Source organism: Pyxicephalus adspersus, chromosome 6, assembly GCF_032062135.1.
Source record: "Pyxicephalus adspersus chromosome 6, UCB_Pads_2.0, whole genome shotgun sequence".
NCBI lineage: Eukaryota > Metazoa > Chordata > Amphibia > Anura > Pyxicephalidae > Pyxicephalus > Pyxicephalus adspersus.
The window spans coordinates 92,106,921-92,179,009 of NC_092863.1; the positions used below are offsets into that span (position 1 = coordinate 92,106,921).

Consider the following 72,089-nt stretch of genomic DNA (forward strand, 5'->3'; position numbering starts at 1 on the left):
ACAACAGAGAAAGAAGAGGAGTGTATACTTAAAAATTGTAAATGGGCAGGTAAGTTTATTTTATTAAAAAAAAGGTTAAAAATGAAGAACTTAGGGTATCAAAAAAAAAAATAAAGCTGCTATAACCTAACTGATCACTATGGAAAACAAAAACACCTTTAAGATAAGCAGCTCATTGTTCATGAAAGATTCGCAATTTGTCTTCACAAATCCTTTCCAAGTGATTGAAAATGGGATCTCACATAATCAGAAAAGAAAACTTAACACAAATGTTCAATTTACATGTAAACAGAGTAACAGTTTATAAATGTGCCAAGCAAACTCTGTTAAAAAGATCTTCTAAATTTGAATATTACACTACCATAAAACAACCTTTAATAAAATATAAATATATTTTGAAAAATTTAAATACACAATAGATTAGATATATTTTACAAGTTAGTGACAAAAATAAAACAGTCCTCAAAAATCTCAGCCACCATGACCACAAAAAGATGAAACGTGAAACAGGATAAATGTAATGCAATGTATATACAAAGTTAGCTCGATCATTGCCATCAATATGATGAACAATACTTTTTGACCAAGTTCCAATTTTTTTTTATTCACACACATACATTGCTTTGACTTGCTGGTATAATGCATGATTGTAGAATTCCAAATGAAAAGGTTGATTATACCAGGTGTTAATATGCATGGCCTGATAAGCAGTCTTCTACTACAGTTCACAAAGTTCCACCCATTCATCGAATGCTAATCATACCTGACATCTTGCTAGGAAAGAACGTCATATCATCATCTTCCTCATCCTCAGAGTCACTGTTGATAAGCTGTGAATGGGAGAGGTTATCCTCCTCAGTGTTGGGTATACTTGGCTCATGCTGGGCCCGGACGTTTCTCATTGCTATGAGCCGGTGATGGATTGCAGCATAAAGGCGGCTGGCATCCTTCACAGATGTCTGGAAAATAACACGTCAAGTTTCAAAAACTATAAAAACTATTAGAAATAGCTGCAGGTAAAACAAGATCAGTAAGACTAAGAATATCTAGATGTTGCTGCAAAAGAGGAATATTAGAAAGGTTTGAGCCTTCTTTTAAGTCTCAATAGTGCAGAAAGCAACATGGCTCATAGGTCAGTGCCTAGCATTCTTGCCTTAGCAGCACTAGGGTACCAGGTTTATTTTATTAATTTTATCCAGTTTGTATGTTCTGGGCTCATTTTCAGTTTGTATGTTGTCTGGGTTTCCTCTGGGTACTCTAGTCCAAAAACGTGTGGCTGTTAATGACAGGGCAGCATGGTGGCTCAGGGGTAGGAACTTCGGCCTTTGCAGCGCTAGGTTCTAGGTTCATATCCCAGCCAGGTCATTATCTGCATGGAGTTTTCAGGTTCTCCCCATGTCTGCGTGGGTTTCCTTCAGGTACTCTGGTTTCCTCCCACATGCCAAAAAACATGGTTAGGTTAAATGGCTTCCCTCAATTAACCTTAGACTACATTAATGACATATGACTAGTAGGGACATTAGATTGTGAGCTCCTTTGAGGGACAGTTATGGACATTGTACAGCAATGCGTAATATGATGGCACTATATAAATACGGTATAATATTAATGACACAGAGACATTAGATTGTGAGCCCTTTTGAAGGACAGATGGTGACATGACTATGAACATGTAAATGGCTAGGAAATATGTCAGCTCTATACATATAAGTTAATAATAAGAAACTCTGCATTTGCAGATATTTACCACCATTCCTCCAATGTGACTGTATTCTGACACAGCAGGATTTAACCTCCATAGCTATCCAATTCCCTAAAAATTTCCATGCAAAAAGCAGTACAATTTTTTTTGCATAGAAGTGTATTTGGTTATTGTAGGCTGAAATTCTTAGGCATAACTCACTGATATTTAATAAATTTTAAATAAGAAAACAGTAAAGTCTGTTAAAAAAAAAAAAAGAATAAAAAAAATATTTAAACATGTAATGTAACTGTATAATAGCATATATATATATATATATATATATATATATATATTTTTTATTATTATTGGACACGGTACAGCATTTTTGTATTGAATCCAATACCAAAATATTTCCCGCCTGCACCAACGCATGTACAGACGTGAACAGGAAACTGTAGATTTCGTCTCTGCAGTTCGCGGCTAGAGATCAAAGGAGCAGGATTTGTGCCCAGGACCTGTAGGGATTAGCAGGACGCTGTGGGACAGCGACAGAACAAGGTTAAGTGGGTATTTTTAGTTAAAAGCAACCCCAAGTGTGACTCAGAGGATTACCGCTTTTTGCAAGTGAAATCCAGCCCACACTCGGGATTACCGCTAGGGGGGTTAAAGCAGATCTTTTATAGTAAATGTAGGGTTGTAGTAAATGTAAGGAAATATTAGTAATGGCAGCCTGTATATCCTTCAGTATAGATGTCCTACTACTTTCCCATCAGCTACAAAACATCTAAAGTAATGGTTTTGTGTGGGTCCCCATTGAGTGAAATTAAAACCAAGATGTATTTTTTGGATGCAATTAAACAACTTCAAAATTTTAACGAATGTATGTCTTTGTTGTGGAGATACCACGTATGCCTTCCTCTGTACGATGATGTGCTTCAAAACCAAGGCGTTTTATTTTGCTGTATTAGAAACATATAAATATCTGATTCCTGTTCCGGTATATGGAATATACAGATGAACTCACCTGCACAAGAAATATTTTAATACTGTTGTCAGTCAGATCAGTGGCGGTGATACGCAGACTCTTTCTGTTTGCTCTCTCCAGCTTCATCTCATTGAAGATTTTGCTATTTAGAATCAACTTCAGATTGCCATGATTGCGCATCACTGAAATGACACAAAATGAATGATTCAGCTTGATCTTTAAGTATAGAAAACGCTCTAAAGTGAACCTGTTACCCATACTAAAATCTCTAAATTAAAATAACTGAACTAAATAAACTGAATTCTCAACTGCGGGCTTAATAACTATAAAATATAAAAACTATCTATAAAGTTAAACGTGTGTGTGTGTGGGGGGGGGGGGTTAATAAATTTACCATTAATCCATTTTCTCATCTCTCTCTCCACCTTTCCATTTTTTTTTTTAATAAATATTTCAAAGGGATTACCCCTTCCCTTGTTATTTTGCAGGACAGTCAGGGAAAGGAAAACATACTATAACATAATCAGAATTGTGTAAAAGAGGAGGGAGGGAAGATAATAGACAATAGGATTTTAGTAATAGGGTACAAATAGAAGTAAAGTATAGTCTTGCTCCTAGACTCAGGTATTCATTCACAAAGGATAAACTCCGGTATACCAGCACATTTTAAACGTGGGGAATCCAGGTTCAGCCTTCATGTTAACTGGAATGTCCCATAATCTGTACAGGTCCAACTTTAAGGCATTTTAACCCATTGCATACTTTATTATCTTCAGGGCTTGTTCGAATAATTGGGAAGAATGTCCCCAAAGAAACAGATAAGAAACCCTACACACTGCACCCAGCATTGTTCAGAAAAATGCATTCAGCAGAACCGACCATTTCTACCGATAACAAGGCCGTGTCTGACACCATTACCAGCCGTCTAGTACAAGTATTTTTCTTCTTATTAATGAATTCTAGGAGCACACCAACTGTTGGGAGTATAACTCTGGAATGTGCAAACATGATAAGAAATCTGAAGATGGAGATAGTGAACCAAGAACAAGGGAGTCTGGTGACCCCTGGTATCAGCTAGAGCAAGAGAAAGCTGAGAATGCTCCAGTTTTCAAATATAAAAATAAACTTTCCCCTATTTTCTGTGTTGCAGAGCTTTATGAATGAAGAAAACAAAGAGGAAGCGATAAGAAGCAGAACCATATGATTCTCTCGCGCCATGTCCCATACAGACAACACGTCTTCTTGGAGAAAGAAATAGTTGCTGGATAGGAATCAGTGAGTTAATGCAATGGGTAAAACAAAAAATTAACTCACACATGAGCTCCAAAGTCTCAAACCTATCTAGCTACCCATTGCAAACACTGCAGAATAAATCTCACCCCTTAAATTTAAGGCATGCATTCTAGATGGACATTAAACTACTTTGTTGCTGTCTAACAGCAGTCTAAATGTAATCTTTGATCAATCAATAGGCTGCTGCAGCTGGAAAGTGTATAGCAACAATATCATAAGTCCTCATCAACTGCTAATTAAATCATAATATGAAACACCCCTACACCTGAATAAAAATAAATAAATCTGAAAACAAATTAGACAGACACATATTGTAATGTAATAGGCTAACTGAAGGCCAAACATTTTTCGTTTTGAAAACGTAAAGATGGTTTAGTACTTCCTTCAGCTGTGTTCCCACTAGAAAGATTCATTTTTTAATTACTAATCACCAAGGCAGAAAGTAATGATCAATTTAATGTGGATGCAGACACAAAGAAAAATCGGACAAAAAAGGTTGTGTAGTCCATCAAAAAAAAAAAAAAAAAAAAAAAGACCAAGGTCCTCCCTGTTAGATTGAGATCACATCCCAGGGATCTTGATCATATGGATATATTGATATTTGGAACCTGACTCATAAACCTAAAGTTTCATTCTTGTCCCCCACTTTTCATTTCTTTTCTGAAGACATATAGAGCTCCTACTGTCCCTGCTCATTTATCCTACAGAACCTTCACTTCCCATCTCTGGGCTTATTCCCTCTTTTGACCTGTTGAAAAGGTCGTCTCCCTCACCTAATAGTAGTTGATGAAGAATTACACGAATCAGACAGCCTACTACACACTCCAGCTATGTCAATGTTGGACTGGTAAGTTTCAGCCCCAATCTCACTTTAAACTTTCACCTTACCTATACGAGATCGGAGTGGTCCATTATTACTGACGGTTGTGTCATTGAGCCTGAGGTAGCCCCGGCCTCTTTCTGTCCATACTTGATTTTCTTTGGTAAAAACAAAAAGCTTGCAACAGATCTATTTAAAAAAACAAAAAAAAAAAACCCAACACTTTATATTAAAACACAGAAAAAGAATAAACAATCAGACATGAAGTGAGAGTGTTTGGATCACAGGACAGTTTGAATTAGGGTTACAGGAAGGTTCATGTCGGTGTTGCAGAATTAGCTGTTGGAGTGCTAGGGAAAGTTAATATTTGTTTATTATTAATGTTAATATATTGTTAATATTAGTTTAGTCTAGGTTTTAAAAATGTTTTACCTCTTAAAAAAAACATAAATAACTGGATTGGATGTGGCAGCATTGCGAGGTATATTTTTTTTTAACACTACATTCAGGATTCGGGGGTAGTTTGCCTCTCCTGCCACTATCAAAGACTTAAAGAGAACCTAAACTCACAATTATAATTTTACATAAAATACACAATGAGATCGGAAGGTTTTTCCCCCATCTAAGTCACCCAATTTTGTGCATGGGTCGGGTGACGTTGGAAGAAGAAACAGTAAGAAGAGGTGAAAATGTCGGCGTTCAGACCGCCAACATGAAGACTGCGCTGCGGGATTAAAGGTAAGGGAATTTTGTTTGTTTTTGGGAGACTTTTAGATTCAGTTCCTCTCTAAATCTGGGTTATTTGCAAATGTGTTTTTAAATGCTAGCAAGTATGTTTTTGCAGCAAAGAAAAAAAAAATGTTACAGCTCCTAGCGTTTAACAGTAGGCACCTGGAGGTGGTAAATGCTGCAGTAGTATACTGGTAGTCTGAACATGAGCTTATTGTTGGGGTAACAGAGGAAGTTAGGGCTAGAGAGATGGGTAATGCAAAGAAGCAAAAAAAAAATGTTTTTGTAAAATGTTATACATTGGTGTAAGGCTGAAACACTAAGTAGTTGGTAAAAAGCAAGCAAAAGAATGCAGAGCTGCTTGTTCCATAAACTCACCCACCTGTAGCACATTGCGCTCCGACTCTTCTCCAGTGACAACCTCCACTTGGTCCAGTTCATACTTTATTCTTGGCCTGGAGGAGTATGCTGCAGCTGACTCTACAAGGCTTGTATGCAGTCTGTGCTCTGGAAAAAAGGAACCAATTGCCTCAGAAGAACATCGGGTGTTTTTACTCATAGGGAAAGACTATTACAGGTGGTAGTAAAGGCTGACTGCTGAATGGTGTGAATGTAGGGGCAGAGCAATTAAAAGCTTTTCTTGCAATCAGCAATAAAAGCTACCAGTCCTGGAAGCATAGCGGTCATAATTGGCCATCTTTATAGAATACATGGAGCTCCGAAATGTAACAAAACATTTGGTGATAATTATTGTTTAGATTAAAGCAGAACATATAGAGGAACTAAACTCAAAAACGGCCAAAACAAAAAAAAAAAAAAAAAAAAAAAAAAAAAAAATCCACTTACCTTCAAATACCACAGCGCATTCGATTGGTCCGGAGGTTTCCTCCATCAGGTCCCGCGTCGTCATGGTATCCGTCTTCGGACTGGAGCTCCAGGCGCTGCCATTTTCTCCTCTTCTTCAGGTTCTCCTTACAACTTCACCCAACCTAGGCATGGTATCGGGTGACATAGTTGGGGGAAAAAACTTGCCGATGTCGCTGCAAACGCGTCTTTTCACCTTTAACAAAAGGGCTGTACACAGTATACAATTGTACAATTATCAGGTACATTATATTATAAACAAGGTAAGTACATGAGAGTCTCTTACATTGATAGTGGTATAGCTGAAGCAAAATTTCTAATTTTCAGGCTGTCTGGCCATGGGATCTGGGACAGGAAGTAGCATATTCTTTACAGGCAGCTGAGACATCCCCTTGAGGACCCCCAAGGCTCCTGCAGGCATTGCAAGGACACCTTCTACAGCTTGGACAGCCCCTAAGGACCCCATTGCAGTCTAATAGCAGCTGGCAGTTAATCCCTAGGGGGAAGTAACATTAATGAATAAACCTTTTATTTCATCATTGCATTAGTAAAAGTGTCGTTTTTAATCTCCCACCTCTATAAATATACATAGATGATCTTTCAAAATTGGATTTGGGAAAAACAATCTGCCTGATCCTGTGCTTTTCATTCAACCAATCACATTGCTCACTGTTGAAAAAAATTTGCATATTGCAAGTGCTTATGGGTAATGTTTAATATAATCAGAGTTCTTCCCTTTATTAATGATTTTTTTTTCTTTTCTTGGTGAAAACAGATCAGGATGAAGAATAAGTGACATTTTAGTGACTAAAGAAGATATATCTGATGGAAAAAAAAAATGTTACTCTCCATGATTTGATGTTGTTGGAATCTATCATGGTATAAATACAGTTGGAAAACACTAATGTTTGGGCAAGAACTGAGTTCAGTGAAGGGAGCTCACAGCCTATTGAGGGATAGAAGAACAGATCAGTTAGGGGAATCTTGGAAGGTAACCCAGACAGCAATTGGATGAGGAGGTCAAGCTTTGGCATAGCCATCCAGTGAGATGAGAGGCCCCTGGCTGGCTTGCCTCCATCCTGGAAGCTGATGTGGGGTGCACACAATCCATGGGTTGGTAGCCATGCTCCAGCATGGTATGGTATGGTAATGAGGTGTCACACACACTCATGCATACACAGCACACAAGGAAGGGAAAGGGAGGGCAGAGAGACAACAGACAACAGACAAACATACACAGCATAGAAGGCGAGAGGCACAAACAACATACACAGCATAGAAGGCGGGAGGTGAGTTCAGCGAGTAGGTAAGCATGGCCTTCCCAATACATTGCCTGGCTGCAAAGCAGGTAGGTATGTAATGCACACAAGCCACATGGTGGGAGGTAGGATGTGAGGTAAGTGTACATTACAACCTATCTCACCTTCCACTGCATGGAATGGAGGGGAGTTTGGGAGGTAACCCAGACAGGCAATTGGATGGTAAAGGTCACGCTTTGGTATAGCCATCCAATGAGAGGCCTCTTGGGTGGCTTGCCTCCATCCTAGAAGCTTAAAAGTCAGCTGGACAATGAGGTGTACACAATCCCCCAAGCAAGTAGGCTGGGTGGCACACAGCAGCCTTGTCTCTAGGAAGGCTTGGCTAATGAGGTGTTACATACAGAATACGAGCAGGGAAGGAGGGTATACACAACACACACACAGCATACACAGCGTAGAAGGAAAGTACACAAAGCAATAAACAACACCACAGCATAGAACGACGATGAATACACAGCATAGGAGGGAGGTGGGAAGAGGTTCAGCCAGTAGGTAAGCATAGCCTTCCCAATACATTGCCTGGCTGCAAAAGCAGGTAGGTGTAGGGTACACAAGCCACATAGGTAGGAGGTAGGATGTGAGGTAAGTGTACATTACAACCTAACTCACCTTCCACTGCAGACCATGAGTCCCCATAGAGCTGCCCAGTTTTTTTTTTAGCATAGCATGTTGTACAATTTTATATATTATAAACGTTCTGAAAGCTGACCCCCTGCACTTTAATGTCACATGATATTTCTGCTGTCTGTGATCATTGGATTCATGGGTTCAAATCCCAGCCAAGACACCAAGTACAAGTACATGTTCTTGCCTGTGTTCCACACCTACAAAGACGGTAAATCCCAGCAACATGCAGATATCAGCAAGAGACAGATTACAATGATATTCACCCATCCCTCAAATCTGGGCATGGCAGGGACATTCACCCCCCATAGCTGAGCATCTCCCATTGCAGTCTAATAGCTGTTGGCAGTTAACCCCTGGGGTGATGTAACATTAATGAATAAACCTTTTATTTCATTCTTGCATGAGTAAAAGTGTGGCTTTTAATCTCCCACCTCTACAAATGTGTGTAGATAATCTTGTAGACAAAATTGTTTTTTGGAAATACTATCTGCCAGATCCTGTGCTGTTTATTCTACTATTATCATTTTAAGAGACTCATGTACTTACCTTGTGTATATTATAATGTTCTCATGTACTTACCTCGTGTATATTATAATGGAACTGTTACATCGCTTCTCAGCCTTTTGGCTAAGTGTAGTACATAACTCTTCCAGTGTTCAGGAGAGGAAGGCACTGTATTCCTAGCAAGGGAGGATGCAGTGGGTTAGTACGTCTGTCAGGAAGGACAGTTAGATGGTGATGCTCTGTAAGGGACTGTCCTATGCCAATTCCTCAAGTATGGTCCAGGCCGGAGAGAGGCATGGGGTCTGCCCTGGGAAGGAGCTCCCGGACGGCAGTCCATCCCACTGGTTAGGGGAGAGGAAGGCTTCGGTCTGTTGAACCTCACTAGGTGTCATCCCCCTGGAGTGGTGATCCAGGACTACCTTAAATCACTTTGGAGTCTGGTACACAGGCACATCACTTTTATGCTGATTTAGCACAGTCGTCATTCTGCATTATCTGCAGTTAGTTTTTTACATCCTGCCCAGTGTGTTATGCACTTAGCACTTTTTTTCTGTATGTCACTGGTGTGGTGTTGTGTGCCACTGTCGATAGAGGGTGCTGTTCCTTTATGGGCCGGCCCTGAAGTCTGGGAAGTGCTCTGGCCTTATGGTCGTGCGCTCTCCTTTACTGGGAATCTCTCTTGGAGAGTTCCCAGCCTACCGGTAGTACCTGGTGGGAAGGCCTAAACAAACCCACAGAGAACGGAACCTGTGTTTGCCTACTAGCCTGTCTGACCAAGATCACTCGGCTTTGGCTGGGTGGCCCTTCCTCTTTTGAGGAGGGATTACAACAGTACCCCAGTGGATGTTTACTGGGCACCAGGTTTTGATTTAGTGGATCACAATTAGCGAGATTCGATTAAATAAAAAAAATCTGTGCCTAGATCCCATGGGATCTAGAGAGCTTGGGAACGGGAAATTTTGCTTCACCTATACTACTATCATTGTAAGAGACTCTCGTGTACTGCTGTTGTTACAGCAACTGATTGTACAACTGTATTACTTATCTGCACAGTTCAGAACGTTCCTCACAAGATCCCCTGAAGAAGCGTTACTAGCGATTCTAATATTTATCTAATCAGGGAAATCTGACTAGCGAAAAGGTTTCTGCATCCCGGTGATAATAACTTGGGATCAACCTTTCTAAGCTCTTTACCTGTATGTCATACAGACTATTATGATATATATGATGTATAATGTAATCTATTATAATACAAGTTTATGTGCCAAAAAAAAAAACAAAAAAAAACAAAAACAACTTTCTCTTTATACTTTCTATATATTTTCCTACATGGGTTGGCTTAACTAGGACATCATTTAAAGCGTACATGTAAAGCGTAAATTTTTACTTTACATTAAAGTTTGAACTATACCTACATCATGCATCCCAGGAGGCTCATGGGTGCTCCTTCTATGCATGCCCGAGCACCTCAGGCATGCATAGGAAGGCTTTCATCAAAAGGGAAAAAAAATGCCGGTCTAACGGATGTGCAGTGAGATCAGCAAGTTTATTTCACATCTACGCCACCCAATCTCGCGCCTGGGTCAGGTGATGTAGGAAGAAGAAACAGGGATGTTCTTCCTTCCGACGAAGTGGGACCCAATGGAAGACAAAACTCCAGACTGATCAACAGCTCTGTGTGATTGAAGGTAAGTGTATTTTTTTTCATTTTGAGGGACTTAAGTTTACTTCCTCTAACATTTAAGGATATGTAGATCCTTTTACCCTTATGTTACAGAATACTAATATACAGAATGTACATCTTACTCTGATAAGGCCAGTTCCTGTTATATGATAATCTAGCTGAAGTGGATTCCCTCCTGCACAGTGGTACGCTGGTCTGAGATGGTGTTGGCCTCTTGGGACTCTGAAAATAAAATGGATAGTTTATTTTACACTTTGCTATTTATAAATCTATGCAATTTCTAGATCATTCACAGTTTCTTCTACTAATAGCAGAAGCATGTTTAGGGGTATTTTTGTCAGTGCACGGTGAGATCCTTTTTTAAAGAGCAGAATCTTAAGGCAAACAATAAAAGTTTTGTTATGTTTAAAAATTCTATAGTTCTTTAACAGGAGTTCTATGGGAGCTTGTTTCTGCAAACACCCAGCATCCATATAGGAGAATATGGTTATCCTAACCCACAGGACAACAAGGGTCACTGGACTTGGGTGTCACATAATTGACCGTACACAACATCACTAACATTCAAACAAATAAGAGGACCCAAACTCAACTAAAACATCCACAACAAAAGTTTTTTGCCTGAATCATTGGCCTCCCCCTTACCCACATACAGTGCGATGACTGGGAAATGAAAGGCAATAAACTAGTAGCCTTTGTAGATTGCTTTATTTTTTTATATTAATATACTTTTAATGTGTGGCTCAGGCCAGTTGACTTTTCTCTGGCATATAAATAATGTTTACAAGACACTTATAAAGTAGAACCAAGGAAATTAGCAGACTGAGCAATGAATCATAATGGCAACTCTCCAATGCAGACCTGGTGGGAGATTCCTGCACGCTCAGGGGTATCTGAATGAGTAAAGGATCCCATATACTTGGGGTGCCATCACTCTATAAAGCCTACAGAATTAAGCCCAACTAAACCGAAAAATGAACAGGTTGAATTCTAATAGCAACTAGGTAATAAGTAAATAAAGTATATAGGACAAAGATGCATACGAAATATCTGCATCATAGGCACAATGTCCTTACACACTGCATTACAGCAATTTTCACTATGAATTCAGAGGGTAGGAGGTTCAATCAGCTGTGACACCCAAAGTAGGAAGGAATACTAGTCTAATCAACTACTAAAGAAATAAAGGTTACAGAATTGAATGCCAGCAACTTACCATGACTCTCTTTTCCATGTTCTCACCAAACACAAAACCTGCTGTATACTTATGTGACATCGGATCAAAAGGCTGCATTCTTGACCTGGAAACAACAAGATTGTCAAAAGTCATCAACATGCAAAGGAACACAAGAAACAAAAAGAAAGGAAACAAATCACATTATATAATAAATGGCCCAACAGCAAAAGTCCTGCTCTTTCTCACTGATATACAAACATTACAGGCCATCTTTGAAATAGACCTTTAAGGATCTGAATACAGGAGCTGGTATTGTTGCTTGCTTCACAGCAGTCATCCTAATCCTAATCGAAGAAGAGGATCGTGTCCATAAAAGCTTACAATCCTTATGTTGACTTTACATCCTACAGTCACAGAATAAGCATGCAGTCTGAACATCAATGGTGCAAGCTTGTTCCAGAACACGGACTTACATAATAGTGAAGCCAGTATCAAAATGACAACCCTGAAGTCTATGCTTAAAATCCTGTCTGATCACCAAAACGAAAAGGAGGTTCAAAATAGGAGTCTGTTAAGCTTATTGTATATTTGTAATTTTACCAGGCCATGATAAGCACAAAGGGTCTGGTTTATTAAAGCTAACTAAGGCTGGAGAGAATACACTCATTCGTGAAGATGGGTGATCCAGCAAACCTGGAATGGAATTCATAAAAGCCAAGTTTTAAGCAAAACTTTTTTTGATTAAAGTGTGACAAAGGGGGTGGTTTTACAACCCGTTAGGTTTATTACAATATTATGTCCTTATTGAGGAGATTCATCCTCAATAACCCCTTCACCTGTCCTAGAGACTATAACAAAGGCACATTTATTAGGTTGAATGGATTTTTGGCCCACTGACATTTTACTTTGCCTTCCCTACTGACTATAAAAAAATGTTGAAGAACTAAGTTAACAGTGACAACAATGTGTTTTTATAGCAGAACTTAAATCCACACAGGCAGCACTGTTTCCTGATACTAGAAACTATTCATGCATTTTAGAACTGAATATGGATCAGCTTTGAAAATAAGCAGGATTGAGAGAATCAATGATAACATGCTCTGCCTGCTAGAGATCCTTACACAGCATTAGTTATATTGCAAAGTCAATATATTGTTTGCTCACCTTGTTTCCATTCCCAGTATGCAGGCAGATCCATGGGCTGACTTAGGCTGTCCGGCATTATTCACCAGAATGTTGCTTTTTCCTTCCTGAATCTGCTATGAACAAAAAATGGTAATGTAAATAAATAAAAAATAAAAAATGATAGTAATGAAATGAAAATTTAATAAAATATTGAATTAGTGATGGCACACTTTGGCTGCTATTACCATTAGTATGCAGCAAAAATATAAGTATCAGTTTTTGGTAATTTGCCTTTTATTTGTCATTAACCTTCAACCTTGAAAAATCGCATTCGGGTTTTTCTAGTCATTACAGCAAAATTTCCACTGTTCCTTACTTTATATCACATCAAGCACTGCCAATACCTATTCAATTAGAGATATAGAATTTACCTTCACTTCTGTCTTGTTCTGCACATTCACATTGCCTGGAGATACATTTACTTGTGGAGGCTGTAATGTCGCTGGTTTTATAACCGTCCAAGTATGCAACTTCTCCCCTGCAAAATAAGATAGATTGATAAGACGATTTTATTAAAAGCAGAAAACAACAATGACTAGCCTACATGCAAAATTGATGGAATATTGTCCCAACATAAGAAGCAGTGCTTTGATTTCAAGCATTGTTTGTAATGATTTGGCCGTTTCTTATTTTCTAGGTAGCAAAAGTAAACTTGATGGAAGATGTGTGAGCCCTGTATTCTATATTTTGTAGAGCAAAAGAAAGGATCAAAGCAGCACACAAAAACCATAACAGGTCTTGGTATGCCAAGCTCGTCATAGAAGGATATGCTTATCTCTTCCTGCCCATTGTTCCTGTAGAAATATCTGCCAGGCTTTGGGCACTGCCAAGCTACACAAGGTCTGTAAATTAGCAGACCTGCCAAATTTAGCTGCTTTTTTGTGATAACCATTTATATACACACACTTGTTTTTATTGAATTTTATGGATATTGATAGTAGAATCTGAAAAGCAAGGACAGCCACGTCCTATGAACCAGTCAACATACGCCTGCATATATGGGGTCACTCCTTCACAGCTTTGATAAGAAAGATACGGCTAATGACACAGTAACGCCATAACATTGGATGAGTGATCTTGTTAGTAATCCTCTGCCCAATGTCTCGCTTAGAAGTTAAGACAAAAACAGGGAGTACACACTAAACCTTGTATGCACAAGTATGACACATCACTGGTGTTGCTGGATCTACCTTATGGTTGCATATTGTGATACTTACCTTATACATGGAGATATCTACCATATGGCAATATCATCCCACCCTAGCCAATCCTGCCTCATACTTTTTTGAGGGTGGCAGACAATTTTCTGCTTACTGGCTGTTTTTTTAGCAACAAGTCTTTCCTTAATGCCAATTATTTATTACTTCTGAAGATGCAATTTTTTGCAAAACACATCAAGTATAACCTACTACTGTGCTGTTCTAACTGTAATGACATGTTGTTGGGACTATGGTTACCCACTGATATTTTAAGAAAGACTTTTGTCCAAAAATTAAAAAAATATTTTAGAACGTGCGTAGTGGAAAGGGTACATGGTCAAGGCATTCATTTTTTACACTTGAACTGTTTTTGTTTGAACGGTCAATTTTGTTTGGATTCCTTGAGAGGTCTAAAAAAAAAAATTTGACCTTTATTTAAATTTTTTGCGTGCACTTACCTGAGTCTATATTGTTCCTTTGTGTTCCCTCCTGCACAAGCGTGGAAGGCATGAACACATTGTTTTTCAGTGCTGTAAGGTAATATATAGAGAGAAATGTTACTCCAAACCTTTAATTACCTTACAAAATTAGGAAATGTTTACTGTTTTATAAAATGCTTTTGAAAAATAATAGCCACCATATCCCACAGGCATTGATGTCTAAAGGTGGCCATACACTGTGTGAAATCTATGCACGTGAATTTAAATGTAAATTTATTGAAAAGGTGTGTGCCTTTTAAAATGGAAATGTCTTCATTGGGTGCGACAAACTAAACCCATCTTCCCGATTGCTGACAGGCGTAATTGAGCATAGTGCTCCCTGCCATTTACTGTAACACAGGTCTGCCTGTCCTAGTAAAAAAAGTAAGGAGTGCTCCATTGAGTGGCTGGTTGTTGGGAAGCATTCCTCACCGATTTACAATAGCCTTTTAGTGAAGGTAGCCGAGTTTGCACGCTCAGACTAAGGCTGTGTACACACGGGCAATAATTGTCGTCGCCTCTTCACTTTGTCCTCCGTGGATCTGCCAGGACAGTTATCGGAACGACGATCGCTGTACACGCGGCAGATTCTTGTCTGATATCAGCCCCGAGTCAATTATTGGATGAGAATCATCGGGCGCGTGTAATAGCTTAATTAATTTGTTGATGTGTACAGCGTTTTTTCCAGGAAAAACTATTATCAGAGATATAGTGGTTGTTTACATGGATGTGCACACATCAACTCCTGCTCTAAGGTACAACAATAATGAATTATAAAGGGGAATTATTTTCTGGTACTGACACCAAACCAGCCTGCACCATGTTTGCTCTCATTATCTTCAGTTAAAGAACAGACAAATGTTGTAATTATCTGACATTTGTCCTCTCCGCTGATAAGGTGAAAAGATAAGTAGAGAGTGGTGACAGGTGAATAGAATTCCATCTCTATATTGTCTTTGAATACCTGACCCATGGAAGAGCCCAAACAAGTGTTATTACCTGGCTGGTGTGGAGGAAATGAGGTGAGAAGGCTGAAGGAAGAGGAACGCACTCTTTTCTCCAAGACATTGGGGCCTGCAAGACAATAGAAATACATATTAGAGCGGTAGCAGGATCTAAGAAACATATAGGGGCTTGTTCAAAGTTTTTCCAAAGACAAAACATTTCTATTCTAGTTTTGAATAGAATAAAGAAGGGTTGAGCTCATGGCTTGCTTTTATTGGCAACTAACCCTCATTATGTCATTGTTATCATTTTCACTGGGCCTGAATGTGATGGAAATCAAAAATAATTAACAGATTGTTACCCTATTTTATGCAATTCTAAAAAAGTTTTGTTTTGCTTTATTCTAAAATATACCCTTTTATACAAGTATACATTTTCCCCAAGGTGTGTGCAAAACAAAAGGCAATGCATTGACCGTTCGGTGTAAATATACACATTTCTATGGTAGCAAAGAAAATGATTTCGACAAAATACCATAAAACAGTGACTGTCATAAGAATTTGTTTTGTTGGATGTATTGCCTTTAATTGGGCTCAAATACATTGATAAAAAACACATTTCCTACCAGTTTCACTAGCAGAGTTGGATGGCCTGAATGTAAATGAAGATGATCTCAGTCTTTTCTCTTCATATGCAATGAGTCCTGCAAGAAACAGAAATATATGACTTTGTACAGCACTGCGTAATATGATGGCGCCATATACTGTGTAATAATAAAAAGTGTCACTATATGGCTCATTGCATTTCAAGACACCATGTAAGCAAACAGTCATTTTGCCCAGTATGGTTATTGCACATGGTTGCTTTAAGTTTGTATGATTTAATACTAAACAGAACATAAATAAATTCTTTTAAAAAAATTCTTTTTAGGAAACCCTACAAATGTTGTACAAATTCCTGGTATGTCCCGATATCCAGGTATGGAGAATAAAACGCATTACTCCCACCTAGATACAGAACTTGGTGCCTTAGCAGACAATCATCAGACCTGATTGTCATCACATAAAGTGCATTAAAGAGCTAAAACTTGTTCAGGACTCAGGTGCACTTTAGAAGTCCAGGAGATCGGGGACATATAGACTTCTGACAATGCTTCTGTAAAGGAAACCTGTTTGCTATAAATTACAGTGGCACAATTGCTGTAATAAGCCGAATAGAATATTATTCAGCACAAAAAGGAACAGAAAAAGAGAGGTACAGGAAGCAACTGGTACAAGCTAGAATGGGAGCACATTGCCTGTAAACAGGGACAGGGGAGGGCTAAGTTATTCAGGGGCTCCAGGAACTTATGATAAATTGGGCTATTTATATTATATTTAAGAAAAACTCGAGAGAAGTAAATGAAACAATAAAAAAATGTAAAAATAAACAGTAGTTTAAACTGAAAAAAACTAAAAGGAAAACAGACCTATCATGCCATCTTAACTAACATGCAACAAAAACTACATTAGTGATCAAATTCCATCATCCTGATGGCTCCAAATGGCAAACAGACACCGGGAACCTTGGTGTGTGGAGGCAGTGGTCTCTCTGCAGGAGTCTTACTCCAGAATGCTGGCAGAGGACATGCATTTCTGCTCAGGATATGGCTATGAACACTAAGACTGCACACCTTTTGTTCGGATTAAATTGAAACATCACTGGGCTTTTGGACAAATCCACAGTCTGCATTTTAATTCAAAACTGCATTTTTGAGGAATGTGTATGAAATCATCAAATTATGACTCACCATGATCAGTCTTCAGTACAAGATCTCCTGCGTGTCTCTGCAAGTAAAGGAGAAATATATACAGAATGAGAATTTTCTATCATCTGATAGAGATCTATGCTGACTCTGAACTATGAACATTTAAATCGCAAGTTACTAAAAACCCTGCAGCATTTAGTTTTTAAAAGGAGACCTTAACCAAAAACTTCCCTCTTGGGTATAGGACATTAGACATTAGGGGTGTTAAAACTAAATTAGGTCTGTGTCCCACAAGCATGTTAAAGGAGTGGGCCCCTTGTTCTCTGTAGGTAAGCAGTGGTCTCTTTGCAAAGGCTCTCCCCTCCCCCGGCCCTTAAAGTTTGAATTCTCCCGTCTGCATGAAACAAGAGATGTGTTGTTGATTGCAAAGGTACAAGTCTAACTAAATTCTGCTAAATTCAGATTCATTTTAATCCCAGCCAGTAACTTATTTCTACAAATGTTAATGTTAAGACGTTACCTTGAATGGGCGCTCCTTCCCGTCATGTATAAATGCTGCTTGAGCAAGCAATAATTTATCTGAAAGACAAAGAATGTATAATGTAATGTATCACTGCCAAGGATCTACACATCTGGTATGTGCACTTATCCCCCCAGCACACCCTGAAAGACTGAACTAAGAATCTACAAATATTTTCAGTGGAGAGGTAATGGCATGCAGTCAAATAATGCAACAACTTCTCTATATGAACACGTCTACTTATCATGCTTTGTAAATAAAATTGGGTGAGATTCATACTAAAAAATAAAGTGGTGCAATACAGAAAACAGTTCGCTAAGTATTTGTATCTTCCTGTTATCCATGTTAATCCTGCAGAGGGCGCCGCACACAGATGGCTTATCACCTTTCCTCTGGTGGATTGCCCAGTAAAATAAATGGACATCTTGCAAAGTAGGTGACACCAAATGTTCAGATGAAATTTCAATCATCGCCAGTATTCCATGGCAGGTGGGTAAAAATTTCTTCACGGTAAACAGTGATGGGGGTACTTTCTAAACAGAGTATATTACTGGGTTTTACTATTCGAGGATTATTCCATAAGGAATCTAATATAATTTGCATTACTGACTTAAAAAGAGCATTTATGTACAGCTCCTAAACTGGAATGTTAATAGCTGCGATTGCAGAATGCAGTTGAGAATTTAGGAGCTTGTTCACACTAGCACTCGTTACTGCAACACGTGCCAATGTACCTTATGCAGGCTGGTGTGCCCTGTGCCATTCAGGTTAAATCTCTTTTTAAAAAATAAATGCTGCAGGGTTTTTTGTAACTTGCGATTTAAATGTCAATATATCAGATTCAGCAAAGATCAGATGATAGAAAATTCTCATTCTTTATATATTTCTGCAAATGCGACTGAAATGCAGCATGCAACTGATTTTGGTACACTGGGATAAGCTACAGTTTATTTTGCATGGGCTGCCCTATGCGATACTTAATACAATTCAATGCACAAAAATGCCAATATTGCAACTTGGGTATCCAGATGATAATTGAGGTCTGTATCCATGACCATATGACTATCTACAGGCATTTTAGAGCTTACCCTATTTCAGATTTTTATTTATTCAATAATATCTCTACTTCCTCAAAGACAATTGTGTGAATGAGCTTGGATACATTGGCCTTTTAAGTATTAAAGAAACAAACAGACTGCCAATACTCCTCACACCTGCAAGCGTGTTAACCTGAATCTGTTTAATTAATAATGGAATCAATTAATGAAATAAGTAAAAGGCATATGAGAATCTGTTTAACTAATTAATAATGGTATCAATTAAATAAGTAAAAGGCATATAAAATCTGTTTAATTATTAATGGCAGGGTTCTCCCCAGGCCCTTTTAGCTGGGTGCACCACCCAGCACTTTTCAGCACCCACCCGGCTGTTTTTGGGTGGTTACTAAATAGTTTGATCACAATACAGGGGCTGCCACCCACCTACAATTTCTTCCCACCCGGCTTAAAAAAATTTCTGGGTTGAGCACTGAATGGTATCAATAAAATAAATAAGAAAAAGGCATATGAAAGTCTGTTTAACCAATAATAATGGTATCAATTATTTAAATAAGTAAAAGGCATATGAAAATCTGTTTAATAATGGAATCAATTATTTAAATGAGTAATAGGCATTACGATATATATTGCATGTAAGATTTTGGCGTGACCATAAAGTGTCCGTTACACAAGGAAAAATGTTGCCACTAAGGAAAGAAATAAAAGAGCCGAATATCCATTTCATGCCAAAAAAAGCAAATCCATATTTTTTTTTAACTGATACTAAGATATCCTAAAATACCCAATGTGGTTACACTGCTCATCCAGCTCAGTGACCTGACCCCTGGTTGGCAGTGACACATTCACAAGAGCGGGATTTTGCTGTATCAGGCTGTGGCTCACCGGCTAAGGAACAGAGCATTAGGATAATCGCCCAGCAGAGTACATGCAACACAAATGTGGATGGAGCTGCCCCGCTCCGCCCAACACTACAGAGCCCGCTGGGCACCAGCCTGCAGCCCAAACAGCAAGGGGAGGGCAGGAGAGACTAACCCACACTGGATCAGACTAGGCTGGGCTGGTTTTCTGCTCTTGGCAGATGTAAAACTGCAACAACAGAATCAGAAACAGAGAGAGAGAGGATGAAGATCACTAACCGGCTGATGAATAAGAGCCAGCAAAGCTGCCAGGATCTGCAGGTTTGGCTGGCAGACAGGAATAGTTATACAGTAATTGTTCACTAACCTGCTCACATTTACAATAACGCTTTCATCAGGCTGTTGTCAGCAATATATATAGAAAAAGCAGGGGAAATGCAGCAAAGCAATACATTGCAAAAAATGTACAGAATACAATCCAAGCAACATAGTAACATTATTATTCTGCACCAACATGTTATGCAGCATTTTACATGAGTTGTAATGTGACTAACTTTCCCTCGGGGCAGCTCAATGTCTAATACCCCTTCCCTAGTCATTGCCACCTTCTGTGACTACACTAAAGCTGGGTGTAAAGTACATAGTGGCAGGACAAGCCTACTAATAATTCTGCATATATCTTGTAATGATAAAAGTACATGTGCACAATCTGCTTCATCCGCATTTTTATCCATTTATATCATTAGAAGTCTACTAAACAGTACCAAGAACGGTCTAACTGCACACAAATAAATTGTAAGCTCTTCAGGGCAGGGTCCTCTCTTCCTCCTGTGTCACTGTGTGTATTTCTCTGTCATTTGCAATTTATTTATTGTACAGCGATGAGTAATATGTTGGTGCTATATATACTGTTCAATAATAATAAACTGTGCTATCTTCATAAAAAAGGAGCTATTCATTCATGGCAAGAAAAAGGTAGTTTATAATAAAGTGAATTTGTATACTATTCATATACTGTTTATATTTTAGGGGTGGGAGTCAAAAGCAAATATTGGATATTTGACTCCACAGCCCTGGCAAATTTACATTTGTGAGCATTACTTTATTGCAGAAAGGGATAGGCGATATCCCTTCTTAACTCATTAAATATATATATGAGCTGCTCATTTTTTTTTTTTTATAAAAGATGGAAATTGGCAGATGAGGATTTAATATATATAAAATAAATCCTCATCCGCCAATTCTCCATCTTTTATTAAAAATAAAATGCAGATCTGTGAATGAGCAGCTCAATGTACGATGCCAAGAAATGCTGAGCATGAGCAGGAGCTACATCATCTTGGCCAAGGCAATCAAGATGGCAAAAGGTATGCTAGGAGAGAAGAAGAAGAAGAATATGGTGGCACCCACAGCAGAACATGGAAAGGTAAGTTGGTGTTCTCCCCAGCTCCTTTTAGCCAGGCGCACCACCCAGCACTTTACAATACCCACCGGTTGTTTTTGGGTGGTTACAATACAGGGGCTGCCACCCACCTACAATTTTTTCCCACCCAGCTTTAAAAAATGTATGCATTGAATTCTATGAGTGTATTCAAAATTGCAAATCAGGCAAGTATGTTTACTTTTTTTTCATTGCATGTCCCTATTGCAGCCTGGTTGCAATTGTTTAGTTTTTACATTTCCTTCTGCTTCAACGACAGCTCCACTTTTATAATCCCAGATACTCCATTCTTTCTGCAACTAATGATTCTGGATATATGCAATTTTAATCCTTCAGGAACAGCCAGTAATCTTGTAAGAGTTCTCACTCTATAAACCCGGACGCCTGGAAAATTTGGGCATAACGCCACAATAAGGTTCATTGTTTACTGCTGAATCATACAGAAAAGCAGTCCTTAAAGGGAGGCTCCCAACACAAACCTTCTGATTGGCTGACATCACATTGTTTACTACAAGAGATCACACGTCAACTCCAAACCGGTTCCCTCGTGTAAAGAGAGCATTGCGTTCCAGACTAAGAAAACCAAACAACGCAAACTTTTACATCACCGGGACAGTGAGCATATTGATTTCATTAAAACACGAAGACTTATCAACTGAATCAGTAAATCATAAACTCACTTAGTCTTGGAAATCAAAGAAAATGAAGGAATCCTGGTGAAAGTTGAGTGATAAAAGAAGCTCTGTACAGAATTATCCGGCTGGGTAGGAGAGGAAGCCCCTACGGCTTGTGTGCTTTGTTCAGCAAAAACAGTTTTTCAATGCCGATCATGGGATTGTCAAAAGTAGTTAGGCTCTATGGAGTCCTTTGAGCAGCATTAAATTGGATGAACTGCTTTCAATCAAACAAATCTAATATTCTACTCTTCTTAGTTTTATGTTAGAACTTTAGTTTTTTAACTGCGATATGTAACAAATGCCAGTAATTGTGTAAGGAACTAAGCCATAATAAAGGGAACTTTATGAGTGAAAATATCTGAGCGGTTATGGTTGTTGCTTGGATATTCTTTTTAGAAGAATGGTTTAAAAAGAAAAAAAAAAAACAATGCAACAATGTGAACCAATCCAAAAACTTAATTCTGCAGAATACTCATTATATCCTAAGGTTGGTTCAAAACCACCAGTGCGGAAATAAGTGATGCAGCCTGAACACTGTCTGTATCTGTCGTTTGCAGCCCCCATTTATTGTACAGTGCTGAGTAATTTGTTGGCGCTATATACTGTTCAATAATAATATTAAACGCTGATATAGATATATATCAGAGTTTAATATTATTATTGAACAGTATATAGCGCCAGTATATATATATATATATATATATATATATATATATATATATATATAAGCAATTCTACATTCAAGGCAAGTAAAATGGCAGATTACTAACTGGCCAATGTCATTTTCTATGGAGGAGGACACAGCGGGGTGCCTCCCGTTCATCCTTGCCCCTCTCCACAAAACTGAACAGTGATGTGTGTATATTCCAAGTAGAGTAGAATGAACAAGCGAACGATCACAAAAGATAATTTCCAGCATCAGAACTCCATCAATTGTATGTAACTTAGCAGGGAAGGCAAACAAAATAAACAGAACCTGCTGTAAAGACAGCTTGTCAGTAATTATTTTTGGATGTCATCTCATGCAAAAGTTATCCATGCCTTTAGTAAGTGTGCCACTAACATACAAAGCCAAGAAAAGCAAGCCAGAACATACCGTCCTGAAAGAGACAGCAGTGATCCCGTGTTCCTACCCGCTACAACGCCACTAGTCGCCAAGAAATACGTTTATTGGGACATACAATTGTTTTATGCATTAACCTTTCAATCTCTTAACTAATGGAATGGAGTCATTGGCCAGCACCTTAAATACTTCACAGCTTAGCACCGTCACTACCACTACAAGGGCACAGGAGACTTTGCCAATGCCCATTTTTATGGGAATTCCAAGGGCCGGGCTGTTAAGATGGTACTTGGGTTTCCTTCCTGGCACTAAACTAGAAGAGATGTTGGATTATTGCTAACAGGGTAGAACAAGCTTTTTTTATCCTGGTAGATAAATTCCATGACAATACAAAGGCAAATAATTGCACTAATGTGTTTTTTTCATTTGGTATTGCCCTTTTGCAGGGCCTGCATTGCACTGTTCAGATTGCCAAATAAAGCACCACAATGGGCCTGATTTAATAAAACTCTCCAAGACTTGGGAGGTTACACTTTTTTCAGTGAGCATGGGTGATCCAAAAAACCTGGTCCAGGACTGAAAACATTTGCTAACAAATTGCAAATTAATTTTAAGAACTCCATTCCAGGTTTGTTGGATTACCCAGGTACACCATTGAAAGTGTATCCTCTCCAGCCTTGGAGAGCTTTATTAAATCAGGCCCGGTGTGCAAACCTGATGTATTGCACTGCAAGGAAAATGCAGATCGGAGAAGAAAGGAAATGAGTTCATCAGTCTGTATCTTTTACATTGGCTGTCCAGTCACAGGCTGGGGATGCAACTGGGAAAATCAGCTACCACCTACCATCACCTACCCTGCCAGACTGGGGCTCTGTTGGTATGTCAGGATTTCGTAAATCTCAGGGCTAGAAGGACAAAGGCACAAATCCTTTGACAGGTGAAACAATACCCTTGTGCATATTTTATGTATATTTATAATATAATATTCAAGTTCAGGGTATTGTTTTTGGACTCAATTGCAATATTAGTATGCAGTGTTCTCCCCAGCCCCTTTTAGCCGGGTGCACCACCCGGCACTATTCAGTAACCACCCGGCTGTTTTTGGGTGGTGTTACTGATGAGTTGGGTCACAATACACGGACTGCCAGCCGCCTAAAATTTCTTCCCACCCAGCTTAAAAAAACTGTCTGGGTTGAGCACTGAATATGGTACTCTTTTCTTTACTGTTAGGCTTCAGGGACCCCATCCCATTATGGAGAGTGGCAATACCAAAGAATATGACTTCACCCCCCCCCCCCCCCCCCCCCTCTTCAGACAAAACTACTTTTATCAATAATCACAATATAAACAGTTATACATGCAATGTATTCAATTTTATATTTGCCATAGAATAAATACAGACTGCTAATTGTAGAATCTCTATCTTGCTGGTTAATAAAGAACTGTTCCCATATTGGAAGTCAATGCAGAAGTTAGGAGAATTTTCTTTTCACATTGTCGGTCATAGTAGAACCCACTATAGCAGCCTTTCTTACCCTTTTAACATGGAGAGACCCTTGAAATTATTTCAGGCCTTGAGAAAGCCCTGCTATAATTCCTTTACACATTAGTGGGAAGAAAACCTTTTACATTGCCATTGGGAAGAATGCCACACATACAGATAACCAAAAAAGATCATTGGTGTCTGTTTAACTGACCTGGGAAGCACAAATTGCTCGTTGTTTAGGGAACCCCCGGATTGAGAAACATCGCCCTATAGAGTCACAGCTCAAGGAACCTTTGGATGAACCCTAGGTGATCCAGGTTACATTAATAAAAAAAAGCAGATACAACTTACCAATAAATATGTCAACTTGCCCCAAATACTTTGATTTTGTAAAAACTAAAATGCCCTTCAGTCTGGCTTGTTCCCCACATTATTGCAGCAAGTGTTTATATCTGCATATAAGTGTTCTAGATTTTAATGCATTCAAAGGGAAATCTAAGCATGTACTACTAGGTATGTTTTTATACTTGAGATAATTTAGAGACTAGCTGCAAAAGTTTGTACTAGATTTACACAATTGCAGACCTTACCTAAGCCTTTGATGTACTGATGACTTGAAAGCTAATAAAGAGTGCTAGATATCACCAAGATATGAGTGCGAAGCAGCAGGGCATTCCATCTACTTGTAAAAGTCCTGCACACAGAATTATCAGTATGAGGTTTCACCATGCTGCACATACTGACAACAACCATGTATTGACATTCAAAGCTATTAACACATGACTGCGAAAAGTCACATGTCCTTGTCTTTGCTTGCTTTCACCTGTTCCTTCTATCTATATGAATGCAAGGAGCTCAGTGTGTGGGCCTCTGTGCCTGGTATTGCTGCAATTACAAACACTAACTTAAAAGTCCTGAGAAAGAAAACATATGATATTGCTGTAACCATTCCAATTCTGGCTGAATTAAACCTAAAAATGTAAAAATTGTAGCAGAGACAGGCTGGGCCTCTTCTGCATTAAAATAACCAAAAGCTAGAGACTTAATTGTAGGATATTTGTTCCTGATGAAGCAGAATTTTCTTCTGTGAAACGCGTTGAACGCAAAATATGTATCAATATATATTAGACCAGGGATGTCCAAAGTCCAGCCTGGGGGCCAATTGTGTGTTTAGATTTCCACTGGCCCGCAGCCTCTGTCAAAATATCAATAATATGCGGCCCGCCAGCACCGTATAAAATAACCATGTACAAAAAAAACATTTTATATTTCCTTACAGTGGATCAACTGCTTTGCAATTATCGGCCCGCTCCTCGGCGGGCATAATCGGCGGAATGGGAGTCCCCATGGGTGCACAGAGTAAGCTGTGCCGGACCCACACAGACACACCCACTCTTATTCCAAGAACGTTCTCTGCGCGGAGCTGCACTGACACCGGACTCCATGACTAGGGAATCTCTCACATCACCCTGGTGAGCATGTGCTGTGCGGGACCCGCGCAGACCACGCCCACAATAACCCCAAGTACGTGCTAAATGGACGGCCCCCACACATTTTCACCTCACCAAATCTGGCCATCTTAACAAAAAGTTTGGACACCCCTGTATTAGACCAACAATGAAATTGTAGAGATTAACAGAAAAAAAAAACTGTTTTAATGCTGTTTTGAATAAATCAATGGTTTTATATTCAAGAAATATGCATATCCTATTCGACTGAATGCCTTTAAAGTCCGAATATCATCTATATATTGATAGATATCTAGATTATATATCTAGGTATATCAATTATAAAATAAAAAAAATGATTGCAAGCTCTTCTGGGCAGGGTCCTCTCTTCCTCCTATGTCACTGTCTGTATTCATCTGTCATTTGCAACACCTATTTAATGTACAGCCTTGCTTAATATGTTGGTGCTATATAAATCCTGTTTATTAAATATTAAAAAAATTAATTTAGATTTTTTTTTTTGTATGTAATGCAAAAACAAGAAACAAATAATAGATTTAAATGAAAGAATTTGTAAGTTAACACTAAATTTACCTAAGTGTTATATAACTTCTTGGGTGACCCTTTGATTGAACTTCCAAGTGCTAATAGGATGTACTAGTGATAGCTCATTCTGAGCTGGTTCTAACCAGACCGCTTGGATTTACATATTGATTATCTTTGTAAGGTCATGCTGCAGACCGGTTCCTAGTGGTTTCAGCAGGTTCTTCTGTTGTCCCTGTTCATCATGACTAAAGCAAAGAGTGTGTAATGCGATAAGGATGTCCAAACTGTACACTTTTACTGTAACTGTCTGCAGGATCTGCGTGATGCAATGCATGTTTAATGGACTGTAGCCCAAGGTTGTTTAGTAAATGAATTGCTATGTGTGTCAGCATAATTATGGCAAGCTTGGAAATGCATGGTGGAATAATAAATATATAGGACAGGCACAGGATTAAATCTTCAGCTGACCATGCACATTGGAGGGAATTTGGATGTGCAAGTATCTATTCCCCCAATAAATCTTGGGTTTAGATTGGTCCATCCCTTTGCCAATCGATTGATTTATTTTTTAATATCAGATTGAATAATAATGATCATTGTGACCATCTGTGCAAATATTAGCAACTACAAGTATTCTATTCCTCCCTCCTTGGACAAACTTCAGATCCTATGGATGATAATTTGGCTCAGATTGCCATTCTCAAGTCTCCTTCAAACTGAAATAGTCTGTCCTCTATCCTGTATTTGTCTCCATTCTGACCACTTTCCAATCTTCGCATAATATTTATCATACTCAAATCCAAGGATGTTCTCAATTTTGTTATCTTCACACCAAAATGCAAATGGTCCAATCAGCATATGTACCCCACGCATTTTGGAACATTGCACTTAGGGTTTAAAATGTTGTTGGCTTTGTTTTCCAAATACATTTTCCTTAATATCCATCCAGGGTTTCTCCTATTTCATCAGCTCATAAAAAGTTATCATTGGTCTCTGTTGTCACACCAAAGAATACCTGGTCACCAAATTTTTAGTGAATGGGATTTTCCAGGTTGCCTTAGCACTGTATTTTTATATAATAATACAATATTAAAACATTTAATAGTAATTTGGGAGGTGTTTGGTGTTTTGATATTTTTTTTCTAACCCTAATTGGTGATTCTCCAGAACTTTATTGTGGTGGTTCTTTGGTCTTCACAATCCTGCTTGCTTACATATGGTATATAGAAAGCTCTGGAGTATAAGCAATCAAGCAAATTCTACTGTCTCCCTCACTATAAACCCCAAAATTTGTTGAGGCAATTTTCACCTACACAAAAGCAGTACATATAATGTATATAGAATTATTTAAGCTCTCCAAGTCTAGAGAGAATACACTTATCAGTGAAGCTGGGTGATCCAGCAAACCTGGAATGGATTGCTTTAAAGTCATTTGCTAGCAAATGTTTCCACTCATGGACCAGATCCATTTCAGGTTTGCTGATCACCAAGGTTCACTGATCAAAGGCCCTGATTTATGAAAGCTCTCCAGGGCTTTCAGAAGTGAAGATGGGTGATCCAGAAAACATGGAACGGATTTTTAAAAATCATTTGCTCTTTGCTAGCAAATGTTTTGAATCCTGGACCAGACCCATTCCAGGTTTGCTGGATTACCCAGCTTCACTGATGAAAGTGTCTTTTCTCCAGCCTTGGAGAGCTTTAATAAATCAGGCCCATTCAGTATGGATTTCTAACAACATGCACTGGGTGGGTAGGCATAATACAAAGTATGGTCACAGAGAAAATAAGATGTCACAGAATACTTTTATTTATGAAGTTTTATACCAGAGCCCTTGTAATACAAAAATCTACAAAGAATGTCAATGCAAAATATTGACTTTCAATTGGTCAGAATTTTCATTAGAATCTTGAGTTTCGGTGTGTGGGGATGTGACTCGGAGCAAGGTGGCCTTATAAAAGTACAGCTTACCATCTGATGGTACCTCTGCGGCAAACCTTTTCCTAGTTTGTTTTAGCTTTACCTGTTACAGGTGTATTTAAACCACTGCCAATGAATCTGCCAGCAACAGACCAGAGTTTTATAGCCCTATATTATGGCTTTTAAACTTCCTCACAACATCTCATAAAAGATAATTCAAGTTAACCTATGAAATTTGGGTTTAATCTTTTACTCTTACTAATGTTTCTTCAGTAACAAATGTTTTAGTTGACAGAGAAATGATTCACTGATGAAACCCTTACTGATAAGACTCCTATACAAATTGCTAAATGCATCTCATAGGAATGAAATTCCTGAGCTGAAATAAAATGTTTAATAATTTGCTGACCTTGCGTATCCACTGTATACAATACAGTACTCCTGGCACTCATAGAAAGATTATGGCAACAGTCAATGACCTATGCACAACACAATGGGAAGTGTGATAAAGTTTGTTTTACCAATCAGGATTAGCATTCTAAAAAAAAAAAAAAAAAAAAAAATATATATATATATATCAAACTAATTGTCGGGGGAAAAAAAAAAAAAAAAAGTAAAGGCCCTTTTAGCCCTACCAGAAAAATTTATTTAGATATTGTGAACTAAAACTGAAAATGTATCCAGTAAAAAGACTTTAAAGACTTAGCGACGGCTGCTCAACGCACTGGCGATCACGTAGTTTTTTTTCCTTTTATAAATTCATTCACAATACAAAAAAAGGTAGTAAGTTAATGATCAAAAGGGAATTTACAAATGAAACGTGTTAAGAGACAGCTACACAAAACCTTCATAAATTTGACATTGTTATGTGATCCAACTAAACATGTACAGGAACAAAAAGCAAATACTACTACACAACTCTGGACATACACAGCCTCGTAAAAGCAAGACATGCGGGTATTCTAAACGGATATGCTGCTTCTTCTTTTACTTAAGTCATTGGTTAAGGAGGAAGACCTGTAATTATTGCTTAACTGCATCAGAAATTAAAGATATATGGTTTCCTGTGCTGCCAAGAAGAAATACAAATCTTTTATCACTTAAAAAGTGTTCAATATATGTAAGGTTCTCATTTATATAGGTCATTGTATATCTAGTAGTGAGATACATTCAACTGGACTTCATCTTGTAATGTTGAAACCATTCCATCAGTTTTGATGAAGCAGCTTGCAAAGCTGTGAAATGTTGTCAGCAAGTCAGTATAAATGTAACTAATTCCTACTGTATAGCTCCCATCTATTAAACTATTTTAACCATTTGCCTGAGGTTCAGGTTTAAGGACACAGTAAAGCAATATAGTAGAGGTAGTCCCCGAGTTTAGGACATCCGACATACAGACGACTCCTAGATACGACCAGGGGTTCCCTGCTTGCTCGTGTGCAGGACGGAGGCTTGATGGTTTGCAGAAGAAATCAAAACTGATGTTGTGGGTGATCTTAAGGACTGAGCTCTTCTGCAAGCTCTTGTAACTCTTTAATGACCAGGACAAACTGTGCAGTTGTTTCTTTTTGCATATCAAAGCATGTCTTGCTCCAGAAGTGATTGAATGTCTAGGCTTCATAAATTTTTTTTTTGCTTTGTTTGTGATTAACTCACAGTGAGGATCTTATACAGTAATTCACACCACGTTCCCTAATATGTTGAAACAAGTTAAAATTCAACTTAAGAACAAACCTACAGTTCCTATCTTGTATGTAACCTGGGGACGAACTGTACTATATTTGCAATGTGAAACTGGTTATTTGGTTTCCCCATCGCAAATCTGTTCAGCCCACCTTCCATGCTTTCCCGTAGAATTCATTTTTTCTCCTTTCTGAGTATAGTGAGTCAGTGAACTTCTGTAAGCCATATACAAATCTCCATGACCCTAGTGGGTAAATATTCTTTCACAATATACTCAGCAATAAAAGTGAGCCAAGTTTCGTTGGACATTTGCCAGGAGTAATTTCTACATATATTCATCCAGGAGGCCCAGCAGTACTGTAGAGGGACAGAAGAAGCTTTCCCCTGAAATCAGCTGTCAGTGCCATGCAAGGGATTGCAAAAGAGCTTCTTGCTCTTGACATAGAAAGCTTGAAAGGCCTGGACTGCACTATATTGAGCTATGATGGATCAAGAACTTGTTTTAAGTGGAGTTCTGTATATTATAAACTTTATACAGAAGTTAAATGACTGTTCGGTCTTCCGTTCTCCTAAATCTCCCAAATATGTTAAAGTTGTCAGCACACTAGGGTAAGATTGAGAAGAGCTAACACTGCTGGAGCAGATTATGCAGGTACCACTATATTTCCATGATGGGTGGATGAGAAGGTTTTTTTTCAGCCTGAAGGAAACATGTTACATACTGGTAGGCTAATTGGCTTCTGTCTAAACTGGTCCTTCAAAGTTTGCAGGACTGATGACATGTTAACTATTCACATCAATTCCTGCCCTAACAAAAAAGCATTCTATAAATCTCTGTTAAATATTCAGAAACTGAATACATAAATACATATATATATATATATATATATATATAATAAAGAAGCATGAGCAGCAAGGCAGCGTTGCTATCCATTGTGCATTTGGTGGGAAAGAGTCTCTACAACTTTAGTCTAATCAGTTACTTGAAAAACATGAAAGTAAAAGCTGATATCCTTCTCCAAGATCCAAGTCAAAACTTGTTATTTATATAGAGTTGTGAACTACCTTTCTGGCCCCTTTGCAACTTCCCCATACCCCAACCCTATTCTACCATAAAATAGACATGATCGCCAAGCTCCAGAGCCATCACACTTACCAAAACTCATAACTACCTGGCAAGCAGATAAATGCAAAAGTAGAGAACTGAAGGAAAAGTGAATATATGTTACCAATGGGGTCTTCACAAAGGCAGCAGTAAAGTTCTCTGAAACATATTGGGGGTTCCTATAATGACAGTGATGTCACCCAACCAACCTGAAACTAAACATCACATCTATAGGTCATACTAACTTAGCTTTTACCGTTAGTCCACTTAATATTACCACCACACCAAGTGCTACATGGTTACATAGTAGGTTAGGTTGAAAAAAAAAAAAAAAAAAAGACATAAGTCTATCAAGTTCAACCACTAGGGAAATAAACATATCCCAGATATAAAATCCTATAAACATAGTTGGTCCAGAGGAAGGCAAAAAAACCCCGGTACAATTTGCTTCAACAGGGGGAAAAAATTCCTTCCTGATTCCATGAGGCAATTGGATCTTCCCTGGATCAACAGTCTTATTTTTACTTTAAATTCTTAATACCCAGTTATATTCTGTGCTTCTAGAAAAGCATCCAGCTTTTTCTTAAAGCAATCTATAGTAGTTGCTGAAACTACTTCCTGAGGGAACCGATTCCACATTTTCACAGACCTTACAGTGAAGAATCCCTTCCTTATCTGGAGCTTAAACTTCTTTTCCTCCAGATGCAAAGAGTGCCCTCTTGTTCTTTGTAATGATCTCAAAGTGAATAATTGGGAAGAGAGTTCTCTATATGGACAGTTTTATATATTTATACAGGATGATCATATCCCCCCTTACACGTCTCTTGTCAAGGAAGAATAGATTCAGTGCTGTAAAGTTATATCACTAGAATAAATTTCTTTCCAAAAAAGGTGGACAAGTAAATTGTTCATTAACCCATTTAAGTGTTTAGAATTCTGTGGATCCCTCATTGAAATGACATCTTATTCCTGGGATATTTACTTTATGTTTAGATAGCACAGATTTTAACTACAATCAAATCTGTTAAGGACAACATCTGCACCCTTACATTTTATTTCACATCACCAACCCCAAGTAATCGCCTTTTATCTTTTACCTACTATTGTGACTAACGCTATGGTGTTTTTCCACCATTAAAGTGAACCTGTTCTTTTGTCCCCCCTGTCCCTGAAGCAAGCAACATTTATATGTCACACAGGGTTCTTTAAAACCTCCAAAAAGTTGGCAGCTGTGGTCATTGAGCTGTGGTTGACGGACCTCCAAAGAGATGGTGCCTGCCTAATTCAACCACTTGGCAGTGGCAGCTGCATGAAATCAAAGATTTATTTCTTAGCTGTCTGCAAAAGGTGGCATTCTCACCACTAATGTATGGGGGCATTCTTCCCGCTGGCAACCAGTGCCAATAGCATTTTCCCCTATTGATTGATTGTAGCATATTTTAGGGTTCCTTGGAGGTACAAAGTTTGAAAAAGGTTGCTCTAGATGGTGGCCATAAAAACTTAAAGACCACAAGACCACAGAAAATACAGAATTCTCAGTAACTATCATTTACATGGCTCAACATATTACAGTGGGCTTTGCTGAGAACACTAAACTATCGGTTTCAGCCCTGCAAAAAATGTTAAAATAAAGATTTTATACAAATAAATAATCTCAGCTGCTTAAGTTGCAGACATAAAACAAAGTGTTCCCCTTATATGTTATCTTTGCAGGAACCATTTCCTTTTCCATTGTTTATAGAATCTGTTGCCAATAAAAACAATTCAGCTTATAAACAATTAACCGGTGCTTAACCGGTGAACAAAAAGTCTTCACCCGTCTGTCCGCTGTTTTACCACTGGGTTCTGCTGCCCATCTTCAGATTTTAAGGGCTGGAAGGCTCATGGACTGTAGAACCATGAAGATGCAAAATGTTGCACCTCCAAGATGTCTATAGTATGCGTTGCAATCTTTTAGAGCCCATTCACACCTGTCCTGGTGCATTGTAATATCATATTGACTCATGGTATGTAGTTACCAATTCAGTAGAAAGGGCTGCCATGTACCAGAATAAAAAAATAAAATCCAAAAATAGTGCAACTTTCATGGGGTATTGCAATGCATATGTATGGTGCTATAATGTGTTTGGGAGCCATACAGCTCCAATGTAGCATAAATGTGAGCAACACAAAACCAGCGAGCCCCTAAAACTACTTGTTTTTTTAGAAGTTGGCCAGCAATGGTACCAGTAAGAACCCATTCATATGAAGAACGGATACATGCACTTTACTTTTGATGCAGTTCAAGTGAACTGATTGCCCAACACAACTCAAGGTACCAATTGGCCCAAAAGAACAGAAACGTATGCAGGCTCCTAAAATGCAGGTATATAATGTGTCCCAATCTTTAATAATAAAATTATACATATATACATTGCCCAATGAGCTGAAAAAAGCCTAGGGATAAAGGTATGATTGACCCACTGTGGGCACCATCTTGCCACTATAAATATACTATATATTGCTTATAGATGGCAAGGAAAGCTTATCAACTGACTTTTTATAAAAGTATATATGCAGATGTATATATATTCACCAGTTAATTGGCAGCACCAGTTATTGGCAACAGATCCTATAATAATGGAAAAGGAAATGTTTATATATATATATATATATATATATATATATATATATATATATATACATATATATACATATTAGTAACAGCTCTATATAACAACATTTTTGAAAAAGATGTACCATACATCTGATACAGCAAAAACCAGCAGAAAAAAATTATGCAGGTACCACTATATTCACACGCTCAGGAGGATGAGAAAGTTCACTTTAAGCCTGAAGGAACTATGCAAGCGTCTGCCAAAACTGGCCCTAGTTGCTAGAACCACTTGAACATGGCAAACAATAATAATAATAATAATAATAATAATAATAATATAGACAAAAAAAAAAGAGGCGAGGCAGCCCTGCTATTTGCCATAGATCATTTGGTAAGGAAGCGTCTCTTCCACTTTAGCCTAATTTATGTTGCTTTAGTTCCCCCAAAGGCATTTGCAAGGTTTTCCTCTACTTTGTTCTTTTAAAATATGAGAGTTTATTGTTTTGCATTTGTATAGTCAAAAAACACAAAGCTCTTTAAAACCCAGCCTAAAACACATATTTCAAATGCCAAAATGTCTATGTTGCTGTAAAACATCCCCATGCATTCCATACAATACAGATCACTCTGCTTAAAATGCTCTGAAGTTACCTTTTGCTCTGCGTGAAGATTTCTAGTTTTATTTATCAGCTCCTTAGCCAGCAGACACCCCCCCCCCCCCCCAAATCATCCCAAACCTTGGCGCCTCCAACTGCGGCACCCAACCAGCTAAAATATTAAGCAGAAAACTTTGCCAGGGGGCACTCCAGCCAAATTTACAACAAAAGGAGAAAAGGGAACCAAAGCACAATGGTGCCAGACAACCAATCAAATGTTATTTTTATTATATAAGCAAGGAACCTGGTTGTTTGATCTGGCAAGTGATCCGCCTATAAAGGGAAGTATTACAGTGACCAAAAAAGTTATAATTTGGCTAAACAGCAGGCTGATGGATCCCCATCAAGAATCTTCCATAGTTGGCAAACATGTAGCAAATACCTAAATTTTTTTTTTAATCAATTGTATTTTAAGACTAATGAAATAAAACGGGGCAAATACTTGGGAGCAAAACTTTTTATATAAAGCTCACAGTTGGCACAAGGCAATGATTGATGAGCTTCTCTTGGTTGTGCAGAGTTCTGCATGAAAAGTTGTCTATATACATCAGAATTTCACAAAAGTTTTTGACATGGAGGAACCCTTGTAAAAACTTTTAGGTCTTCAGGGAACTCCTGCTATAATAACTATATCCATAGCTCATTACTTTAGTGTGGTGGTCAGTAGGAAGAATTCTTCTTACATTGCCGGCCTTTGGGAAGAATGTCATCCTCACAGAAAGCTAAAAAGATCATTGCTCCAAGATTGTAAGCTCCTCCTGTGTCACTGCCTGTATTGCCTGCCTGTTGGTCTGTTATTAAAGTACAGGGCTGCGTAATATGTTGGTGCTATATAAGTCCCGATTATTATTATTAATATTATTATTATTATTATTAACAACAACAACAGCAACTCTCAGGTCATTGTAACTTACACCAAATAGTTCATTGTTCCAGGAACCCCTTGCAATCTCTGGAGGAACCCTAGCTGAGAAACACTGATGGATTGTACTGATCAGCAGTCATCGACCTTTTTGGCCCCGCGGACCACTATAATTACTGGCTCCTGACTGCGCATGCGCAGGGAGCTGGTTGTTAGATTGAGTTGGGGACATTGTGAGCTGCTCTAGGGGACAGTACGTGACTATGGAAAAACACGGCACAAGACAGCGCAATATAAATACACGGTGATAACATTATTAATGTGCAATTAGAAAATTGTATTTCGAGACTAATGACAGCCAATGGGGGAAAAACTTGCAGCTCAATTGGCAACAAAGTGTTATATATAATTTTTTGTAAAGTTCGCCATTGGCACACGGCAATACTTCATAAAAACTGATCAGATTGTACAGATGGACGATCCAGATAATGTGGATACAATGAGCCTGATTTATTAAAGGTCACTGAGACTGGAAAACAGACTATTATGGGAGAACCTGTGTGATTCAGAAAACCTGGAATAGATCTGGTCCAGGTTTAAAAACATCTGCAAACTAGTAACAAATGATTTGAAGAAATCTACTTCAGGTTTACTGGATCGCCCAGGTTTTCCCATGATCATCTATCTTCTCCATACTTGGAGAGCTTTAATAAATCAGGCCACAAGCCCATGTGTATAGACGTCTATCCTATAAGAACCAATGCCCACAGGTCAATGCTTATGGTAATGCTGGGCACCCTTTTAATATTTTTTATAGCGCCAACATATAACGCAGCGTTGTACATTAAATAAAACTCAAGCGGCCCTAAACTCCAAGCTAGGTTGCTTTGATGATCCAACTTGGAATCTGTTGATTTCTGTTAATATTGGCATTGGAGATCTCATCAGATGCAACTAAAGATCCACCATGTATGTGACCACATGGGGCACTGACGCTGGTCATTCTCCATGCAATCTGATTGGACAATCTTTGTACTTTCGGTTTACCCCATCAATGAATCTACTTGTTTGTGCTCCGCTGTGTCTCAATGATCCGCCCTGCAGGATCACTGGATGACCAACAGCGAATGACAGCTGCTGCTTTATATGGGGAGGACACAGAGGGGCGCTCTTATTCTCCCCCCCATCGATCTCTGTGTCTGTACAGTATTCGTACACTCCTACGTTCGTTTTCAGCACCAAAAATCTAGCGTCTGTACAGCGCTTTGGCCTATGTAAGTGACATTACACTACAGTAACGATATTAGATTGTGAGCTCTTCTGACAGTGACATGACTATTATTATTAAACTATAGCGCCAACATACTACATAGCGCTGTAGGGGTTGCAAATGACAGTCAGATACAAGCAATGACACAGCAGGAGGAGAGGACCCTAACCAAAAGAGCTTACAATCTATGATTTTAGAGAACTGTGCATATGTGTGTAAATTTTTGATACCGGTAAAGCACACTGTGCAATCAGAATATGACAGATCAGCTTTTACTTTCATACAGCTATGGGTAGCTAAACACTTTTGGTATAGATCGAGAGTTGTGATTGGCTGTTAGGGTTTGAAGATGTTGGCTGTGACTGGCTGTGAGCCCCCAGTAATATTAAACAGGATTTATATAGCGCCAACATATTATGCAGCCCTGTGCATTAAATAGTGTATGGTTGGATCATGGTAAGTTTTGTGCACAATTTCATACATCTGCATGCAATGAAGCACACCCACCTCCAGGGGCAGAGCACTTACCTCTGGCACATTCTGGCTGGATCTCTGTATTCTGGTTCTCAGATGACTCGCTGACCGCTCTGACTCGCAGCGGAGTAATGGAGCTTTGTACCGGTCCGCGTCCAGTGATACACATAGCAACTTCAGCAGCTTTGTCTATGTGTCTGGAAGGCTGGAAGGACTGGGCGGACAGCAGCTCTATCTCAGGGAAGAACACATTCTCTCTGATGATAGGATTTTGCTGGTTTCTCATACCGATCTAACTCAAAAGTTCTGCAACTTGCACAGACCACGAGGGCTCCAATCAATAAAAATGCGAATGTCATTCACTGCACCAATGCCATCCAATTCCCTGGCTCATTCCCCTGCTTTAACGATCTGTAAATTCCGCCGTCCGCACCGATCGAGAGACTACGTGCGAATCTTTCAGGCGCACAGAGGGAATCCAAACGTGGGCGGGGATAATAAGCGACACCCCTTACTTCTCCATCACTAATAAAGGCGTGATGCGTGGGCGTGGTTATGTAAATATAACGCAGACTTCTCTTTTACTATACTGTTGGGGTTGGGATATGATAATAAGGCACCGCCCATCTCCATAAAGCTCCACGCTACTGTAAATAAATTGTAGGCGGAGACATGCAGATGAGACGGATTCCCTCTCCCACGACTTTAGACTCTCAGTTGTCAACATAAAGGCGTATCTTTGGGCGAGTTCCGCCCTATTCACACGAGGGCGGAGGGTTGTATTACTTTCACTCTACGTAAAAGGAGGAGAGGGGGAGGGTTACAATCTGCTCTTACAAACTGGCTGCTGGTCTCCAACCAGTCTGTCCCAGTATATCCCAGTGTTGCAGTAGTAATGCACAGCTGTGTACAGGTGAATGAGTCATTTTGAGGGGGGAAAAATGTTTATAAAAGTAAAATTATTTAACAAAAAATACATGAATATCATAAAAAAAACCCAACACTACATATCTTTCCTCCTAATGGGCCTGATTGATTAAAGCTCTCCAAGGCAGGAGAAGATACACTTTCATCGGTAAAGCTGGGTGATCCAGCAAACCTGGAATGAATTTCTTAAAAAGTCACTCGCTTTTTGTTACCAAATTTTTTTAATCCTGGACAAGATCCATTTCAGGTTTGCTGGATCACCCAGGTTCACTGATGAAAGTATATCCTCTCCAGCCTTAACAAATCAGGCCAATTGTGTGATACTTCCCCCACCTACTAGATTGTAAGCTCTTCTGGGCAGGGTCCTCACCTCTTCCTGTGTCACTGTCTGTCATTTGCAACCCCTATTTAATGTACAGCACTGCATAATATGTTGGCGCTATATAAATACTGTTTATTATTAATAATAATAATAATAATAATAATAATATTATTATTAAATACCATAGAAAAAGTCTATACAGCATAAAAAAATCAGCAAAATTCGTCTTAAAGGTGAACCAGTTCAGTACATGCAGCAGTTTGGTTAAAGCAGAACTCCAGCATTAAGGATCCGAACATCATTTACAAGCTTAATAAAGGTAATTTTTATATCCACAACTTCATAACTTGTGATTCCACAATATAAAATTCCAAATGTGATTCTACAACATTAAAATGTTTATTTTGCACAACAGCCTCTTCCAGCTTCTAAATTATTCTATTTGTTATTCTGAAACGTGAATATAAAAAGACACATTTCAAATAACCCGCCTGCAAGATTAACCAATCATTTTTTGTGTATTTATTTTTTGATTGTAATTTATTTTTAATTTGTAAACTCTTCGGGGCAGGGTCCTCTCCTCCTGTGTCACTGTCTGTATCTGTCTGTCATTTGCAACCCCTATTTAATGTACAGCGCTGCGTAATATGTTGGTGCTATATGAATACTGTTTCTTATTAATAATATTAATAATAATAAAATAGGGGATGTTTTGACCACATACTTTCACCTAAATTTGTGATTCCTGGGGTAAATTTTAATAAAGTGTAAATAAACCATGGAAATCATATTCAAAAATAGGCAGAGAGCATAGGACTAGTCAGTAGGATTGCATGTGCACTCCATGCAGCTGACCATTTCCCCATTACATATTTATTCTGCTTTGTCCTGAGCTATCTTAGTAGAGAACTATTGAACATATACATTAAGCTTGAATGCAATATTTCAAAAGGGTACCAAAAAAGATCAAAATGTCCTATTATTAATAATATAATAATAAACAGGATTTATATAGCGGCAACATATTACGCAGCGCTGTACATTAACTAGGAGTTGCAAATAACAGACAGATACATTCCTTATTATTAAAAATGTAAAAATGTCTATCATATTATTTAATTCCCAAGCATTGCAGCTTGAATTCCATTGCATGCTATCAGAACGATTAAATAATTTTAAGATGTCTTTGCAGAACTGTCACTTGAACTGACAAGCTGATGGAAAATCATGGTATGGAAAAAATCCAGGTAGAACCAGTCAGCACTGTCCCCAAACTTTCTATAAGCTGGATCTAGTTAGACAGAGCTGACAGCGCTGCCGGTGTTATTGTAGCCATCAGATGATCCTTCTGTCATATTCTGAACATAAGGTAAAAGCATGATCAGTGACACCGCTGTAAACATAGGCCATGATGCATCTTGTTGATTACTACCTTGAGCAGATCTTTCAATAACTATACAATTCTGAATTTATACATTTGTATTGTGTTATAATATGTAGCAGCAATATAATTTAAATTTTTTTTTATCTTTTATCTAGTGGCCATTGAAAAAAAAATAATATAAGCCCCTATTGAACTGACTTGGGGCACCCATGGGCTGCAGGGCCCTGGTGCAGCTGCACATGTTGCACCCCCTATATCCACCCCTGGTTTTCTTCTTCCAATATATAAATATAAAATAAAAGGGGGAAGCAGTGAGCAGTTCAGTACTGCCCATTGTCTTCTGCTGTTAAATGTGCAAGTACTGGTTCTCTAACAACCAGCACTGTGGTGCAAGAAACGGTGCAAATGACAAAGCATCCCCAACTGCTCCTATTCCAATGAATAGAAGCAATTTATATTATTTTTTTTTTTTTTTGCATGGAGCAGTACAGTGGATTGCAATGCAGTTCCTAGAATTGACAAGCCAGTTCAAATTCCAGTTCAGGAAGTAGATGATCATTTGTGATGATCTCCAATAATGTCTCCATTCTTTAGAAGATAAAACCAGATATAGGCACAGGCTTTTTTTTTAAATAACTTTACATGCAGTTGTATATTCCTTGTTTGTATTATTTTGTTTTATCTTTTTTCACAAATTGTTTTAAAAATTACAGTTTTAAAGAAATAACGTCACTACATTACTTTAAATAACAACCTTTTTTTTTTTTACAGAGAACTAAACTGTCTTCTCTTTTGCAAGTGTTTAGTTTTTTTTCTTAAAGGACTTAAAACAAAAAAAAGTTGTTTTTATTTTGTGTTTAGACCAGTGATTGTGAAAAAAGTATAATTTTATTTTATGATTTGTCCTATGTAAAATGACACTAAAATTAGGTTTCTGGTTCCAAACATCACAAAGGCATTAAAGAAAATTGTGTATGTTTTGTTCATATGCAACACTGAAAAAAGTGACAAACACAATAAATTAAAAGAAAGGTGTGAAAGGATACAATGGAGATTTTATCCTCATTATTTAATAAATAGATGCTAAATCCCCTAATCACTGTTTTTAAAAACAGAAATAAATGGGCATAAATGATTTCCATGCCATCTCAAATAGTTTTAACACATTTATCACAATGATAACATTTACTGATAAAATGAACACAGGGTGAAATAAAGAACACTTTGGCTATGTACACATGTGCAATATTTATCAATGGAAACAAGCGAATAACAACTGATCGTCCGATAAACAAAAACAAAACGCCTGGCCAACGACGCTGGTGAACGAGGAATGTCGCTGGAAATTAACCGTCCCGGGGGATCATATTGGGAGATGATCGTTCACCATCTATTGTGTGTACGGTCATTCAGTGATCATGGATGGTTCTGTGATACACTTTCCCCTTTATATGTCACTTCCTGCATCGTTCAAACGAACGTATCTAGTGTGTGTACATCTTTAAACAAAATTATATTTGAACAATCGTATCGTTACAGCATGTAACACTATACGATCGTTCAAAATAATTGTGAATAATTGTTAATTGGTTGTTTTCCAACAATAATTATTGCTTGTGTGTACATAGCCTTTGTTAGAAATAACAAAATCCACCATATAAATCAACATTTTGTGTTACAATCATTGCCACAAAGGGCTGTTATAGCAATGTTTCCACTCTATCATCAGCTTGACACGATTCGCAGATGTATATTACTGCTTCATCAGGAGTACTTTAATACAGGGTTAGTATGTTATGTAAGACACAAACGTATTGTAACAAAAATTCTATAATTATCATCCTAACATGGTCTCTTTATAATCAATACATCATTTACCTATATTATGTATTCAGTTAAAAAAAAAGGGTTATTGCCTTCCCACAGCTTTAAAACGCTCCTTAAGCAAAGCACGCATGTCAGCAGGAAGGGAGAGACATCAACAGGAGTCCCAGCCATTGTTCAAACATTGCAAATTGGAGCTTTATAAAGTGTCCATATGGTAGAGTACAATGCATGTGTACTCATAATATAAACCCTGAATTCATAATATAAAATATAAACCAAAATGTCAAGATTCATATAGGAAAACAAGAATCATCAATCATCTTCATGAACAGCATATCAGGATAAAAAAAATGTATGAAAAATTATCCACTCCTGTTTGGATTTTCTTGCATGTGATTTGTATTCTTTGCAAACTGATCTCCATAATTCACTTTGGAATTCCTTTGGCACATATCCCCAACCCCAAAAATGCAAAGGATTTGGAAGCTAGCAAAATAAACATTTAGATAATTGAAAATTAAAATGTGACTTTTGATGATGATGATTATTATTATTAATATTATTAATAAAATAATAATATCAATAATAACAACAATAATAATAATAAACATGATTTAGATAGCGCCAACATACTACACAGCGCTGTACATTACAAATACAAATACAAATTACAAATAGATTGCAAATGACAGACAGATACAGGCAGTGACACAGGCGGAGGAGAGGACCCTGCCCAGAAGAACTTACAATCTAGGAGGTGGGGGAAATATCACACAGTAGGAGGAAATTTGGAGAAGTAGTGAGGGTTTAAGGAGACAGAAAAAGACAGGTAAGAAAGTTTGAAAAGATGGTATTGAGTGTTCCTTTAAATGAAGACTCAGCCAGTGTGAATACAGTAGCTGAAATGGCAAATGGTGTTATATATATATATATATATATATATATATATATAACTATTTTGCAAAGTGATAATTAAACAGCTTTAGTAGATCAGCCCATTGTTTCATTCAGCATTCTGTACAGTTGACATGCAGACTAAACACTGCCTCCGACAGTACATTGAAGCATTCGTTTGTAATAAAATAATCTCATAAATCAGAAGACCTTGCTTGGTAAAAATCAGGATTCCAAAAGAATCCTGAATTCTCGCCTGCCATTCCAGGATTGCTGGATTACCCATGTTCTCCCATGATAGTCTATCTTCTCCGGTCATGAGGAGCTTTTATAAATCAGGCCCAATCTCTGTCTTTTGCAGAAAATGGCAATTAATGTGTTAATTTAGTCTCAGCATGTCAGTGTGGATATGGCATGCAACCTTTATCTAACCATGCCAACTAAAAGCTGAAATGCAGGCATAATACAAGAATTGTGAGAATCTTGGTCCCTGAGTTGGTTCCAAGTCTGTGGACGGGAAGCCTGGGATTTTGCATTGAATGTGATGAATCACTATCGGGATTTGGAATTGCAGCCACTTGACACTCGGCATACCCTGATCCTCTCTCCTAATGCTGAGTTTATGAGTAAAAATACTCCTGGACCCAGACAGACTCTGATCTTTGACAACCTGTCTGACAATTTGATTTGCATCACATCAGGGAAAAATCAGCAGCTTCTGTAAGGGTGAATGCACTGGCTACACATTTTCCTGCCATCCTGCTAGCCTTCTATAAAACTTAAATAAGCAAAAAATAACAAAATCTGCTGTTTTGAAGGTCTTGCATTAACCAGTAACTGCAATAACATATCCAATACTTTCAGGAAGGCCACTTTCTTGACCTGTAACAGCTCTCTATTTACATATCACAAAAAGAACAAGCAAAATAACTGGCATGCCTTTAGTGTTAAAAATTCAGGGTATGGAATTTCATCTAATTAGGTAGCACTGTTCTGAATTATGTTCTTATTCTAAGGGAGTTTATAAATGTGAACTTCTGATAATACTACCATTGCTACAAGCTTAAAAAAAATACTAATAATTAATATTATGTAATATTATCTATTAACTAATATTAATATTATTATTATGTAGTGACTGCTAAAAATGTATTTTCCAGATCTAATAATGGGTTTTTTTCCGTTTGTCCAAGGATTTATAAGTCTTTATAAAGCAGTGAGTGTGACTTTCAACCAATATTTGTTCAGATGTCATCTAGCCGGTTGCATGACATGCATGATCGTTTCCTTTTTCTCTTTTCCGCAGCTGTGATGATGTCATTAGCCTGCTGCAGGCAGGAGAAAGCGTTTTCTTTGTTCCCTCTTCCCCAGTTACTAGACTGACCCACAAAACTTTGAGACAAGTCACAATTGCTGCAGCAAAGGCTGATAAATGTTACACTTCTTAATATAGCCCTGAACTGCACCGTCATTGGGATTTCCATGATCATGCCACCTGTGAGCCAACATCTCCGTGCAGGAAGTAGTTGCTCACCATGTGTGACGTCTGAACAAAGATAGTGCTGTTCTTCTGAATAGAAAAAAATAGTTGAAGCTATTGGACCTGATAGATCATGGGAGAACCTAATTAAACCAACAAACTTGGAAAATCATTTGCTATTATGTTGCAAATGTTTCCAATCCTGAACTAGATCTGGTCCAGGTTTGCTAGATCACCTAGGTTCACCTATGATAGTCTATGTCCTCCAGTCTTGGAGAGCTTTGATAAATCAGGCCCAATGTCAGAATGAGAATTGTGAAAGACAATAAATACCTTTTAAGTCCTACACATGGCTTGGCATGCATGCACTTTATGTCACTAACTCTTCCAGGTCCATGGAAATCCATTGGACAGCCTCTGAGGATGTATCTCCTGTATTTGTGCAAGAGTTACAAGGTCCCAAAGTTAGGGTCTATTCATGGTTTATGCAATATTTGAGGGACAGCTAGTAACATGATTATAGACCTTGTAAAGCACTGCAAAATATGTCAGCACTAAGTAAATTCTGTGTAATAAAAATAATATTAAGATAATAAGATCATAACACTTCTAGATATTGTAAGCTCTTCGGGACAGGGTCCTCTCCTCCTGTGTCACTGTCTATATTCCTGTCATTTGCAAACCCTATTTAATGCACAACGCTGCGTAATATGTTGGCGCTATATAAATCCTGTTTATTAACAACAATATTAATGCTTATAATATAAATTTACATAAAGCAAGATGGCATCACTGTGCAAAAACCAATCAATTTGCCTGTTGATAATTAAAGCAATCATAATATATATTTTGTACAGAAAAACAAAAAAGATATATACAAAAAAAAAATACAAATAAGTTACACAGATTTGCCACAGTTAACTTACATTTAGGTGAATTCATGGGATCCAGGAATCAAAAGTAGACTTGTAAATATGGATGATGCCAAATTGAAAAGCTTATGCAGGATATTTTACCCCGAGGAGGGCAGGAAAAAAGAGGGTGGTTTGTGGTGGAACAGCAATGTAACAATATGAGGACAAAAAATAACAGCAATGAACAAACAGCAACCAGGAGCTAGGGAAATGTTTTTTCTTTTTGGGCAAAAAACATTGCAGGTTTATTCAGCTAAAACCTATTTCTACTGGTGATTTTTTTTTTTTAGTTTACTTTTATACAAACTTATGTCAAACTTGTATTGCTGTCTGTTCATGCCTGTAGATATTCAACTTCACTATTTGTCCCTGGTACAGAAAGAGATGAGAAATTCACAATTTTAGACTTGTCACAGGAACAGGAAGTCAGCGGAAATTACTAGTAACACAATTGTACGCTAGATTTAAATCAATTTTATAAATGTATAACTTTTTGTATTCTTTTTTTTTTTTTTTTTAACCCTGGTACTTTTCCACTGTACTTGACAACTTGATACATGTAGCACAGTATGCCTGCGGCTTCAAGCCATAAACATTTACATGCATACATCCAGTAGCACTCTACAGAGTTTATGTTGGGTAATCTATCTAGAGCTTTGTGACCATTAACAATTTTCACATTCCTCAGCTGCTAGTCAGTGAGAGCTGCCTTGTTCGGTTATAATGAGGTCATACATGAACATGTAGCAGGCCCTCTGAAAACAAGCTATTTTTGAACCGAGTCCCAGCTGTAATATCTGGAGCAGGACAGTTCTCTCTGATCATTACCTGTAAATGTAGGGCAGCTGGTGGTTCCTACCAGGCAGTCAGCTGTTTGCTGTGTTTACATTGCTGAGGCCTTTATCAGGGGTGCAGCCTGGGTATTAGATATACTGCAAGATGCACAAACTGCTACAACACAGAAGTTATTATAAAGAGTATATATTGCGCCAACATATTATGCAGTGCTGCACATTTAATAGGGATTGCAAATGACAGATACAGACAGTGACACAGGAAAAGGAGAGGCCCCGAAGATCTTAAAATCTAAGGGGTGGGGGAAGTATCACGCAATAGAAGGGGGATATGGATTGGTGGGTAAGTAGTGAGAGTTTTAAGATACAGAAGAAGATGGGTAGGCAAGTTTGAAAAAATGGGTTTTGAGTTCTCTTTCAAATGAGCAGAAAGTAGGAGCAAGCCGAATAGGATGAGGAAGACCATTCCAGAGAGTTGGGGCAGCTCTAGAGAAGTCTTGTATCAGTGCGTGTGATGAGGTTATGAGTGAGGAAGTCATTAGTAGGTCATTGGAGGAGCGAAGAGAGCGGCTGGGGAATATTTTTTTACTTTATTTTATTTATTTTTCTACTTTATTTTCTAGGTAAGAAATGTAAGTGGGACAAGAAGTGTAGAGGTTTAAAGGCAAAGCACAGAAGGCTGAGTGCTGAAACCTAGAATTTAAGGGAATGTAATAAATACATCAAATCAAGGAACTGTGAAATATGGTGCCATGTCAAATATCACTATAGATAATGTGCACTCAGACAGACTTTTATGTTCTTTTAAGGCACTTTCTATCAATATTCTTTCATGACACTGTTATCAGACATCATAAAACACATGTAGCTTCATTTAATGTTCAGCACTGGGTAATATGTTGGCGCTACATAAATCCTGTTTATTATTAATAAAAATTTATCCCTCAATAAATATTAAAAATTTGAATATGTTTCACCACAGATTGTCATAGAGGTAGAGGTATCAATGCCCTGTATTGACCCCCTGTGATAAAGTCTGTGTGGCCAAGAACTGCACCCCAGGGGTTCGATACAGGAAATTTAAAAGGGGGTACAGTGGTAACTGGTGATATTACCATCTCTATGACATGAAGCATATGATTTGAACTAGGACGTACCAGTCCAATTGTTCCTGAGTAGGCATACTTTGTGAAACAAGTCAAATATTGATGAGACTGAAATATACGCTATTAATATTATTACTCAGTATTTATATAGAGCCGACATATTACTCAGCTCTTTACAAAGTCTATAGTCAGCTATGTATGTGCAATGTTTATTGTGATTATCTCTTTTTTTTTTAAAAATTCAAATAAATTACCGGTATGTTTTTATGATTTTCATGAACGTAATATTTTCATGCAGAATCATGAATGTATATCAATAGAAGGTTCATTAAAAGTCAATAAAAGTTTGCTGTGAGTGAATTGTCTTTAAGGGAATTCAGAGTACAAGTGCCTTGGGCTACGTACAAACGTTCTCCCTCTCCCCTCTCCATAGAGCAGAACAGTGCTGTAGGTACAGCGCTAATTCATGCATCGCGCAGTCTTTTGTTGTTGGAAAGGATCATGAAAGATCCTTTCCAATGACAATTATTGCACCTATGTATCCAGCCTTATCCTATCCTGTCTACAGAAAAGTCAAGAATATTGATGAAAAGAGCTCAGAAGAAACTGCAAATAAGAATGAAAAGAGCTCAGAAGAAACTGCAAACTGGATGAATCTTGAGAAATTCCAGACTCTATTTATTCTAAATTAGTTAGATCTAAATTAGTTAGATTAGTGCCTAATATCCTGCAGTTTATCAGCATAGAGCTTAATCTGGAAAAAAAATCCAAAAGTGGTAAACCTCTCCTTCTCAAGCACCAGAACATTGGCTGAAAGCAAGATGGACAAAATTAAAACACTGATTCTTGAGATAGCAGGTCGGCAGAATACATAACTGTAGGATTCACTGAACTAAAGAAGAAGTAAAAACCATAGGTGGTTTGGCTAATACGTGATCACCATCACAACCTCCTGACAGCAACCTCCTGAGGGAATCTATTGTTAAAAACTAGTAGAAAGTCAAATGGTATGTATAATCCCCACTGATCTCAAGTGCACCCACTTCAAAAGCCTGCAGGCTAAAACCTCTGGTGTAAAACTAGGTTGTGGTTTGATGGGAAGACAACAAGATCTACTTTTAGTGTCATGCTTATTTACTTAAGTAGTCAGAATCGACCTGAATTTTCCAAGTACAAAAACCACTCATTTGAGATCACAATTTAAAGTTGGTTTAAGAATTTATTTTTCTATGGATACAGATTTTTGGTTAGATTCTTCTCTGCCTAACACACAATAGTGATCCTACTGTGTGATACTTCCCCACCTTATAAATTGTAAGCTCTTCTGGGCAGGGTCCCCTCCTCCTTCTGTGTCACTTTCTGTATCTGTCTGTCATTTGCAACCCCTATTTCATGTACAGCACTGCAAAATATGTTGGCGCTATATAAATACTGTATAATAATAATAATATAGACTGGTTCCACCTTCTAGGCTGTGGGTTCCACCTGTCTTCTGATATAGAACACAGCTTTTACATTATTTATATTCAAAAAGATTGCATTTGCAGCAGGATTAGTAGTAAGGCTAGATACACACATGCAATAATTATCATTTGAAAACAAACTATCAACGATTATTCATGATTATTTTGAAACAATTGTATTGTGCACAATTCTGTACATGCTGTAATGATATGATCATTCAAATACAATCCACTAATATTGTAAACACTAGATACGATCTTTTGAACAATGCAGGAAGTGAGGTGTACAGGAGAAAGTATATCACAGAACAATCCTTGATCTCTGAACGACCGTACACACAATAGATTACGAATGATCATATCCTAATCAGATTCGCCAGGATCCAGTGAGATTCCTCGTTTGTTGGTGTTGTCGATCAGTCGTTTTTTGCACTTTTTTTGTTAATAATCATCGAACGATCTGTCGTGGATTGTTTGTTTCCAACGACAATTATTGCATGTGTGTACGCAGCCTAAGAGTGATGCATAGGAAGTAGGTGGTGAGCAATTGTCTTTCCACATTACATAGGAAAATCCTGACCTGTTATTTGAAATATAGTGCAACCATATAGTGTTATACTGTATTCATAGAAGAGTGGGTTGTTTTCTGCATAAGCTATTGGTGTGATAGTAAGTCTTCATGACCTCCAGGCGATAGTGCAGTTGCTGTGAGCTCTGACACATACATTACATCAGTGCTCGGTCAGCCACTAATACCTCATGCTAATTTTAAGTGACCTAGAATTCGATCTTGAGCAAGCAACTCTACTTTACTCTGCCTAATATATTTAGATAAATATAGATTTAGGATGTCTATTATTACTGCAGGCAATAACTAAAAATCAAGGCAATGTAGAATATGAGGGCTAGAGAAAAAAGTGGGGAAATATCCCTGAAGAGAACAGAAAAACAAACTAAAGAAAATAAAACCTCACAAAAGTTGACACTGTTACACCCTTCATCCACAAAAAAGGCTTTGGCTAGTGTTCTTGGTCATTTTGATAGTTGTTTTTCCATACCTTATATCAGGAGTGTCAAACTCAAATACACAAAATTAAAAACTTACACAAAGTAGCGGGCCAACCTTAAAATATATTGAAAAAATTGAGGAAATTTTTCCTTCTCATTAGATATATGGATACAAAGAGGTTTTGCTTCACATTCAATCTGGAACAAGCCTATAATAAAGAAAGAGGCATAAGATTTTTTTTTTTAAATGTTATTTAAGAAAAAATCTTATGCCTCTTTTTCTATTTGTAGCCTTCTAAGTTAAATTTCAATGGTAACCTTTTTGCACAGGCCAACAATAATAATAACTATTTACTTTTAATAAAATCCAACCATTCAAGTCCATGCCTTGGAGTAGCAAGGAAACGTACAGCTGAGGGGGAGTAATGGAAATGCCAGACGTGGCCAATGCGGAGCTAAATCTTATGAGTGGCCAGCCGCTGAAACTCCCTCTTCATTGAAGTAGCACCGCTACTAAAATTCTCAGCGTTACTTGCATCTATAAAACAGTCTAATGCAGCGCCACACATAGACAGAGAGCCCGCTGGTCTATAGACACAAGTGATGCCTGGAATTGTAGTAGCGACGCTATTTCAACACATTGGGGGGCAAATTAAAGGACATTGGGGGCTGATTTGGCCCCTGGGAGCAAAGTGTTTGACACTCCTATATTATACCCTCTGGCTTCACTTCCGTGCTGGTGGTCCATCAACATGCTATTGAAAACTAATTCCCTTCCTCATTATTATTAGAGTCCTCTCAAGACTAATTCAAACTCCTTTGGTGCACATAGTGGGCTTGCTCTAGGAGTTAGGTAAATATCAAAAAGCCTTAATAGGTGGAAGTCACTATGGAGAAGTGGGCATTCCTAGGCAGGCAGCAATCTCATGCCAAGCATCTAAGATGATGCCCACATATGATCTTGATCCTCTGAGATTGAAAGAACTGAAACGCAGTGAATGAAGGGAATGGGCCAGGAAAATCCAGCCCAGGAAAGATATGTTGGGCTGGTGTACTCACTGTTCTTGGCAGGCATAAGCATTGTTGGATCCTGGTTCTGGGCATGAAATTCTGATACTAGCTTACCAAGATGATGCAATAGCCTCAGACTGGAAGCTCAGGAACAGCATGGCAGCTAGGTGAAGTGAGCTTGGTAAGGTGCCTACTCAAAAAAAGTTTTACACAGCTCATTCACAAGGAAAAAAAAGCAGATGAAGTTTAACAAATTAATGTTGGTTTCTTTTACTAGCAGTTAGTGACGCTTTACATTTTCTCCACTCTATGTAAAAACTAAAAAATTACAGCAGACATAAAAAACATATCAAAATGCACTGTAATGCATGATAAAATATAATAAAATATACAACAAACAAAATGCCTTTTTAAACACAAATGTAATTTATGAATTTCAGTGTTATATGGATTTTAGTGGTAAGCTCTACAGCCCCATCACATGATTTAGTTAATTGATATACACATATATTCTTGTTATTGCTCTCTAATGCATACCATGAATCAAAGTAAATTCTGCATGTCATGAGATGTTTTATCTCTTTGTCCCTAAAAGGCTCACACATGAAAGATAGTGAAACAAGGAACAACTGTATTTGAATTTTTTAGGCCCGGGGTCTAAGAATCTTTCTTGCAGTTAAGGATTACAAAGCAAGGTTGCTAACTGGCAAGGTTATTAATAGAAGAGAAATCACAAGACAGTTTTTTCCTAAAAATTGTTGCAAACTTTTGTACAACTGATATTTGTACAACTTTAAACAGCGTTTTTTCAAAACTGAACTCCAGGTAGATAATACTTTCTTCCTAAACCCAGGAACAACAACAAAAAATATATATATTGCAGTGTTTAAATGTGGTGATGTCACAAGTTTTTTAAAGATTTTTAAAATTGGTGATTCTGCTAATAATTCCTTTCCTAATATAACCACCACTGTATTGGAGCAGATTTACTAAATAAATATGATTGCATTGAAAATTAGCTTAGTGAGTGCGGTGACAATTCACTTTGCAAAGACAATCAATCAGATGCAAGGAAATCTATAAAGAACTGTATTTTTCCTTGCACATTGCTTGGATGGTGGAAGTCACATTTGCTTCATTGCATTACTAGACTAAGAGAAATATCCCCTGCAAGGAGATAATTTACTTTGGTATGTGAAAAATTTATATTCCTTTAGTAAATCAGCCTCAATGAAGAAAAAGTGTTGCTGTCAACCAAGAAAGCCTAATCGGGGAAACAGTTGCTTTAAGTCTGTAGCAAATGGTATTTGTATTAATGAGCAAGCTAATAAAATCATCCACAATTGCAATTCATTGGTAGTGATAAGCAAACAAAAGCAACACACACAGAAAAGCATAGCATTTTGTAAAATGTATAAATGATTAAACTTCGTAATTTTACAATTCCACAGATCTGTACAGGGCATTACATTTCTTTGTTGCATTTTAGCATTGATATGTTGAAGATGTTCTATCATGGTAAAAAGACATTAACATAGGATGGGGTGTTTCTAAAATAAAGACTGTGGATAAAGAGTGGGTTAATTTTTGGGTCATGCCAGCGCCATGTGTTTCTAGGTATCATTGGATGTGTCCAGGGGATGATTTAGGCCCTTGTTCTGCCATGAAAATGTGTATACAGAAAAACAGATCATTTTTATGTTCAAAGTATATTCCTCTTTCTAATGTGTGTTACTTCCCCCACCTCTTAGATTGATAACAGTATCATGAAAGAATGTTGATAGAAAATGCCTTAAGAGTTCATAAAAGTTTGTCTGTGTGTATATTATCTATAGTGATATCTGACGTGGCACCATATTTCACAGTTCCTTGGTTTGATGTATTGATTAAATTCCCTTAAAGTCCAGGTTTCAGCACTCTCAGCCTTCTGTGCTTTGCCTTCAAATCCCTCCACAGTTCTTGTCCCACTTACCTTTCTGACCTGGGAGAAAAATACTCTCCCAGCCGCTCTCTCCGCTCCCCCAATGACTTACTAATGACTTCCTCACTCATAACCTCATCACACGCACAGCTCGAAGACTTTTCTAGAGCTGCATCAACTCTCTGGATTGGTCTTCCTTGTCCTGTTCACCTTGCTACTACTTTCTGCTCATTTAAAAGAGCACTCAAAACCCAACTTTTCAAACTTGTCTACCCGTCTTCTTCTGTCTCTTAAAACTCTCACTACTTCCCACCACTACATATCTCCCCTCCTATTGTGTGTTACTTTCCCCACATTACAACCAGTCTGAACATAGCCTAAGCAACATATACAGGCATTCCTATATATATATAGGAATGCCTGTATATGTTGCTTAGGCTATGTATACATTAAAGCTCACACACTGGATACCAAGCAGCTGGTAGGTGTAGCTGGGTAAAAAATGGCATATACCTTGGTGATGTCATAGGTGGTTCAGCTGGCTAACGTCCTGGTCACAATGAAGGTGATGGGTCACTCTTTATTTTAAGCTGGCTTGAATTACCATTTTCCCACATACTTAGTACCAGCAGATTCCTTATATTATTACCCTTACCTGCACAAGTTGGATCATCAGCTATGTGACATTTGCTGACGATGTCAGTAACAGTAAACAGACTTGTACCTGCAGCTATGAAAATTCCTGGTTGGGAGAGTGTCAGTAGATTTCCACTCGCCTCTCATCATGTAGCAGTTCACCTGAGGTTGAAATAAAGACAAGGGACCTTCTCGAATAATCTTGCAGGTGCATGGAAAAAGCTAAAGCACACAACAAAGTAACTTTTATCCAGTGGGATAGAAGGATAAATAGAGTTTGGATTTTGTAAGCATCATAAAGAAATACATTGTATTATTTATCTCCATGATGTCATCTATGGTTGTTTTTATTTTTTTAAGATTATGTCTGAAATTTAGATGTAGCAAAAGACCAGAAAAATGGAGCAGAATTGAGGTGAAATGTTTTTGCTGTTTCAATCACCCCCAAAAGTTTTGCTAAACTAAAGCTAAAAAAATCATCACATGATAAAGCAGTGATTTTGTATCTACAGCTGCACTATTTAGAGACTGATGATATAAGTAATGATGTTGACCGGAGTTGATACAATGGTGACGTTGTCCTTTAATGCTCAACTTTTACATTTTAATTTTCTTACATTTGGCATTAGATTAACAGACTCTATAAACAACTTTAATGTACAAATTGCTATTTAATCAAATAATTCAGTTAATATCCACTTAGAGTGTTAAACTTTCGGCAAACCGTTTTCGCGGACCCATCAGTAGTTCGAGGAAATTACAGAATGATTCCCACGGCTGCATTCATTGATGAGCACAGCCACGGGACTCACACTGACAGGAGGAGTACCGCGGCTGTTCTCATCAATAAATGCAGCAGTGGGAATCATCCTGTGATGATTCCCATGGCTGCATTTCATTGATGAACACAGCTGCGGTACTCCCTCTGTCAGTGTGAGTCCCGCGGCTGTGCTCATGAATGAATGCAACTGTGGAAATCATCACAGGATGATTCCCACAGCTGCATTTATTCATGAGCACAGCCACGGGACTCCTGTGTAAACATACTACAGTTCTGGTAGAGCTGCAAGAGCAATCAGGGATACGGAGCTGACAGCTCCGCTTGCCTGATTGCTCTTGCAGGTCCCAAAAAATTTGAATTTGACAGCCGAATTCACAAGGCCGTTCTTATTTACATGTTCGGTAAACGAGAAAGACCCGATTCACCGTGAGATCGAATTTGCAAATCTCGCTCGCTCATCCCTAGATGTAAGGTTAGATTAAAGTAACCCTATCACCTTCATTATTGTAAACTCTGTATGCAATCCTTTATTTTCTTTAAGAGCTTCAATATGTGTACAGACATCATAGATATCAGATCACTGTCTCTTATGTGATTGTTTCCAGTGCCAGATGAACGCACAGCTCCATTTTTGTTTATGGTGTGGGGAGGATGAGTGAGCAGTACCCCACTGTTCTCCCCTCCATAGTAATGCACAATGGTCATTCTTGATTGATAAATTATCAATGCATTGATGATCATTATTGGAGGGCTGCTGTAAATGTCAATTTTTTGCCCAGACTAGCATGACCATGTATCTTGAGAGAAATTCATCTGATATGTATATGCAGCTTAAGGCTTCACTACTATCCGACTGTTAAAGGTCCAACTAATTGCATGCCCCCCTTTAGACATTTAGGTTCCTTCTGCAACTATCTTGTAATTGCAGGGCACAGCACTGATGTGGGGATTGATGAAAAGTACCACAGTGGCTAGCAGGGAACATGCTACCCAACATACCCAGAAATGTTGTATATTGCCATCACTTTAGGCTTGAATAAATCCTTGTTTTCCTACTTTGGAGACTCTGGAGAGGTGAGTATTTTGTTCTTTTATAGCAGCTCACTTAATGCTGTATATGGGTTTTTTCCTTTGATGAGAATTGGAGGATATTAGAGAGCGTTTTACATTTTAGGAACTATAACTGTCAGTCAGGGACAAATTTGAAGTTGGCTTTTTTTTATATTCATGTGCCAAAAAATAGGCATTCACTACTTTCTACAAAAATGAAATAATAGCAAAAAAAGGAAATTGAGAATTTCATGTCCACTTAACGCTGCAGAAACTGGAACATTGGATATTTTCTGCCAAAATATCCCTAAAGATAGGGATTTAGAGAGATATTTGAACTGTATATCATGATGTTTAATATCCTATAACTTGTGAACCTTTATCCCTATAGTCTGTACTCCTTTTCTCTCTCTCCTGCCTCTGATGTTAGTTTTAATAAATCCCCTAGACAAAAATGAAAGAATGTGCTAGTGTGTTCATCTGCGCCCCACCTGAAGAAAAAAAAACATAGCATAAAGCAGAAATTTTGGATCAGGCAGTTCTTTTTTGTAGAAAGGGGTAGGTAATGGCCCTTTTGCAATAAACATTGTTACCTGCCTGATCTGAACTGTGAAAATTCCTGAGCTGTGCATGCATAAACTGTCAAGATAGCAATCCTGGTTTCCCCTGCAGTTGTTTGGACTGAATGGACCCCCCCCCCCTGCAGCCAATCAAGATGTCCACAGATGTCCAAGATCACAAAAAGGGAGAGAAGAAGGAAGATGTCGGTGCCCTGTAACGGAACAAGGACAGGTGAGTATAGCCCTGTTTAGTTACGCTTTAAAACCATTTGACCCTTCGTGGGTGAGTGCTTCACCTGTCCAGGTAGAGGGAATATAGCATTACCTTGCATACAAGTAATTAGTGATTACAACCCATTTCATTATAATTTCTTTTTGTTTAAAAAGGAGAAATTGAATCACATTTTCTTTACAAAGTTTTAATTTTTATTTTTTTTTAACCAACAATAAACCAACATTAGAAAATAACCAATATGGCAGTAGAGAAGCAGACCAACTGTAGGAGCAATTGTACCACTTTTTATTATTAGGTTTGGTAATAAGTTGACTGAAAACTTCACAAATTTCACATCTTGAATAAAGTTCATGTTTTTCCCAAATAAATACTTGGATTGGGCAAGGAATTCTCTGGAGAAAACCTGAGACAGTTTATGTAGAACAGAGAGAGTATTTAGGGTGGGGCAGAAAATCTGTTTATTCAGGGTGGGTCATTTAAGGTTTTCTGTGTGCAGACCTGATAACTGTAATGTGTTTCTAGGTATTTGAGAATGTTTCAAACTGATCTGAGCGATAAAACAATATAAGCCAAGGAATAAGCTGAGAAACCAAGAGTATAAAAATACAAATCAGAATCCTGATAAGATAATAGGATATGGTAGAAAAGTGTGCATTTATAATTTCTGCAAAAACAGTATATTATTTGAGACCTTAAACCCTGAAGCCCTGTACACTGGTTAGAATTCAGCCACTGCAAACAATCTTTTGCAGTGACAGGAGAATAAGCGGGAAGCTGAACACCCAGTGCTGTTCTGTTCTATGAAGAAAAGTAAGGGTAGTCCCCGAGTTAAGGACTTCCCACATACAGATGACTCTTAGATACAAACAGGGCTTCCCTGCTGGCTTGTGTGCTGGACAGAGGCTTGATTGGGGGAGGGGCGGTTTGCAAGACTTGCAGAAGAAATCTTTTGCTAATCACAGCTTACATTAAGGGTGATCTTAAGAGCTGAGCTGATCTACAACCTCTAAATCTTTAATGACCAAGACAAACTCTACAGCTGCTTCTTTTTGCATATCAAAGCACAGCTTGCTTCAGAAGTTAATGAATGTCTAGGCTCCATAAAGTTTTTTTTTTGCTTTGTTTGTGATTAGCTCACAGTGAGGATTATACAGTAACTGACACCACGCTGCCTAATAATATGTTGAGACAAACATCTGTCCTAATTGCATTTATTAAAATAATGTACCTGTTCCGACTTACATACAAAATAAACTTAAGAACCTACAGTTCCCATCTTGTATTTATCCCGGGGACTACCTGTACAGCAGTTGTCTCTGCTTGGTTGCTCATTGATCTGCCTGGATGGATTGATGAACAACCTATGGCGATCCATTGTTCACATGGTAGATCATTGTTTTTCAACCAGGGTTGCATGGAACCCTAGGGTTCTTCCAGAGGTTTCTAGGGGTTTTCTTGAGATTTTTGCCTTTCAGTTTAGTTACCACTGACTCCAGTGATTTTTTGGCTTTCTATGAAGGTGGAATTCTGCCCACTGGCCAGACATTCTTTCTATTAGATTTTTACCAGATACAATCATGATTAATCATGTTCATTTAGAGCAACAATATCTAGCGTGTGTATGTAGCTTTAGAGCTGAGAGATTGCAGTTATGTTGTTGTGATATTTTATTCATGGAAAAGTACAGCCTTCCTACATGCAAACACATACATGACAACGCCTAAAATACAACTGACAGGTAATAAATCTAATACACGGACTCCAAAATGCCTTTTATTGTCCGTGAATCTTTTGGATTGGGTAACCAACAAGTTTATACTTTTGTAACCATTTATGACACAAAGTGAAAGTTTTGGCCATAAACCTCAAACTCAAATAATTTAAAAAAATGTAAAATCTAATCTATGAACCACATTATTCTTCCACTAGGTCGGTGACCCTAACTCTACTAAAGGTAACCATGAAAACCAGGGAAAAAACGGTGTAATGCTCGACAATCTAAATCACAGTAAGGTGGTGAAGAGCCAACGGAAAAGAAGATAATATGTGTTGAAAGGATCAACCATTGGTGAGTAGATTTCCTAGTGGAACTCTGCAGCTATTGACAGATCAGCAGAGTTTGAACCTTGGCGACAGCTTGTCCCTTAGGAAAATCCTTCCCGTAACATACACCAAATCTGCAAATAGAAACACAGAGATGTCACTGCCAGACACCACCAGAGTACCGTAGACATCTTAAAAAGAGAAGACAACTCATGGGGAACTTTTATTCCCACCACTAATGCACACACAGTATTAGAGAACAGACATCTTTTCTCTATCTGTGTTTCCATTGAGTAGATTTTCACTCACTTTCTGTTGCAGTGTCAATGTTATCAGTAGGAGGGTAAAGAGGGGAAAGCTGTCCCAAGCTTACCATATGCACTACAATCTAAATATACAATGCACAATCCCTATATCAGTAATATGAGGAACTAAAATTACTAAATCTATTTGTATCTAACCAGACAAGCCCTTAATAGTTGTTGCATGATCTAAAGGAGATTGTGCAGATTGTTCTGGGTGGCCCTTCCTCTTTAGAGGAGCAATTACAATAGCACTTCAGTGCACATTTTTTGTGGTGTGTTTTTGCACATTTTTTTACCAAGCACCAGGATTATTGTTAAGTGGATCACAATTAGTGGGGTTCGATAAAAAAACAAAAAATGTGATTGTAGTGTGGGTGAGTTTAATAAGGACACAATAGCAAAAAACACCATTGTATTACCAGGTTGTTGGAAGACCTTAACCCTTGGAGATTAACCTTCATTTACAGTGTCAGCATTGTCACCAATATTCCCAACAGGATATACAAAACAAAAACTTTCCTTCTTTACCAAAAACTACTAAACAACTACTACTAAAAAAATAATTCATATAGGTAGTTATATAGGTAAGTAATTATTACTTTTCAGATTAACCAGACATTGAAATGATTATTTTTAACTATTAAATAGCACCATAACTGCTTGGTTAGATTTTTAAGTCACTAAAGCAGTGGTTCCTAACCTTTTTCAACTCATAACAGGGTTTGTGTGCTCTAAGTCAGCGGTCACCAACGTTTCAGACCTCACGGACATCACAAAGCTTCAGATTTCTGCAACACATTATTGTGCATTTATTCTATGCAGCTTGTCAAAGCATTTGCAATACGTTGCAGCACTATTTCTGCCAATGCAATGCTGCTTTTGCTGTGCACTAAATTGCTGCAAATGCTGCTTCATCGGTGCACTGCACAGACCTTTTAAAAGTGACTAGACTGGCCAGATGCAATCCACATTAACACGTATGCACTAATGCAATGCAACAATGTGAAAGGGGCCTGAATATGAACCATTCATATTAGTTTCTGGCCTTGAGGGAATCTGTAACAGTAAAGCTACGTACACACGTCAGATTTTTATCGCCCGATAATCGGCATCAGCCAATTATCGGGCGAAAATTTGCCGTGTGTACAGTTGGTGTCGTCCATCGTCCGGACGACCGACCTGCCGGATCCACAGACGATGGACGACAGCCGATCGTAATGAAAGGGAAGGGGAGAGCGCGCAGCAGGGTGCCGCTCCGTCGCTCTCCCCCTTCCCCTCTCCATAGAGCATGAACGGTGCTGTATGTACAGCACCGTTCATGCATCGTGCACTCCCTTGTCGTTGGAAAGGATCGTGAAAGATCCTTTCCAACGACAAAAATTGGCAGTGTGTACGCAGCTTTACACACCCATACATACACCCACATAAACACCCTTACATATAAACATAATGACACACACATGCCCACTTACACACATGATTTTATACTGTACATTACTATCAGTCAGAAGGTTTGTGTGTTCTAAGTCAGTGGTTGCCAACCTTTCAGACCTCACGGACCATTACATTGAAAATTTTAAATCCTGTGGACCATTAATATGAATTTTTTAAAAGATACATTTGTAAAATAATGATCTTAATAATGGTGCCTGACAAGGACTGTGGAGGTTCTGATTCACTGATCAGCTTATGGTTAAGTGAAGTATTACTATTGTTACTATTATCATTAGTTATTTATTGTACAGCGCTGCATAATATGTTGGCGCTATATAAATCCTGTTTAATAATAATAATAATAATATTAGTTGCATTATCTTTGGTATTACTAAAGAAATGCAAAATATTAGTTTGCTTTTTCTCACTCAATATGGGTTTTTTTCATTCCAACCTAAGACCAAAGAAGAAATGAAAATGTAGGGGCTGCCTTTTTCTAAAACTTTTGGATGACAGGTAATGGAAATACACAGTTAAGGTCATACTTACCTAAAAGTATCTGAGAAATCTGAGAAAGCATCTGAGAAATAAATAAAACAATGGAATAAGAATCGGTATTGGCGGAGTGGGGTGACTGTTGTAATGGTGGAAACAATACTGAAGGGTACGGCTAGGCAAGGGTTCCCTCATACAACTTAACACAACACTGACGTCACGCTGCGCCTCCCTTGTTCTTCCCTCTCTAGTACAATTCTGGAATATAGTGCAATATAAAGGCGAAAATTGTAATTCAGAATATAAGAATTTATTAGAATGTTATTTTTGTTTTATTATTAATAACACATAACAATGGCAAATTGTCCAACTATTTCTGTGGACCACTGTTTGGCGGCTGCTGATCTAAGTTGCCCTACTTGCATGCACACAGAAGGCTGTTTGGTACTCAATGGGGGTAGTTGTCACCAGTTGGGAATTACTGCATAAATAGTTTTATTGATAAAGCAGCAAATTTGGATTTTACCAAACATTCTTTGGTGGTGAAAGAATTATAGCAACTTGAAACACATACACCAGGAAGATTCACCTGCAGAGACTGTTTGCTAATTTACTCTTTCTTAAAAAAGAAAGCTCCCCAAATGTGTCTGTTTGTTACTAGGGAGTTTTACAATCATCTGAAAACCTCTGAACATGATGTTCTAAACTCCTGTAATTGTAATTTTCAGTTATTTTGGCCTACAGGGAATCTTGTGATGAATGTTATGGGCTGTGCATAGAAGTAATACAGTTGTACAATCACTTGATGTAACAGGTATATTATAATATACACAAGGTAAGTACACGAGTCTCTTATAATTATAGTGGTATAGCTGAAGCAAAATTTCTAATTTTCAGGCTCTCTGGATCCCATGGGATCTGGGACAGGTAGTAGCATATTCTATACTGGCAGCTAGGACATCCCCTTGAGGACCCCAAGGCTCCTGCAGGCATTCCACAGACACCTTCTACAGTTTGGAGCCTCTAAGGACCCCATAACTGAGCATTTCCCATTGCAGTCTAATAGCGGTTGGCAGTTAATCCCTAGGGGGATGTAACATTAATGAATAAACCTTTTATTTCATCATTGCATTAGTAAAAGTGTCGTTTTTAATCTCCCACCTCTATAAATATGCATAGATGATCTTTCAAAATTGGATTTGGGAAAAACAATCTGCCTGATCCTGTGCTTTTCATTCAACCAATCACATTGCTCACTGTTGAAAAAAATTTGCATATTGCAAGTGCTTATGGGTAATGTTTAATATAATCAGAGTTCTTCCCTTTATTAATGATTTTTTTTTTTCTTTTCTTGGTGAAAATAGATCAGGATGAAGAATAAGTGACATTTTAGTGACTAAAGAAGATATATCTGATGAAAAAAAAATAAATAAATAAATGTTACTCTCCATGATTTGATGTTGTTGGAATCTATCATGGTATAAATACAGTTGGAAAACACTAATGTTTGGGCAAAGAGCTGAGTTCAGTGAAGGGAGCTCACAGCCCATTGAGGGATAGAAGAACAGATCAGTTAGGAGGGGAGTCTTGGAAGGTAACCCAGACAGCAATTGGATGAGGAGGTCAAGCTTTGGCATAGCCATCCAGAAGAGAGGCCTCTGGTTGGCTTGCCTCCATCCTGGAAGCTGATGTGGGGTGCACACAATCCATCATGGGTTGGTAGCCATGCTCCAGCATGGTATGGTATGGTAATGAGGTGCCACACACACACTCATGCATACACAGCACACACTCATGCATACACAAGGAAGAGCATGAGAGGGAAGGAAGGAAGAGGCATACACAGCATAGAAGGCGAGAGGCACAAACAACATAAACAGCATAAGAAGGAGGGAGGTGAGTTCAGCGAGTAGGTAAGCATGGCCTTCCCCATACATTGCCCGGCTGCAAAGCAGGTAGGTATGTAATGCACACAAGCCACATGGTGGGAGGTAGGATGTGAGGTAAGTGTACATTACAACCTATCTCACCTTCCACTGCATGGAATGGAGGGGAGTTTGGGAGGTAACCCAGACAGGCAATTGGATGGTAAAGGTAACGCTTTGGTATAGCCATCCAATGAGAGGCCTCTTGGGTGGCTTGCCTCCATCCTAGAAGCTTAAAAGTCAGCTGGACAATGAGGTGTGCACAATCCCCCAAGCAAGTAGGCTGGGTGGCACACCGTAGCCTTGTCTCTAGGAAGGTTTGGCTACTGAAGTGTTACACACAGCATACGAGCAGGGAAGGAGAGGGTATACACAACACACACACAACAGCATACACAGCGTAGAAGGAAAGTACACAAAGCATTAACAACACCACAGCATAGAACGACGATGCATACACAGCGTAGAAGGAGGGAGGTGGGAAGAGGTTCAGCCAGTAGGTAAGCATGGCCTTCCCAATACATTGCCTGGCTGCAAAGCAGGTAGGTGTAATGTACGCAAGCCACATAGGTAGGAGGTAGGAAGTGAGGTAAGTTGACATTACAACTGAACTCACCTTCCACTGCAGACTCCCATAGTCCCCATAGAGATGCCCAGTTTTTTTAACATAGCATGTTGTACAATTCTGCATTTTAGGTCAGAAAATGACCCCCCAATATTATAAATGTTCTGAAAGCTGACCCCCTGCACTTTAATGTCACATGATATTTCTACTGTCTGTGATCATTGGGTTCATGGGTTCATGGGTTCAAATCCCAGCCAAGACACCAAGTACAAGTACATGTTCTTCCTGTGTTCCTTCCACACCTACAAAGACGGTAAATCCCAGCAACATGCAGATATCAGCAAGAGACAGATTACAATGATATTCACCCATCCCTCAAATCCGGACATGGCAGGGACATTCACCCCCCATAGCTGAGCATCTCCCATTGCAGTCTAATAGCTGTTGGCAGATAATCCCTGGGGGTGATGTAACATTAATAAACAAATCTTTTTCATCATTACATCATTACATTAGTATAAGTGTTGCTTTTCATCTCTTACCTCTACAAATATTCATAGATGATCTTTCATAATAGTTTTTTGGAAATACAATCTGCCAGATCCTGTGATGTTTATTCTACCATTATCATTGTAAGAGACTCTCATGTACTTACCTTGTGTATATTATAATGTTCTCATGTACTTACCTCGTGTATATTATAATGGAACTGTTACATCGCTTCTCAGCCTTTTGGCTAAGTGTAGTACATAACTCTTCCAGTGTTCAGGAGAGGAAGGCACTGTATTCCTAGCAAGGGAGGATGCAGTGGGTTAGTATGTCTGTCAGGAAGGACAGTTAGATGGTGATGCTCTGTAAGGGACTGTCCTGTGCCAATTCCTCAAGTATGGTCCAGGCCGGAAAGAGGCATGGGGTCTGCCCTGGGAAGGAGCTCCCGGACGGCAGTCCATCCCACTGGTTAGAGGAGAGGAAAGCTTTAGTCTCACCTTTTGGCCTGGAGGCTGTTGAATCTCGCTAAGTGTCGTCCCCCTGGAGTGGCGATCCAGGGTTACCTTAAGTCTGGTCAACTCACTATTGTTTTTGGTACACTTTTATGCTCAATGTCTTTCTGGAGCATTACGCCTCGGGGGGTCTGGGGAATCTGGGTGGCCCTTCCTCTTTAGGGAAGGGATCACAATAGTACCCCAGTGCACGATTTTTGTGGTGTGTGTTTGCACTTTTTTTCCTGGCACCAGGGTTTTTGTTTAGAGGGTCACCATTAGTGAGATTGGCGAGAAAAAAAAAAGGTTTTTTGACCTACAGCCTTAACACTGGTTAGCTCTGCATTTGATTGACAGGCTGCCACCCTGAGATGTCATAACATGACCCAGACAACCAATTTCCCCGGACTATTTCAGTTATGACTGACATTACCAGCATTTACTTTATTCCGGTGTGGTTTGTTTTGTGTTACTAAAGAATTTAGGTAAAAGTTATGAGCAGCTTTGCTCAGACACTTAGATGGCAACACTTCACACATACTTTTTTATCCTAGTGCACAGCATGGGCTTAATTAGGCTGAGGAATATAAGTGATTATAAAATATAACTGATGTTAAATTTACATTTATATTATTAGCCTCAAAGGTCTTCCTTATAAATGTTTGTAGTCGTTAGAAAATATAATATGGTCGTATAGTCATTTATAGTGCTAATATTCTTTAAAGCTGTTTTTTGTTTCTGACTACAGCATACAAAGTGTAATCTATCCAGAGCTACGGTTTAAAGAAATGAGATTTCCTACTCTGCAGGAATCCCTTATTTGGAAAATTAAATAATAGGGACCCCTCAATTTACAATTTACAGAACATAGATCTCTAGTTCTGAAGTTTGTATAACAGGGATCCCTTACTCTGCAGGGTAAATATTATGGACCCCCCATTCAGCAGCCTATATAATAGGTAACCCTAAATTCTGCAGAATATTTATTAGGGATTCTTTATTCTTCATTCTGTACCTCTGGACCTTTCATTCTGTAGTTTATCTACTAGGGATCCATCACTGTGCAGGTTATATAATAGGGAACCCCTACTCTGCAGGTTATATAATATGGACCCCTAATTCAGTACCTTATTTAATAGGATCACCAATTCTGCTGGTTATGTTATACCATAGGCACCCCATTTTGCAGCGTATATATTAGGGATCACTAATTCTGCAAGTTTTATATTATGGACACCTCATTTTGCAGCCTATATAATAGATAACTCTTATTCTGAAGGTTATGTATATAACATAGCCCCCCTCAGTCTACAGTTTATATTTTAGGGATCCCTTTTCCTGCAGATTATATAATAAAGACCCCTCATTCAGCAGTTTATATAATTGGAATCACCTATTCTGCAGATTATATGACACAGATTCCTCATTATGCAGCATATCCCTTTTCCTGCAGGTTAAAGAACAGAGATCCATTTATTCTGCATATTAATATTATTTAATAGAAATCCTACATTCTGCTGGTTTCATAATATAGACCCATCATTCAGCAGCCTATATAATAGGGATCACCTATTCTGCAAGTTATAGGATATGAACCCATTATTCAGCAGTTTATATATTAACAATCTCTTTTTCTGAAAATTATAATACAGATTCATTATTCAGCTGGTTGCATATTTTGGATCCCTTTTCTGCATCGTATATATTAGGAAGATTCACTCTTTTTAATTGTCCTAAACAACGTCACTGGGAATGAAAGTGAGGGGAATGTAACATTTTAATTTGCCACCAGACTAGGGGAATAGAGGGTACACTTTTCCCCTAACAATTGTCTAGAAGTTTCCTCTGGCATTGGAAAGACAACCATTCATTTTTTGCTGACCCTAGAAAGCAGAAAGTGAAGGGAAATCTCAGACACAGATGCAAAAATGTTTGCATTAAAGTGTGCTGGTGAAGTGTGTTTCCATGTCACACTATACAAATTCTTTGGATTTCAAGGAACATTTCTCTACAAAGCTGAACTGAGTACATTATGAACATTTGAAACTGTACGGATCTGACGCAATAACATGTTGTTTAAACAACAACTGTAAGCCCTTTAAAAATACCAAACTCAGCTCAGTGTACATTGTAAAGAATTCAATGAAAAAACAGGTAGGTTTGTCCTTCTGCAGAAAAGACATATCATTAAAAATGTTTTAACTTCACTGCAACTTTAAGTACATGCTGTGTACACTGACAACAGGCTCTCAGCCAATGCTTGCTAATGTACACATGGCCTGCGAACCCTTTATTAAGGTATAAAACATGCAGCATTCCCATTGGCTGGTGGTCACCAGGGGCAGTTCTGCTGTATTGTACTATGAACAAGATAATAAAGATAAGCTGATTTATGCATTATATATATATATATATATAAAACTAATAAAAAAGTCCACTTAGTCTACCTAAAAGACCACTAGTATGGCCATCATCTAAAGTGCAGTGAGCCAGTAATCCGGTTCAGTGTTTGATTCCTACGGTTATAACACACAAGGCAGCCCAACCCAGCCTAGCAAAGCCATTGAAAACAACATGACCCTATCATGGGAAATTCTAATTTTTCACTCAATGCATGTTATGCAGTTTTAATTTGGTGTATGTGTGTATTTATGTAATAAAATTGCTTTTGATTTAAAATATTTTAAGTTAATAGTACTGGTCAATAGTTATAGGTAAAGGCACATTTTTCAAAAAAAGGTGGAGACCGATGTAGAGAGTCAATGGAAGAATAGCCAGGCATGTCCATGTGCAGTTACCCATACCAACTAAATGTAAACTGCTCTATTGGTGGTTAGAGAATCTACTGCTATTTATTAATATTAAAAATATTATTAATAATAATAATAATATATATAATAATATTATCTATTGGATAATGAACTAACAGTGAAAGGGTTACACAATGAAGCATTGTCTGATCTCTCTGGTGTTTGCAATGGCAAGGTAACAGTCAATTACTCCATCAAAGGGCAGGCAGGGAGTGCACCAAATTAAAGCACAGTGGCTCAGTGGTTAGCACTCTGGCACCTTGCAGTGCTAGGTTCCAAGTTTGAATCTCGGCCAGAACACTATCTGCATGGAGTTTGCAGGTTCTCCCTGCATTTTCTTGGGTTTCCTCCTACATTGCAAAAACATGCAGTTAGGTTAGTTGGCTTCCCCCCAAAATTGACCTATATGACTATGGTAGGACATTGGATTGCGAGCCCTTTGATAGACAGCTAGTGACACGGCTATGGACTTTGTACAGCATTGCGTATTATGTTGGCGCTATATAAATACTGGATGATGATAATAATAATAAAATAGGTACAACTAATAGGATTTAAATGTGATGCTGTAAAGCAGGTACCATAGTGCCTCATCTTTCCTTCTCTTTATTCCCGATGCCAGGATCTGCCACAGAAACTCAGAAAAAACCCATTGGGGGTTATAGCTACACCCTCACAGCCTCCCATAATGGCAGTGAATGGCAAGTTCACAGAATAAGTACTGCCATATGTCCCTTGTCTAGTGTAATTCTGTCTACATAGCACAATTTTGGCCCTTTGATTGAGTCAACAATATTGCCATGTTCCCGTGCAAACATTGTAATTAATAAAATGAAAAAAGTTTACATAATCATTCTCCATGCAATTAAAGTGAGGTGGTATTGGTAAAATTTAGGCTGGTGATGGGATTACTACCATTTTTAACCGGTGCATGCATTGGCAATCTTGGAGATAGGAAGTCATTCCTTAAAAAAGTAATCATAGTAGATCACCTTCACCGCACCATTACTATATCACATACACTGAAAGATCAATTTGTCCTGAATATGTGGCTGACCACTTCAAATGGAGAGAGAACATGAGACTTCTATAATAAGTCAAGTGTAATACACTGATAGTGAAAATGACAAATTATTTTTTGTAAACTGGTGTTGTTTGAAGTAGCCTAGTTCTGGTCTGATTTTCCAGGTTGTTGCTGGTTTAAAGTGCCACCAATGCCTGCATAGCTCTGGGTAACTCAGAATATTAAAATGTCATGTCACAGGTGTCTGGTGAAATAAAGCCCCTGGTGTTTAAACTTGTAAAGTTTTAAAACCCGTGTTTATTTCTTGATTAAGCTTTATGCTACATACACACGTGCAATAATTGTCATTGGAAACGAACGATCCATGACAGATCGTTAGATAATTGTTAACAAAAAAAGTGCACAACGACGCAGACGGAGAGGAATCTTGCTGGAAACGAACGACCGTTCCAGCGGATCTGATTGGGCGATAATAATTCGTAATCTCGTCCTGCATCGTTTGAACGATCGTTCACAAGAACGAATTTAGTGTGTACATTATTGGTGGATTATATTTGAACTTTTCAAAATTATTTTCAAAATAATCAGGAATAATTGTGGATCGTTTGTTTTCAAACAATAAGTGTTCTGAATAAACAATGATTAAAATTATTTACTTAAGACCTGCATTTACCTTCCTCTGTTTGTTTAAGTAAATCTCTAGCTGTTATGCTAGCTAATCATGCTAGCTAATCAAGTGAGGAAGAATATATCATTTAGAAATACCAGCGATGTCATGGTATCTCTCAAATGTTCTCACAGTTTTTGTTGTTTTTTTATTTTTCACTTTCTATATATTTTTTTTTAACCAGGGGTTTTAACTTCCTCTTAGACGTGAATAATGTGTGGCAGTGTGGTATGTACAGCAGATTTTGAATGGATCTATGCACTATGTCAACCGATGCACAATGGGTTGATATATAGATACTTGTTTTGTATATATTGCTATGTATTGATCTTGTTATATAGATACTTGAATTAAGGAGCTGAACTATTCCATGGACCTTTATTTGTAGTTAGCACCAACACACTGCATGGTATTAAAAAATGATTGATAACATTTAACTTTACTTATTATAATGGCTTATACTAATAACATATGGAGAATGCCATTGCTAACCTACTACAGGGACAGCTGCAAGGTAAGGCAAGCGAGACAGTGACCATAGGCCCCATGTTTTTAAAGGTCTTCTCTTCAGTCCTTTCCATCAGCCAACCTTGCTTCTCACCTGCCATTCAGCTCTTGTAATGCCCAGGGGCATCTCTCTGTGCCTACCAAGCTGTCCATCCTGCGGCAGTCCCATTTAGCAATGGGTGCCATTTGGGCAAATAGTAACAACAATGTCATAATGTAGTAATTAGGAAGTTAAAACTGCAATTTATGGAAACCAATAATCCTAATTTTTAAATTTGATATAAGTATGTAAGGGTACGAGGAGGGTATCTGAACCTGAAATTGCTCCATTGTGAGCACCCCAGTTTCAGAGCTGTCAGATCCCAAGTATTGTGGGAAGACAAAAAACAGCTACTCCAGTTTGTTCTCAAATGACTACGGGGAGAGAGTAAATAAACAAGTTCTACTTTAAAAATGAAAATAAATAAAAAATAATAACATAAAAGTAAACATTTAAAACATCCAATGCCCCATGCAGATGTGTATGAAAAACAGTGATTTGCAAGCACACACACATTTCCTGGCTTGACATGTTTGGTATCTACTGAACACAATCTAATCTTGGGAATTTTATTGTTTTGTTTGCTTTAAACTTAAGAGTTTTTTTCTACTGAAAATTTAGGTTAAACAGGTGTGCAAATAGTATGTGTATAAAATACAATTGTGCTAATACCATATATTTATTCTACAATGCATCTTCTTTCAGAAAAAAATAGGTTTTGGCTGTGCACATAAGTAACAATTCAGCACAGAAATAAAAAAGCAGTTCGCTTTTTCTATGACCCTTGGTTGAATTTTCCTGCACTGTTGTTTTCAAATATCCTGCTGGCCAGTTTATTCACCCAACTGTTACCTAAATTATACATTTTTATTCACTTTGGATATACAGTGGTACCCCGGTATAAGTCCGCTTTGGAATAAGTGCAACTTGGTATAAGTCCTGTTTGGACACAAAAAATTTTGCTTGGTATATGACCTTTGCTTGGTATACATCCTTTGTGCTAGAACTTGTATGGGTCAAAATGAGTCATACCATCACAAGCTACTCCTATTTACCTCTCTCGAGACAAAGCCACGACTGCCCATGAGCGTCAGTACGCCAGTTGCCATTCTCTGTGAATTACATACCATCTCCTCCCTTCCCAGCACCATCCTAGTAGGCACTTGACTCTTCTCAGCAAGGTAAAGGGAGGTTACATTTTTATTTATTTCATCTTATTGCTTTTGTATTTTAGTATTAAGCAGTGTTTAAATTATTTTATACAGCCCCCATCAATGTATATTATGCCAATAACAATAAGATTTTGTTTTCATGGGAACGGATTACTTATTTTCCTTTTTTTTTTATGTGAAAAATTTGTTTGGTATAAATCCTGTTTGGTATAAATCCAAGGATCTGGAACAGGTTAAGGACTTATAGCAAGGTACCACTGTAAATAATTTTACATATTTAGTCAATCTGAATATCATTAAAAATGTGTGAATCAATTTTTACATTGTCCAATTAAATCCAATGTGAATAATGTGTACATTTTGGTAATAAATCTTGTGTAAAAACATTTGAAAATATGGATGCAAGAATGTGAAGTCCACCAAATCTGGAAAAAGCAAATTTTCTCAAGACCTATATTATCTAAAATACCTGCTTTTTATTTTTATTATTTTTTATTATTAAACAGTATTTATATAGCGCCAACATATTACGCAGTGCTGTCCATTAAATATGGGTTGCATATGACAGACAAATACAGACAGTGACACAGGAGGAGAGGACCCTGCCCCGAAGAGCTTACAATCTAGTAGCTTTTAATGAAACATTTATATATAGGTCAGAAATAAAATATAAAAGACCATTAGTAATGGTTATATAGGGTGATCATGAAATCACATATAAAATTTGCTTCATATAAAGTTTGCTTTCTTAGGCTAGATGTCCTTAGAAAACCAACGATTAACAACCGATCAACGATTATTCACGATTTTTTTGAACAATCGTATTGTGCATGATTCCATACATGCTGAAACCATACGATCATTTAAATATAATCCACCAATAATGTACACACTCTAGATGCGATCATTTGAACGACTTAGGAAGTGTACAGGAGAAAAGTGTACCGCAGAACAATCCACGATCACTGAACGACCGTACACACGGTTGATAGCGAACGATCGTCGCTCAATCAGATCCGCTGGGATGGTCATTCGTTTCCAGTGACATTCCTCGTTCATCGGTGTTTGGTCGATTAGTTGTTCCTTTCCAACGATAATTATTGCACGTCTGTACGTAGCCTTATCCCCACTACTTAGAGTGTAAGGTCTTCTGGGCAAGGTCCTCTCCTCCTGTGTCACTGCCTGTGTCTATCATTTGCAACCTCTATTTTTTTGTACAGCACTGCGTAGTATGTTGGAGCCATATAAATACTGTTTAATAATAAAAATAACAAAAAGTTATTTTGATGACCATTTCCTGCATTTTTTGTGCACGCAACAAATTCAATTCAGAAATGAGTGAATGCAGATTCAGTTATTTTCCATTCAGTTTTTGCAGCAGTCAGTGACTTTTTTAGACTTGGTCCCTGTCCCTGCACTATCCAGCTTGTTCCTTTACAGGCCCACAGGCATTGTGTGCTCTGCAACACCCACTGGGCTTGTGCCAAATACAGGGAGGGGGATGAACACTCTCTGGTTTGTCATGGGGCGGTCTCAGGCTGTGATATCCAGATGAAACCAGCAAGCCTAGAAAGCTCCATCTGCCAGGAGCAGGCACAGTCACAAGGCTTGAGGCTGGAGAGGGCTGGCTTATAGGTGAAAAAACTTTCACACACCCCTTAGCAAGGCATGAGCACAAGCTTGCTTTAACCCTTGTAGGATACTCTGAGCTACATTGTTACTCAGTGCAGCAGAAAAAAAGTTACATACAGTACAAAGAAAATCATTTTATTTTTTTACACAAGGAAATAATGAAGAACAGTTGCTTGTATTTATGAGTTTTTGCATCTAGTGGCATTCTTTTTATTTTTCAGAAATGGAAAAAAGAGTAACTTTGAGAGCTAGCAGGACACTTTAACATTATATAAAACAAAAAACTTTACCTGCAACATGTGCATTATGGTGAGCAGATGCAGGACATCACAACTTACTCGCTACTTTATATTACTGCAACATTGCCCATATTATTGTAGATAGAAATAAAAAGTCTTAATGGGCCTATCCATACCTATGCGTGCATATAGGTGCAGTATGCATCATGTGATACTTTCCCCACCTCCTAGATTGTAAGCTCTTCAGAGCAGGGTCCTCTCCTCCTGTGTCACTGTCTGTATTCGTCTGTCATTTGCAAACCCTATTTAATGTACAGCACTGCGAAATGCGTTGGCACTATATAAAATCTGGTTATTATTATTAATAATAATAACAATAATAATAATAATAAAAAGAATAATAATAATAATAATAAAAATAATAATAATAATAATAAAAAGAATAATAATAATAATAAAAATAATTATTATTAATTTATTAATAATTAATCACAACTTCCCCTGTGCATGGAGGTACATCATACTGGTACAGAAGGAGGAAGATTATGGTGCCATCCTGCAACAGAACACGTAAGTAAAGTTAGAGTTCCACTTTGAGAACACAGTAAACTGCCGCAAATAGAAGAGAAGCAGCTACAAAGAAAAGAATGGGATTTTTACTTGAAATGCATTTCCATTATTACTGGCAGAAAAAGTGATAATAATTTCATAATACCACAATAATCATTCCACAATAAAGCAGCAAGTAAAAAATGAAATTGAAAGCATATTAACACTTTTCAAGTAAAATTGCTTTCTAGAACTTTTCACAAACAAGCAACTTAACAAGCAGTACTTTAACCTCCCTGGCGGTATTCCCGAGTGTGGTTTGGGGTTAATTTTCAGTGCCAAAAGCAGTAACCCTGAGCCATACTCAGGGTGGAATTGCTAGGGAGTTTCAAGTCCTACCTGGTTCCTACGCTCCAGTGGCGTCCTCCAGCAGTGCTTGCGGTGTCCTCCATTGATGCCTGGCATCTGTGTCCGCGGCGTGTGAACAT

The 72,089-nt window shown here is 38.1% G+C and overlaps 1 protein-coding gene across 2 annotated transcripts; it reads right to left on the bottom strand.

The window, feature by feature from the left end:
- Nucleotides 1-706: 706 nt before the first annotated feature.
- On the bottom strand, nt 707-37,392 carry RANBP3L (RAN binding protein 3 like). 2 transcript variants are annotated; one of them, XM_072416600.1, is made up of 14 exons: nt 36,956-37,392; nt 17,762-17,820; nt 17,284-17,320; nt 16,120-16,197; nt 15,549-15,623; nt 14,529-14,600; nt 13,243-13,349; nt 12,851-12,942; nt 11,726-11,810; nt 10,632-10,731; nt 5,894-6,018; nt 4,851-4,971; nt 2,709-2,851; nt 707-959 (listed from the first exon to the last, which is right to left on the bottom strand). In XM_072416600.1, exons 1-14 carry the CDS (start codon nt 37,185-37,187, stop codon nt 744-746), a joined length of 1,542 nt encoding a protein of 513 aa, XP_072272701.1. In that variant the 5' UTR covers nt 37,188-37,392; the 3' UTR covers nt 707-743. The 2 variants fall into 2 exon arrangements, with proteins under 2 accessions (XP_072272701.1, XP_072272700.1); XM_072416599.1 differs by having other exon boundaries at nt 12,851-12,945.
- Between the last annotated feature and the right edge of the window lie 34,697 nt (nt 37,393-72,089).

What these genes read in the sequence shown, in the direction of transcription:
- RANBP3L (XM_072416599.1), bottom strand. Translation starts at nt 37,187, where the DNA reads ATGAGAAACCAGCAAAATCCTATCATCAGAGAGAATGTGTTCTTCCCT. An exon ending in ATACTGGGAATGGAAACAAG is followed by an intron (nt 11,811 to 12,850) that starts GTGAGCAAACAA and finishes TGTTGTTTCCAG; the next exon opens with GTCAAGAATGCAGCCTTTTG. An exon ending in CGGAGCGCAATGTGCTACAG is followed by an intron (nt 4,972 to 5,893) that starts GTGGGTGAGTTT and finishes TTTTTTAAATAG; the next exon opens with ATCTGTTGCAAGCTTTTTGT.